Source organism: Schistocerca serialis, chromosome 6, assembly GCF_023864345.2.
Source record: "Schistocerca serialis cubense isolate TAMUIC-IGC-003099 chromosome 6, iqSchSeri2.2, whole genome shotgun sequence".
Taxonomy (NCBI): domain Eukaryota; kingdom Metazoa; phylum Arthropoda; class Insecta; order Orthoptera; family Acrididae; genus Schistocerca; species Schistocerca serialis.
In genome coordinates, this window is record NC_064643.1 from 732310298 (window position 1) to 732371245 (window position 60948).

The 60948-nt window shown below is 44.5% G+C and overlaps 1 protein-coding gene and 3 non-coding genes across 4 annotated transcripts; 2 read left to right on the forward strand and 2 right to left on the reverse strand.

The window, feature by feature from the left end:
• Window positions 1-13087: 13087 nt before the first annotated feature.
• On the reverse strand, window positions 13088-59394 carry LOC126485054 (uncharacterized). The gene is made up of 3 exons (XM_050108656.1): window positions 59261-59394; window positions 29685-29823; window positions 13088-13342 (listed from the first exon to the last, which is right to left on the reverse strand). The coding sequence occupies exons 1-3, from the start codon at window positions 59392-59394 to the stop codon at window positions 13088-13090; spliced, it is 528 nt and encodes a 175-aa protein (XP_049964613.1).
• On the reverse strand, window positions 28649-28723 carry Trnas-uga (transfer RNA serine (anticodon UGA)). Its single transcript has one exon. It is a non-coding gene; the product is annotated as a tRNA-Ser (tRNA).
• Window positions 29183-29257, forward strand: Trnas-uga (transfer RNA serine (anticodon UGA)). The gene has a single exon. It is a non-coding gene; the product is annotated as a tRNA-Ser (tRNA).
• On the forward strand, window positions 58035-58108 carry Trnat-ugu (transfer RNA threonine (anticodon UGU)). Its single transcript has one exon. It is a non-coding gene; the product is annotated as a tRNA-Thr (tRNA).
• Window positions 59395-60948: the final 1554 nt, after the last annotated feature.

Consider the following 60948-nt stretch of genomic DNA (forward strand, 5'->3'; position numbering starts at 1 on the left):
GATGAGGAAACAACTCCCACTTAAAAGATTCGAGAACTTCACGAGTGGCATTTGCCGTGTGGGCCCGGGCGTTGTCGTGAATCAGCAAGATCTTTGAGCCCAACTTTCCCCTGCGCTTGTTTTGTATTGCTCTTCTGAGGTTGTACAGAGTTTGGCAATACCTTTGAGAGTTTATTGTAGTGCCTCTTTCCAGGAAATCCACAAAATCACACCTTTTCTGTTCCAAAAGAGGTAACCACGTGGTTGAAGGCGAAGGCGGCCGAATTTTACGACGAAGGAATTTCCAAGCTCGTCCATCGCTACGATAAGTGCCTTAATTTAAATGGCAACTATGTAGAAAAGTAGTATTTAAGTGTGGCTTTCATCTGTATAAAATAAAAAAAAATTTCCAATTCTTTATTTATTTTTAATTCCAAAACGTAATGTACTTTGTGGATAGCCCTCGTATTAGGAGACGTTGTACTTGAAAGTAGAACCGTCTGCGAATGATAAGCACTAGCTCGTAACAGGGAAAACTCATAACTACACTTAGATGAGAAAAGTCATGGGATAGCGATATGCACATATACAAATGGCGGTAATATCGCGTAGAGAAGGTACGAAAGAACAACGTATTGACAGAACTACCATTTGTAATCATCTGATTCTTGTGAAAAGATGTTCGACGTGATTATGGCCAAAAGACGGGCATTAAGATATATTTAACGCGAAATGGTAGTTGAAGCTAGATGTATAGGACATTCCGTTTCGGAAATGGTTAAGCAGTTCATTATTCCAAGATCAACAGTGTAAGGAGTGTGTCAAGAATACCCATTTTTAAGGCATTGTCTCTCGGTACGGACAAAGCAGTGGCCGACGACCTTTGCTTAGCCACTGGAGACCAGCGGCATTTGTATGGATATGTCAGTTCTCACAGACGAGCAACACTGCGCGAAATACCAGCAGATATCGACGTGGTATGTACGACGAATGTATCCGTAAGCATAGTGCGGTGAAATTTGGTGTTAATGGGCTGTGGCAGGATACGACCGACGCGAATGCCTTTGTTCACAGCACCACGCCGTCCGCAGCGCCTCCCCTGGGCTCCTAACGGTATTGGTTGGGCCCGGAACGACTAAGAAACCGTGGCCTTGTCAGGTGGGTGGGTCCGAATGTGGCGCAGACTCGACGAAGCCATGGACACAAATTGTCAACAAGGCAGTACACAAGCCGGTAGCAGCTGTATTTAGATGAAATGGACTTAGGTCCTCTGGTCCAACTGAACAGATCATTGACAGGAAATGGTTATGTTCGGCTACTTGGAGACCATTAGCAGCCATTCATCGACTTAATGATCTGAAAAAAAATGATGGGATTTTCAACGATGCGTCATGTCACTACACCTCAGTTGTCCACGACTGGTTTGAAGAACATTCTGGACAGTTCGGGCAAATGATTTGGCAATCTACAATGCCTGAAATGATTCGAATCGAACGCTTATGGGACATAATCGAGAGGTCAGTTAATGCCTAAAATCCTGCACCTGTAAAACTCTATCTGTTATGGAAGGCTATAGAGGGAGTATGGCTCACAACGGAACCTCCCCATCGCACCCCCCTCACATTTAGTTATAAGTTGGCACAGTGGATAGGCCTTGAGAAACTGAACACAGATCAATCGAGAAAACAGGAAGAAGTTGTGAGGAACTATGAAAAAAATAAGCAAAATATACAAACTCAGTAGTCCACCTGCAAGATAGGCAACATCAAGGATATTCAGCACTTAGGAACGCCGTGGTCTCGTGGTTAGCTTGAGCAATTGCGGAACAAGAGGTCTTTGGTTCAAGTCTTCCCTGAAGTTAAAATTTTAATCTTTTATTTTCAGACATCAAAGTTCAGGCACTCGCACAAAATCAACTTCGCACTCCAAAATTCCAGTAGCTGTTCAGATTTGCTTGGACTTGTGCGGGATTTGGCGGTCTACAAACGGAAAAATTAGAAAACGTTAAAAACATGTTTTGACAGAATACAGGGAAAACTGCGCGATTATGAAACTGTTGCATTCATTTGTTGCAGTTTATGTGACAAACTCTTATGTTTTCATCACTTTTTTGGGAGTGATTAGCACATCCACAAGGAAATCTAAATCGGGCAAGGTAGAAGAATCTTTTTACCCATTCGCCAAGTGTACAAGTTAGGTGGGTCGACAACATATTCCTGTCATGTGACGCACATGCCGTCACCAGTGTCGTACAGAATATATCAGACGTGTTTTCCTGTGGAGGAATCGGTTGACCTATGACCTTGCGATCAAATGTTTTCGGTTCCCATTGGAGAGGCACGTCCTTTCGGCTACTAATGGCGCGATTTTGCGATGCGGTCGCAAAACACAGAAACTAAACTTATTACAGTGAACAGGGAGGGCAATGAACGAACGGACAGATCATTACTTTGCGGAAATAAAGAAAGTAAAATTTTCACTCCAGGAAAGACTTGAACCAAGGACCTCTCGCTCCGCAGCTGCTGACGCTAACCACAGGACCACGGCGCTCCTGAGCGCGCACTGTCCTTGATCTGGCTTATCTTGCAGATGGACTATCCAGTTTGTATATTTTGCTTATTTTTTTCATAGTTCCACACAACTTCTTCCTTTTTTCTCGATTGATCTGTGTTCAGTTTTTCAAGACCTATCCACTGTGCCAACTTATAACTAAATCTGAGAGGGGTGCGATTGGGAGGTTCCCTTGTCAGTATTTCGGCAAGGGACTTCCATCGACTTGTTGAGTCCATGCCACGTCGAGATGCTGTACTACGCCAGGCAAAAGGAGATACGACACGATATTAAGAGGTGACCCATGATTTTTGTCATCTCACTGCTTGTACGCATTACAGTGAAAGAAATACAGAACGCCTAAGCCAAAGAATGAACTGTATAACTGCTGCTACTGCACACGGTGTTTCTGGTTAGCACGTAGTTACATTTGACTGCCACAACAACAAACAACATACGTAGCGGACGGCAATCTGACTCTACAAAGTCAACTGTAGCTGTCATATTATTCATAATATGGCCAAAAATGCATGAAAAATAATTAAACTGAACTTATAGAGCCTAGTACTGAAAGTCTACAACGAATTTTCATCTTCTAGGAAGAAAACTCATGAATTCAAATGTTGTTTCACTTTGCTGAACAAGAATATTCAACAATTTAATGGCATATTCCTGTACAGTGGTTGTCTCTTGATCGTTTGCTAAGACACTGCGAAGCTTTTCGACCATCCTTTCTCTCTCTAAGGGAAGAAGGGATCAACCCTTTCATTTGACCTTTCATGAAAAGCGTGAGCGAGGAAGATGAATGGTCGCTCCCTCTTATTTTATATGCAGTTCGTACGTAACTACATGAGTATTTCACATAAACGATTTTAAAACTTGATAATTGGAAAAAAAAACGCAACCTACAGAGATTTGACACGTTAGGTCTCTTAAAGAAAAACCTTGAATCAGGATTAAAATATTTTTTAGCCAGATGAAACTATATAGTTCCAGAGAGCTTTTCAACTCTCAACCATCTGTAATAATATACGCAGACTGAGGCAACAAATCAAATTTTGTACCTAGACCAAGATTCGAACCCTGAGGTCCTGCTCACTAGGCAGATCATCCTAAATTGTATTTAGAGCTATTGAAAATAACGTGGCACATCAGACTTTTTTTTTTCAATGTAAAACTAGGAAACAGGACATACGACCGTTTACCCCCTGAGGTGTGACAAATACCTTCTCCGAAAAATATCTAGAGCAGACTGTCGAGAGGCCACTTGTGTTGGGAATATATTAGATCTGATGGTAATAAACGGACCTAATCTCTTTGAGGATGTCGACAGTGAAACTGGTATGTGTGACGACGCAGACGTTCTTACACTAATGATTACTAAAGCAAATAGGGCAGCTGATACAAGTGGGATGATTTACATATTTAGCAAGTTAGGTAAATAGGCAGTTGTGTCGCTTTTCAAAGAGAAATTAAGAAACATTTACATCTGGGGAGGTGCATCCGGAAGAACTCTAGCTCAAGTTCAAAAGAAGAGGAGGAGGAGGATATTAGTGTTTAACGTCCCGTCGACAACGAGGTCATTAGAGACGAAGCGCAAGCTCGGGTGAGGGAAGGATGGGGAAGGAAATCGGCCGTGCCCTCTCAAAGGAACCATCCCGGCATTTGCCTGAAACGATTTAGGGAAATCACGGAAAACCTAAATCTGGATGGCCGGAGACGGGATTGAACCGTCGTCCTCCCGAATGCGAGTCCAGTGTGCTAACCACTGCGCCACCTCGCTCGGTCAAATGAAGAGATAACCATATAATGGATAGGTATTTATCTAGTACAAAAGTTCATAGTGGGAGGAACCCTTGAAGGAACACAGTCAGTGTAGAGAAAGTTCTAAAGAACCAGCAACAGCAGTATAATATGTGTAGAAAAAAAAAAAAACGCTTAGAGCCACAGAAAGAGATGCTGAATGAAACGTGTTTGGATGTCAAGAGAACAATGCATGAAGTCATCAATGACTACCGTACCAAAATATTATCGAAAGATCTCTTCCCACAAACCTTAGAAATTCTGGTCACGTGAAAAGGCTGGAACCAAGGTTAGTGTTCAGAAACATATAGGTGGTTCAAGATCCGAAACCGAGCGTAGTAAAGAAAAATCGAAAGCACCGAACTAGGATTTCAAATGCATCTTTAGTTACGGTATAATACGTAGTACTCCAGTTTATATCTCGCGCCGCTACATAGGTTGGTCAATATGGCGTCAGCGGAATTGAGAGCGAGCTAAGATCTCCAATATTAAACAAGACATCCGAGTCCGTTAGGATCCCTGCCAGATTCTATATAGCGTTTGAATTTACAATTGAGTTAGCTCCCATTTTAACCATGGTATACCGCAGATCACTTGGCCAAAAATCTGTGCCCAGTAACAGGTACTGCCCTGCTGGATGCTGTAAATGACAGTGAACCTATCCTGTGGCACATTAAGATTAAAGGATGTTTACGTATTTTTTGTTGTCGAAGGTAATGGGTTCTATCCTGTTGGATGAAGTAAATTATTGTTAGACTTCTGTGGCACAATTACCAATAGGAGATTTTTGTGTATTTGTTGCCGTCACGCGCAACAGGTTTTGTCCTGTTGGAAGCAGTAACTTATTGTAACACTATTGGGTGGCACATCTAGAACTAAGCCTTATTATAAGAGATTTTAGTTATTCTATAGTATGATGACTGTTGTGTATCCCGGGTTCGATTCCCGATGGGGTCAGGGATTTTCTCTGCCTCGTGACGACTGGGTGTTGTGTGCTGTCATTAGGTTAGTTAGGTTTAAGTAGTTCTAAGTTCTAGGGGACTGATGACCATAGATGTTAAGTCCCATAGTGTTCAGAGCCATTTGAACCATTTGACTGTTGTGTAAATAATAATTATACAGAGCCAGCCACACATAGCACCTGTGTGAATGCCCTTATTCTTACTTGTTAATATTACCCCTCATGGCTGTTGGGTTGGGATAGCAAAAACAACATTTTGTAAACTATGGCTCACGTCATTAAGGAAAACAAATTGCTACTGTTGATTCACGTTATTTATGTACTTGTGTAATGATTTCTCTTATTTATTCTGAAGGGTACTTAAGAGATTCAAATTTGATTAGTTGAACTTAAATTCTTTGTGACGAAGGTTAACTGTATGCCCAGATTAATGTAGCCACTTTCGTAACAAGCTACCTGGGATCGAAGCATTATTCACTACTATTTGGTACAGTTACTTGTTGTAAATTGAGCTTATTATGAGCTTAGTTGAGAAAGATAAACAGATATATTTGGGACTACCTACGGTTTACATTTGTCTAATGTGTTAAGAGTGTTTAACATTGTCAATCGCGTCTTAAGTATCGAAGAGTGCAAATTTTAATTTATCTGATCTGCATAAAGTTTTTCATCGACAACTATTGTTCATGTCGGAACCCCTGCACGCTTCGCACACTCTCGTCGCCTCTCGCCGTCCCTGTAGAGCCGTAGAGCATATTCTGAGATGAAACATAATGAGAGGATTTCGAACGCAATGACGTGCTCCCAGCCAACAAGCATGGGTTCTGAAAACATCGATCACGAAAAACCCAGCCGGCGCTTTCCTTACAGGCGTCGTGGAAACTATGAATCAACAAAATCATATAGATTCAGCATTTCTTGATTTCCTAAAACCCTTTGATTCGGCTCTACACGAACGTTCATTAAAAAAAAAGCACGATTATATGACGTGTCGGACAAAATATGTGACTGGTTTGAAAATTTCTTGATAGGCAGGACGTAGCGTGTTTTCTTGGATGAGGGCTCATTAGCAGAAGTAACTTGGGGCGTTCTGCATGGGAGTGTCTTGGAATCCTTGTTTCTCTTGTTGTTTTTGCAGCTGATGCAGTTACCTATAATTAGGTACTGCCTCAAAAAAGTTGCAGAAATATTCACTCAGATCCTTAAAAGATATCAAAGTGCTGTATAGTTTTCAAGCCTTTTTTTAAATGTGCAGATATGTAAAATTGTGTCTTTCGCAAAACGAAAATAATGTGGTATCGTATGACTAAAATATCAATGATTCACAGTCAGAATCAGTCAACTCATAACACTACCTAGGTTTAACAATTTCTAGGGATATGAAATGTAATGATCAAATTGACTTAGTCATAGCTAAGGCAGGCGTCAGGCTTCGTTTCGTTGGTGCTGATCTGGAAAAACGCTGTGGAAGGAGACTATTTACAAATAACTTGTGCTTTCCATCTTGGTGTGGGAACCATAGAAATTAGGACTAAAAATGGGTATTGAACGTGTACCGAGAAGGACAACACGAATGGTCACAGGTTTGTTTGACTCACGGGAGAGCGTTTCGTAAATGTCGAGAAACCTTACTTAGCGGGCTCTTGAAAATAGACGCAAATTAGTCCACAAAAGTCTTCTACAAGAACTGCAAAATGTCAACAACTGGTACTAAGATAAGACTGAAGCGACATTTTTCACCACCTACGTGTCGCTCCAGTGAAGATCGTGAAGACAACTCCGTGGAGATCGTGAAGACAAATTGAGAATAATTGAATACAGACAGAGACAGTTTAGCATTCTTAGAAAAATATACAGTTCAGCACTTATAGCACCATGTGCGATTAGAATTGGAAGAAACTCTAATATGCTGTACGTTGCTTAAGTACTCTTTGACAAGCACTTAACAAAGAGCGGAGTAGCACAACGGTCTGCGCGTTGGACTCGCGTTGGGGAGTACGACGGTTCAAACCCGTGTCTGGCCGTCCTGAATTAGGTTTTCCGCTATTTCCCTAAATCGCTGAAAGGAAATGCGAAGTTGGTTCCTTTGGAAGGTCAGGACCACCTTCCTTCTTCATCCAGCCCTACTCCGAGCTTGTGCTCCATCTCTAATGACCTCGTTGTCGACAGGACGTTAAATTCTAGTCTTCTCCTACTCTTCCTTCAAGTTTTTCCCAAAGATATGCAGTGTGTGTGTGTAGACGTAGATGTACATGTCATAGTATTCAGTGATCTTTTTTCTCACAGTCCCTTTTACAAATCAATTAGGAATAAGATCATTGGCACCTGATATGAGTTGAAATAAAATAAAAATACCAGAGCTGTTCGGAAAGTAAGGTCCGATAGGTCGCGAAATGGAAACCACAGTGAAAATCTGATAAAGCTTGGCACAGCTGTGTTGGACAGTATCCTTAATATGACTGTCGATTGCATGACATGTTTTTCACTTTTGAGAACACAGTGATCACGTAAAGACACTTAGAACAATAGCGTCTCCTGCCAAGTATGGGTTTCGGCTGATTTCATGCAACCCCACATAACGTAAAAGTCATGCATTTCCTTCTTCCTGATAATTCTCGGATAAACACTGCTTGGGCAATGAGAACAGCCCTGCAGTGTTTCCGATGGGAAGTGTTTAATCAACCATCACACAGCCCAAACTTGGCCCCCTCTGCTATTCATCTCTGCTCACATAACCCCCTGCCTATGTAGCCAACACTTTGACACAGACAAACGAAGCGCAGACCGGCGTAGCGAAGTGGCGGAAAGGAAAGGTACCTGCCTCCTATGACAAGGGTTATGGAAAGTTGGTACTACGCTACGAAAAATGTGTAAGTCGTAGCGGCGACTATGTGGAGAAGTAACTGGAAGTTGTAGAAAAGTGTTGCAAATACAACGTTTTTGATTTTCGCTATTTGTTTCCATTTCGCGACCGATCACACCTTACTTTCCGAATAGCCCTGCTATACGTTCGATTTTCTGTCTCATTTTACGATTTATTAATACATGTAATTGCCTTGAAAGATTACTTAATGTAATTTATGATCACTACAAAAAAGTTTGGAACTAAGAATACTGTAAACTGACGTAAAGTAATATAGGCTAATCTTAAAAAATAACGGTTGATATCCAATTTAGTACTGCATGACGAAACACTGATGCACTATTCGTTGCAAGGACATTTAGATATTATAAAAATGTAATTGAGTCCAAACGTCCAAACTGTGGTCTCTGCACCGCCTTTCGAACGTTGCTGCGATGATTAATGACGCCCATGTTATGTGTAGACGACAACGTCTTAGGTTCGTAATTGGTATGTACTAGAGCTATTGTGCAGTACTGAATGTAGTGATGCTGGTTAATCTGTAGTTCCACACACAACTGTTTCGCTAACGTTATGAAACGCCTCGAAGAAGAAGATCTGTTGACACATTACCAGCACAAATTCAGAAAATTTCGCTCTTGAAACACAGTGGCATTTCATTCCCACAAAGTAATGAGTGATATCCTCAGGAGACTTCAAGTTCACTATTTTTCTCTATATTTCCAGAAGGCTTTGACACCAGGTCACAGTTCGTAGTAACTGTGAGTTCATCGGCTTCGGTAGCCTACTAAAAATTTCTGTTAATTTTCCCTTACGTGATAGATCACACAAATTTCAAAGCTGTCGATTCAGCTAAATACCTAGAGATTAAAATTACAAACAAATGAGATTGGAGCCAACATATATAATATGTTGATGGGAGGGTGAACCAGGGATTGAAAATACTGGCCACACATGTATAAAATGTTAGAAATATACTAAAATGACTGCTTTTAGTGCAAAGAGCGATATGGGTCCCTTATCAGATAGGATTGACGGACGACGTCGAAAAAATTTAAGACTGGACAGGTCGTTTTGAGTTACCGCAGAAAATATGAGTGACACAGATATGATATGCGAGTTGAAGAGATAATCATTAAAACAAAGGCTTGTCTAATTGTGACGTGATCTTTACACTAAATTTCAAGCACCAACTCTCTCCTCCGAAATCGAAAGTATTTTTTTGAGTGCCTCAGCTACGTAGGGAGAAAAGGTAACCGCAATGAAATAAGATAAATTAGAGACCGCACGGAAAGATTTAAGTGTTCGTTTCTCCCATGGGCTATTCGAGGGAGGAACGGTCATAAGACATCGTCTGAAAATAGTTCGATTAAACCTCTGACAAGTATTGTGTGTGAAATTGAAAGGGTACAGTACCGCTCGACATTGAAAATAGGCACAACATTCTTCGTTATTCTTGTCAGAACAACATATTTTTTGTAATAATAACTCAATTTCATTTAATACACCGAAGCCAGTTACCAGTTTAGGAAAGAATGACAATTTATTTATTTAATTGATCACATGTGCACTCCGACAAAATAAATCCCTACATCCAATTTGGTGAGATCTGTGAAATGAATGAATGTATGGTCGTCTGCTAACTGCAGACAGTGAAAGTGCAATATACACTCCTGGAAATGGAAAAAAGAACACATTGACACCGGTGTGTCAGACCCACCATACTTGCTCCGGACACTGCGAGAGGTACAAGCAATGATCACACGCACGGCACAGCGGACACACCAGGAACCGCGGTGTTGGCCGTCGAATGGCGCTAGCTGCGCAGCATTTGTGCACCGCCGCCGTCGGTGTCAGCCAGTTTGCCGTGGCATACGGAGCTCCATCGCAGTCTTTAACACTGGTAGCATGCCGCGACAGCGTGGACGTGAACCGTATGTGCAGTTGACGGACTTTGAGCGAGGGCCTATAGTGGGCATGCGGGAGGCCGGGTGGACGTACCGTCGAATTGCTCAACACGTGGGGCGTGAGGTCTCCACGGTACATCGATGTTGTCGCCAGTGGTCAGCGGAAGGTGCACGTGCCCGTCGACCTGGGACCGGACCGCAGCGACGCACGGATGCACGCCAAGACCGTAGGATCCTACGCAGTGCCGTAGGGGACCGCACCGCCACTTCCCAGCAAATTAGGGACACTGTTGCTCGTGCGGTATCGGCGAGGACCATTCGCAACCGTCTCCATGAAGCTGGGCTACGGTCCCGCACACCGTTAGGCCGTCTTACGCTCACGCCCCAACATCGTGCAGCCCGCCTCCAGTGGTGTCGCAACAGGCGTGTATGGAGGGACGAATGGAGACGTGTCGTCTTCAGCGATGAGAGTCGCTTCTGCCTTGGTGCCAATGATGGTCGTATGCGTGTTTGGCGCCGTGCAGGTGAGCGCCACAATCAGGACTGCATACGACCGAGGCACACAGGGCCAACACCCGGCATCATGGTGTGGGGAGTGATCTCCTACACAGGCCGTACACCACTGGTGATCGTCGAGGGGACACTGAATAGTGCACGGTACATCCAAACCGTCATCGAACCCATCGTTCTACCATTCCTAGACCGGCAAGGGAACTTGCTGTTCCAACAGGACAATGCACGTCCGCATGTATCCCGTGCCACCCAACGTGCTCTAGAAGGTGTAAGTCAACTACCCTGGCCAGCAAGATCTCCGGATCTGTCCCCCATTGAGCATGTTTGGGACTGGATGAAGCGTCGTCTCACGCGGTCTGCACGTCCAGCACGAACGCTGGTCCAACTGAGGCGCCAGGTGGAAATGGCATGGCAAGCCGTTCCACAGGACTACATCCAGCATCTCTACGATCGTCTCCATGGGAGAATAGCAGCCTGCATTGCTGCGAAAGGTGGATATACACTGTACTAGTGCCGACATTGTGCATGCTCTGTTGCCTGTGTCTATGTGCCTGTGGTTCTGTCAGTGTGATCATGTGATGTATCTGACCCCAGGAATGTGTCAATAAAGTTTCCCCTTCCTGGGACAATGAATTCACGGTGTTCTTATTTCAATTTCCAGGAGTATATGATCATCTTTGAGACGGTCCTTTGGTCACCTTTGGTGGAACCAAAGAGATGAAATTTACCTGCGCTTTGAGCGCCTGAAATGTGGCTGACCAATACGGTAGCATGGTGCTCCCCCCCTTCGGCCGAGGTGCGAGATGACCTGAAGAAAGACCATTATCAGCACTCTGGCGCTGGATCTTGTGTTGGTAAGACCTGTCTTAGGTGTGCTCCGTAAAGACAAAAGAGTGGAGAAAATGGTATGCATGTGAAATACTTAAGAGTGGTTTGGAATAATTATTTCTCTATTTCAGGGACATTTGGGGGGAGAATTAAATGACAGGCAGATAATATTAAGGGGATCGTTGTAATCTTCGGAAGTGACCAACACTCACAATGAAACCACGTGTAACAATAAGTTGAAATACTTGCTAGTTCTAAGTTGAAATACATCCGAGTGCTAAAGTTAAGCTGAATTACTGGCGTGTGTACTATAAGTTGGAAATATTTAAGAAATGGCGTGTGCGGGACTTGAAATTAGAGACGAGTACTTCCACGTGGTGAGTACTGTGTGAGTCTCAATCTGTGTATGAGACAAAGGATAAAGAGAAGTACTCGTCCATGGTACCAGTTAAGGACTCGCGTGTGTGAAGAATTTGTTCTTAATATTATTTTGCGTGTTATGTTTCCGTGTGACGCTGGATTCAAACTCTAATACTCTGAGAGTGAACCAAGGTGAGTCAGCCGTCTATCCAGCAACGCCACTTGGCTTGCATTGCACAGGAAGACGTGCATATATCCTTCAGAGTTCGTGTGTCGGGTGAAACTGGGATGAATACTGATTGAAGTGGGAAAGCTGAAAGTGATGTGATTCTAACGTTGTGACTATTCTTTGTGTTGTATTGTGATGTATTTCATGTATTTTAAGTGAGTGTGGTTTGCATGGGAGAGTAGCAAGATAGGTTCAGAGGCAGTGGGTTATGCGTGTTCCTTTTTGTACCGCTCGGCCTGGAGTAAATTTTCGTGATGATGGGTGTGAGAGTCGAAGTGTGAGATATAGCAAAAGATCCACCATCCTATCCAGAAAGTGCACTTTAGCGTTAGATAATTACGAGACCATAAGATAGAGATTCACCAATGTAAAGCCATGCCCACTGGGCGGAGTTTCTCATGTGTAATTATTGTACAAAAATGTAATAATAGAATAATAGAATTTATCGGAATAAAAAAAAATGGCGAAAAGAAAAAGATTGGTGGCCTTGTTCATCGAATAGTGTGTAGTCATGATATCCAGAATTTATAATGTGTGCGCCATTCACATTCAGTGCGATGGCCACGTGTTGATCAAAGCCGTTGAGTAAGAAGAAAATGTCGTATTGCCAGTGCGTAGTGAACAATCAGAGTCGTGTAAATTACTATTAGTCAGATGTACGTTATCCGTTTCCGTTGCGTAGTATTCAAATATGAGAATAATTTGTAGCTTAATTATGAGTACTAGAGCTCATAATGAGTCATTGATGTTTTTGCGATAAATAAGAATAAATCCCCTCGCTTGGCAGACCACTCATCTTGCAGGCCTGACTGCTTGATGCCACAGTATGAGCAAGGCATGTGGGTGCCTCTCAAAATGAAGTGTATTCATGTAGGTATAGATGAGCGATAGCCATTTAGTTACGCCGTTATTTGAGCTTTACAAACAACTTCCATTATTGCATTGATTCAGTAAGTCCATTTTGAGGTTGTAAATAATAAGTCATCAGCCTTCACAAAAAATGTATTATTCTCATTTAGCGTGGAGTACTAGGAGGAATAGAGGAACTTAATAACTTATATTCAAATTTCTAAATAAATATCAGGTCTCTTTTTTTACATTCGACGAGTCACACGGAAGCCACGTGAGAACACAAGGTCACAGTTTGTAGTGTTGCAGCCGCGCGGACAAGAAAAACTGAGGCGCCGCTGCTGAGGCAGAGTTTCGCAGGTGGGGTCAGACGTGGACCGCCGCTCCGCCTTGCTGCTGCTGAGGACCGCTCGTGCTGGTGACGTCACCTCTGGCCGCGGGCGTCGCGCTGGCGTCCCCTGACGCCACCGAGTAGCGGGGTGGTGGTTCGTCTGGAAAAACTGCGCACATCCAGAAGCATTAAGTGGGGACCCAAGCGCAGGCGGACGCGGCAGTTCATTGTCTTCCTTACTCAAACATTATTCACCCTTCCAGGGATAAAATACGAATAGGAAAAAGAGTAAACTGCCCTATTAAATTCGAGCACTGGAAGACCTAGGGAGAACCAAGGACCCTGGGGTAAACGACATTCACTCAAAGTTATTGATATAACTGGGAAAGGATACCATGGTAAAACTGCACTGCCAGAAAAAGGTACACCCTTTTAGAGATTTCCAGTTTACTCTAGATTTATTGGTGCAACACTGCAAATGCAGTATATGAAATGATTACATTTACAGGTCAGTAGCACAAGCTCTTCTGAGGTGTAGTGTCGCGGAATATTGTCAAAGTGTCGTTGCCTAATCCGAGAGCCAGAGGCAGTAGGTTAGCCAAGATGTAGGAGGATTGCACATAGATCGGAATGTGTCGTCACGCAGGGGCAATGGCCTGGTTACACACAACAGGCGAGAGAGAATTGCTTAGCACGCGGTTTTGTGTTAGATGGAGACTTTCGTAGAGTGCAAGACAGAGGTATAGCGTCAGCTGTACTTCATTTCACAACTTCACGTTAAGTCTGCCGTAACAACACGTAACTCTGTCGCAACAACAGCTAAGGGGCAAGTACGACAGATGAATCAGCAGTATAAGTGGAACGAATGCGTTCATTACAAATGAGCACGACGTCAGGACGTCGCTCGTGCTTCCTTTAAATACGCCAGCTTTGATAGCAACAGGGCACTCGCAGTTGCAGTTAGATGTGTACTGGGTCGCTGCGTAGCTCTCAGTTCGGTGATCGACATGTTAATCTTTATTAAGGAGATGTTGCAGTAAAGGCAGCCCATCCAGCAGCAGACGTGAGGGCACAGAACCAGCTCTGGTCCTCGACATCTACATCTACATCTACATCTACATTTATACTCCGCAAGCCACCCAACGGTGTGTGGCGGAGGGCACTTTACGTGCCACTGTCATTACCTCCCTTTCCTGTTCCAGTCGCGTATGGTTCGCGGGAAGAACGACTGTCTGAAAGCCTCCGTGCGCGCTCTAATCTCTCTAATTTTACATTCGTGATCTCCTCGGGAGGTATAAGTAGAGGGAAGCAATATATTCGATACCTCATCCAGAAACGCACCCTCTCGAAACCTGGCGAGCAAGCTACACCGCGATGCAGAGCGCCTCTCTTGCAGAGTCTGCCACTTGAGTTTGCTAAACATCTCCGAACCGCTATCACGGTTATCAAATAACCCTGTGACGGAACGCGCCGCTCTTCTTTGGATCTTCTCTATCTCCTCCGTCAACCCGACCTGGTACGGATCCCACATTGATGAGCAATACTCAAGTATAGGTCCAACGAGTGTTCTGTAAGCCACCTCCTTTGTTGATGGACTACATTTTCTAAGGACTCTCCCAATGAATCTCAACCTGGCACCCGCCTTACCAACAATTAATTTTATATGATCATTCCATTGCAAATCGATCCGTACGCATACTCCCAGACATTTTACAGAAGTAACGGCGACCAGTGTTTGTTCCGCTATCATATAATCATACAATAAAGGATCCTTCTTTCTATGTATTCGCAATACATTACATTTGTCTATGTTAAGGGTCAGTTGCCACTCCCTGCACCAAGCGCCTATCCGCTGCAGATCGCCCTGCATTTCGCTGCAATTTTCTAATGCTGCAACTCCTCTGCATACTACAGCATCACCCGCGAAAAGCCGCATAGAACTTCCGACACTATCTACTAGGTCATTTATATATATTGTGAAAAGCAATGGTCCCATAATACTCCCCTGTGGCACGCCAGAGGTTACTTTAACGTCTGTAGACGTCTCTCCATTGATAACAACATGCTGCGTTCTGTTTGCTAAAAACTCTTCAATCCAGCCACACAGCTGGTCTGATATTCCGTAGGCTCTTACTTTGTTTTCCGTAGGCTCTTACTTTGCTCTGCTGCCACTGTCAGTCATCAACCCAGGATTAGCAGACATCGCGGCAGACTCGCTCGCCGCCAATGCTGACCACATCAGTGAGCCGTCGTCGAGATCGTCCGGGACCTGGGCCCTGTGCAACCGGTTGAGCTGACGACGCTGGGGATTGCAGCCCATTCCACCCGTCCACCACGGACGAGCCACCAGGAGGAGCAGGGAAGAAGATTGGGTGGGATAGAGTACACTCCGCACTACAAGATCGCCTCTCGTGCCGACAGCGCCGGGACTCCAACCCGGAGCCTCCTGCGCACAGCGGCTTGCTGTCACAGCCGAGCTGGCCGGCCAGCCTGGCGCCACCAGCCACGCGTGGCCGAAGTACGAAGTAAGGACATTCCTTTGCTACGTCACAGCACGCGGCGCTGCGCTAGCAAGACTGTGTGGCCCGGAGCTGGTGTCATCGCTACGAGTCAGCGAGGACTTGGGAAGGTCGTTGATATCACCAAGCCACATTGTACTCGGCAGGAATAAAGGTGTTATGAATTAATAATGTTTCTTTGGCGTTTGTGACGCGTCCACAGTCATTTACTAGCATCCTGACAACTGGAGAGGTCACTGCTCGGCCTCCAGTCCAGGTCACTGCTCGGCCATCCAGTCCACCGTAGGCGACCGGGGCCACCGGGGCGCCTACAGAGGTACCAGGCTTCGACCCATGTTGAAACACCCATATTAGTACGCGGTGTAGCCTCTGTGGGCAGCAATGAAGGCACTGAATCTGGCAACCAGTCGATCGTAAAAATGGCGAATACTGCCCTTGGATGTTATGCCTCACCTGCTGGACCTGTTCACATAGCTCTGTAAGAGATGTCGGTTGACAAGTCGCACAAATCACGTCTCGTCCCATTATACCCCACACTGGAGACAAGTATGGAGATCGTGCTGGAGAGGGAAGTTGCTGCCGCCCATCTTATAGAGCACATTGAGCTTCATGGTCAGTCCGTGGGTGTGCATTATCCCGTTGGAACAACACATTACCTTCCTGTTGCAATAATGGCAAAAGAACGGGTCTAATGCTATTGTACATGCAGAGAGCGCTAGTTAGCATCTCATGAAGAAATACCAAACGTGAACGAGAGTTGTAGTGTATCGGATACTGCCCAGGGTGAAGCCATTGTGTCTTGGACGATTGCACATTGTGAGACAGTGCTCGCTCCCCAGGTCCACGCCGTACACACAGTCGACCATCACTTGCCTGCAGGCAGAATCTTCTCTCATTGCTGAAGAGCAAAGTGCGCGGTCCCATCTTCCAAGTGATCCTCTGATGGCACCAGTCAAGCTGTGTACGTCAGTACTGTGGTGTGAGTGGAAGACTGGCTAGAGATGTGCATGCCTGTACTCCCACTGCTAATTACCAGTTCGCAACAGGTCGTGTCGACACGTCTGGACTCAAAAGCGCTCCTATCTGCACTGTGGTAGCTGTACCATCTTCCGCTGCTGTCCTTACAATGGGACGACCCTGGAGAGCGTATGTGCTGCGTGAACATGCAGAGAGTCGTTTACAGATGTAAGAATAATCACGTGACCACTGATAGCAGCATCATTCCACAAATGACACACGGAGTGCGTCCAACTTGTGTGTCAGCTCTCCCAAAGGATCATCTCGTCACTTGGAAGGCCAAAATTTGACCCCTTTCACACTCATTCGTTTGTTTGAAAGAATCAAAACTGCGTCTCCGTGCCGTGTCTACTGGTTTCAGTGTATGCACCACACTGAGCCCTCTGGCTGGAGAACGTTCCCAATTAACCAGTTGACTCAGTTGACGCTCTGATTGCTATGCCACTGCACTGTCTGTTGATGGACGACCCTGAAACAGTGACAATACATCTAATACCCCACAGGAGGCACACGCCGTCATCGGGTGAAAATCCCCGTCCTCTTTTCAGGTGTGCTGTTTTATTTTCTGGCAGTGTATTCCATGCAGTACGAAACATATATTAGACAGTCAAAATATACTCAGACTTCAAGAAGAAGATGTACCAGATCCCAAGAATACAGTAACAATAACAACAGAGATGTACAATATATTCAGACTAAATAATAATAATAATAATAATGAAATGATATGATCGTACGGCATTGTAGCGACGGACGTAATAATAATAATAATGAATACAAATTATACTGGAACAGAACCATTATAACAGATAAAACAACACCACATAACAAACCTGACATCATACTTACCAATAAAAAGAAGAAATTAACACAACTAATCGAAATATCCATACCCAATACAACAAATATACAGAAGGTAACAGAAAAAAAATTGAAAAATACATCCAACTGGCTGAGGAAGTCAAGGACATGTGGCATCAGGATAAAGTTGACATTATACAAATTATACTATCAACTACAGGAGTCATACCACACAATATCCACCAGTACATCAACGCAATACAGCTACATCCAAACGTATATACGTTGTTGTTGTTGTGGTCTTCAGTCCTCAGACTGGTTTGATGCAGCTCTCCATGCTACTCTATCCTGTGCAAGCTTCTTCATCTCCCAGTACCTACTGCAACCTACATCCTTCTGAATCTGCTTAGTGTATTCATCTCTTGGTCTCCACCTACGATTTTTACCCTCCACGCTGCCCTCCAATACTAAATTGGTGATCCCTTGATGCCTCAGAACATGTCCTACCAACCGATCCCTTCTTCTGGTCAAGTTGTGGCATAAACTCCTCTTCTCCCCAATCCTATTCAGTACCTCCTCATTAGTTATGTGATCTACCCATCTAATCAAACGTATATATACAACTACAGAAATCTGCAATTAGTGATACATGTTCAATTACCCGAAAGTTCCTAAATGCAATGTAACATATACCGTACAGTTAAACGGAAGTCACGCTTGATCAAGGTCCGCGTCACCTTCCATTTTTAACCAGACATAACGTCTGAGAAAGGAAAGAATAATAATAATAATATAACAACAAAAGAAAAAAGAAACACACACACAGGAAAAAGAAACACACACACACACACACACACACACACAAAGAATACGAAACTACATACAAACACTACAACATAAACAAAACACGAACAATAAACACAGAGCGACAGTTGTCATATAGTTAACAAAGTAAATCAAAACGCAGTAATTAGTGAAAGTGACGTGTTAAGACGAAATGTGTTTGTAAAGCTCCGAAAATTGAACATCGTGAGCAAGCAAACCATCTAAGCACAACTCTATTACTGCAAATATGCATTAATAACATCACAAATCCTAAGAAGAAACAAATACTACTTTAGTATGATGAAACTCGTGCTACAAAAGTCGTTTCTCACGAAACAACAAAAGAATAACAAAAATATCTAATGTGCTAACAAATGCGTAACTGCTATTGTGTATGCATATATTATATACAAAATTAAACTACATTAAAGGGCACTGAAGATGCTTCACAAACAGAAAGGAGCGAAATGCGTGTGGCAAAATAAAAACAGCCTTTCACTTAGTTGCATTAGACGAAACGCATCCCAAGAATTCAGTAATTCGAGTTTCAAAGAAGGCAGGTGCTGACAGTTGTAAATATTATGGAACCCATAAGCTCAATGAGTCATAACTTCAAAATTGAGAGACTGGTTATTGGGGTGTGGCGATGTGTGGAAGTGAAATGTGGACAATAATCAGTTGATACAAGATGAGAATGGAAGAAGAATGTCAATGACTTGATGACTGATGAAGAGTACTGAATCCATCTGGGCACAGCATAATGAAACGAAATGTTTACTTGATAGGAAACATCAAGTCAATTCGAGTGCGGCATTCGCAGCGTTCTGTCCCGGCGCGGTTTCAGCTGAGGAACTGTTTAGTCTATAGTTTGTTTCCTCCCCTTCTCTTCCTCTCTCTTGCAGGTGCTTTTTATAATAATTTCTCTCGTCCCATTTGTTCACACGGTCCAGCTTCATTTCTGCGGTTTAATCCATAAGTATCGCTTTGTGCGAAATTTCCCAAATTTTAAAGAAATCCGGGGATAGGGCTTTCAACGTGAGTTGACCACTATAATGTATGTATTCTGTCCCGCAGACACTTTTCATTACTCTGGTGTGGTCTTAGCGTTAGTGCTCACGGTCTCTTTCTCCTCTTTATTCATATCTTCATCACATGATGTAATTTAAATTACGAAACTAGTCGTGGCTTTAATGAAGGATTAACAGGATTAATAACAGGTGCAGCGGTTTTTATGCAACATGCAAAACATGTGGATGCCCGTCCAATAAACTGTTATGTTGTTTTATCATCTTTCTACACCTCATCATCAGTAATGACGGATGACGCTAACTACTTTTGCATTTCGCACAGTAGTAGGGCCGTCTTTTCTTTAAATATTCTGTACCATTTTCCGCCCATTAAAAATTCATAGCACTTCCTGCACACACACACGGCGGCGGAAGCTCCAACGGCCACATTTCAAAATTCTTCTTATTTTAAAAACACGCCTCGTAGGTTTAAATATATAAAACTACAACCAGTCACTTTTTTTGAACAGTTATTCCATGAAATGGCTACGAAGTCTTTCGCGACATATTTCTTGAATAAAAGTCTCTCGGTGTACATGCCGCGTCAATTCAGGATAAAACTCCAAGCTTTCCACCACTACCTCAACGGTCGTCGTCAGGGCTAAAACTATCTGTCGTAAACTGGCGAGGCTCCCATTTTTATATGCAAAGGTCGGCTTCTAATTGACTGGAATACGTCATAGTAACAGCGATATGGCGCGTAGTGAAGTGGTGCTCTCTACCTCCATAGATGTAGTTTCTGTCCCGCGCTGCTTGAAACTCCATCCCTTGAATCAGGAGGTAAAGTGCGGGAAGTTTTCCTCTGCGATTTTTCTTTACCCAGTGTACCCTTCCAGGTGTTGCTAAGTGCATAACCGTTGTCTCTGTTAAAGTTATTATCGTTAAGTCAAATTTCGACTGCTTCATTCCATGAAATGGTTTTCGAATCTTTTTAGGCTCATCTTCAGATGGTGTACAGGAGGTTACATAGCAATTTCAGATCATGATGTTGGGTTCTGACTCTGTGGCAATAAGATGGTGAGTCGTGTGTGGTTCTTGTTCCCGCCAGCATGTACACTCCTGGAAATGGAAAAAAGAACACATTGACACCGGTGTGTCAGACCCACCATACTTGCTCCGGACACTGCGAGAGGGCTGTACAAGCAATGATCACACGCACGGCACAGCGGACACACCAGGAACCGCGGTGTTGGCCGTCGAATGGCGCTAGCTGCGCAGCATTTGTGCACGGCCGCCGTCAGTGTCAGCCAGTTTGCCGTGGCATACGGAGCTCCATCGCAGTCTTTAACACTGGTAGCATGCCGCGACAGCGTGGACGTGAACCGTATGTGCAGCTGACGGACTTTGAGCGAGGGCGTATAGTGGCCATGCGGGAGGCCGGGTGGACGTACCGCCGAATTGCTCAACACGTGGGGCGTGAGGTCTCCACAGTACATCGATGTTGTCGCCAGTGGTCGGCGGAAGGTGCACGTGCCCGTCGACCTGGGACCGGACCGCAGCGACGCACGGATGCACGCCAAGACCGTAGGATCCTACGCAGTGCCGTAGGGGACCGAACCGCCACTTCCCAGCAAATTAGGGACACTGTTGCTCCTGGGGTATCGGCGAGGACCATTCGCAACCGTCTCCATGAAGCTGGGCTACAGTCCCGCACACCGTTAGGCCGTCTTCCGCTCACGCCCCAACATCGTGCAGCCCGCCTCCAGTGGTGTCGCGACAGGCGTGAATGGATGGACGAATGGAGACGTGTCGTCTTCAGCGATGAGAGTCGCTTCTGCCTTGGTGCCAATGATGGTCGTATGCGTGTTTGGCGCCGTGCAGGTGAGCGCCACAATCAGGACTGCATACGACCGAGGCACACAGGGCCAACACCCGGCATCATGGTGTGGGGAGCGATCTCCTACACTGGCCGTACACCACTGGTGATCGTCGAGGGGACACTGAATAGTGCACGGTACATCCAAACCGTCATCGAACCCATCGTTCTACCATTCCTAGACCGGCAAGGGAACTTGCTGTTCCAACAGGACAATGCACGTCCGCATGTATCCCGTGCCACCCAACGTGCTCTAGAAGGTGTAAGTCAACTACCCTGGCCAGCAAGATCTCCGGATCTGTCCCCCATTGAGCATGTTTGGGACTGGATGAAGCGTCGTCTCACGCGGTCTGCACGTCCAGCACGAACGCTGGTCCAACTGAGGCGCCAGGTGGAAATGGCATGGCAAGCCGTTCCACAGGACTACATCCAGCATCTCTACGATCGTCTCCATGGGAGAATAGCAGCCTGCATTGCTGCGAAAGGTGGATATACACTGTACTAGTGCCGACATTGTGCATGCTCTGTTGCCTGTGTCTATGTGCCTGTGGTTCTGTCAGTGTGATCATGTGATGTATCTGACCCCAGGAATGTGTCAATAAAGTTTCCCCTTCCTGGGACAATGAATTCACGGTGTTCTTATTTCAATTTCCAGGAGTGTATTTTACACCGTGTTTTTAACGTACTTCCATTTCACTACGTTAATTAAAATTACTACTGTCACTGAGTTGCTGCTTTGCCTGACTGTGATCGGCGCTAGCAGCGCGTATCGATATATGCCCTCTCGTAGTATCTTTGCTCGACTGTTATTATTTCCAGGTCGTTATTTGTGTAAGGGGGGTTCGGGTCACGAGTGGGGGCTGCCAGTCAGTTGGAAAGCGTGTGGAGCGCAGTCCGGACCTGCCAGTCGGGGAGTTGCAATGCTGCACTAGTGCAGTCGGGTTGGAGCAGTGAGGTCTGCGTCGACATGGCTCGTCCGACCATTGCCGCCACCCATCACTTGAGCCGGGCCGCGGTCTTGGTGGATCGTCGGTCGGTCGTCCTACCGGACGACGCGGTTTGGCTCGCCGATCGTTCATGACTCGGCTGTGTGTGCATCGACACTCGATTTGTCTTCGTGTGTGCTTAGTTACTGTTGGGTATCGATCAGGTCTTCGTGCAAGTGTTTGTCAGCTTGTGTGTGTAGTTGCCGTTATTTCCACTGACGACTATTTTAGATGTTGTGGGCATTCTGAGAGGAGTCGGTCGGATGCTGCGGACCAGGGAAGTTATCTCTGCGCGGTGCAGTCAGCTGGGTTCACTGGCGGTCCCTGTGAAGCGTCGGAGCATGTGTGGATCTGTCCCATCGCTATGAGATTCGTCGTTCACCGACCCAGGACGTCAAAGTTGGGTATGCTTTCAAGTACCCAAACCACGTCCATTCATGTTGTGTGGTTCGTTTCGGTGGTTCGCTGTTGGGGAGGTTTTCCTGCGTATCGCTAAAGTTTAGCCGCCATGCGGTGAAATTAACTATATTGGTTGACTACAACTCAAGTGCACCAGCGGAATTTTCTGCCTTGTGGCCGTTAGTGTTTTGGTTACCTGCCCTGGCCACTAATGTAATTTCAGGTAGTGTCCTTTCCTCATCTGTTGTCACTGTCCAACACAGTGTGTAGATTTGGCAGCTTATTACATATACATTTTTGAAAGTGGATAATCACGCCCATAACATTTTGTGTTCGAATTCTCATGTACCGATTGGTGGCAAACAAGCCGTTTGTCGGTCGGTCCGTGGCTGTCCCTTTGTTGGGTTCCGACGGATCAAGTGTAATTGGGCTCACCACGTGTCTCACCTAAGTGAACGAGGTCAGACCAACCCCCTGGAGGCTTGTGAGTGCTGTTGTCTCTACTATCTTTCTCACCAGTATTTAAATGTCTGTTTATAATCTATCATAACCAATGATAAAAGAAAAATTCTTTGTTTTACTCTGTTTTATGTAAGTAAGTTTGAATTCCGGCAAGTGGATATTTGCTGAAAGGTTATTGCCGTTGTGTTGTCTTTTCTTTTAGTCCGGTTTCAGTTACTTAAAATTTATGGGTTATGGTTATATTTTTTTAAAAATTTTGGAACCTTATTCTAAAAATCACCTTTCAAGCTTAAACATTGGGCCTTTGAAAGGTTATGGTAATTTATTTCAAAATTTTGAAAATTTTATTGTGGCCTTTCAACCACTTGTATTGCATCTTGTTTATGTTTGTCTATTCAATCTTGCCTTGAGGCTTTTAGCCTAGCTGTGATTTTTATTTTATTTGTAACTGCAACTGCCTGTTTTCAGTCACTTGAAATTTACCATGTTGATTTTTAAGATTTCTTGTTTGGAGGCCTTCAGCCGTGAAAGATTTCGAGTTTGGAATTCGTAAGTGTAAAAGTTCGGCTATGTGCCACTTTGGTTGTAGATGTGTTATTAAATTACAATAAATTACAATTTTAAGGTGAAACTGACCCCAACCTTATTTGGCCCTTTCCACAATCCTAATAACTTGTGCCCAGCGGGTTTAGCAGGCGTATCAGATGGAACATGCTTTAATATGTCGTCATGAGTTTGTTTATATGTCGATTTGGATCCAAAGTTTAGTTTTGTACTTACTGCGACGGTATGGGCGGCTTCTGTTGTTAATATCCATCTTTCTGCTTGCATCGTGATGGACAGCTGGTATTACATCACTCACTTTTACGGAATGTGTATTCACATACACTGGAATAACGAAACTTTTCCAGAATCGAGTGCGTGCTATCCAACTGTTACTCGTTGGAAAGATCTTCACACAAAGGTATGACGTAGGCCTACTTTACTCAGAGATATTATTTATTTCTCTTTACAAATATTAAAGTCGATGTATGGGCAAATACTTTAATCAGAACTGGCGTTAACATGAATGCCCAAAATAAAAGAAATAAATAAATTACTGCAAGAAAAATTCCAAATGATCTGGCGTGTTATTTCTTTTCTTATGTTATCATATAAGACAGTCACTTTATGAGCAAGTACTTTACTCGTGACTAGCATTAACATGAATGCCCTGGAATATCCATACAGCCGGCAGATGTGGCCGAGGGTTTCTAGGCGCTTCAGTCTGCGACCGCTACGGTCCCAGGTTCGAATCCTGCCTCGGGCTTGGATGTGTGTCATGTCATTAGGTTAGTTTGGATTAAGTAGTTCTAAGTTCTAGGGGACTGATGACCTCAGAAGTTAAGTCCCATAGTGCTCAGAGCCATTTGAATATCCAAACCTATTCTGTAAAAGAGAGTGACGTGTTACCAGCTGTCCATCACAATGTAAGCAAACAGATGCGTATTAACAACGAAAGCCGCACATACTGTCGGAGTAAGTACAAAACTAAACTCCTGAGCCAAATTGACATATAAAAAAATACTCATGGCGGTGCATTAAAGCACGTTTCATCTTCTTGTCACAGAGCCAGCATTATACTCTGAAATAGCTATATAACCTCCTGTTCACCATCTGAAGATAAGCTTGAAAAGGTTATGAGCCCGAAAAAGTTCCTAAACCGGTTCATGGAAAAAATTGTTGTTGTTGTGGTCTTCAGTCCTGAGACTGGTTTGGTGCAGCTCTCCGTGGTACTCTATCCTGTGCAAGCTTCTTCATCTCCCAGTACTTACTGCAACCTACATCCTTCTGAATCTGCTTAGTGTATTCGTCTCTTGGTCTCCCTCTACGATTTTTACACTCCACGCTGCCCTCCAATGCTAAATTTGTGACCCCTTGATGCCTCAGAACAGGTCCTACCAACCGGTCCCTCCTTCTTGTCAAGTTGTGCCACAAACTCCTCCCCAATTCTGTTCAATACCTCCTCATTAGTTATGTGATCTACCCATCTAATCTTCAGCATTCTTCTGTAGCACCACATTTCGAAAGCTTCTATTGTCCAAACTATTCATCATCCATGTTTCACTTCCATACATGGCTACACTCCATACAAATACTTTCAGAAAAAGACTTCCTGACACTTAAATCTATACTCGATGTTAATAAATTTCTCTTCTACAGTAACGCTTTCCTTGCCATTGCCAGTCTACATTTTATATCCTCTCTACTTCGACCATCATCAGTTATTTTGCTTCCCAAATAGCAAAACTCCTTTACTACTTTAAGTGTCTCATTTCCTAATCTAATTCCCTCACCGTCACCCGACTTAATTCGAAAACATTCCATTATCCTCGTTTTGCTTTTGTTGATGTTCATCTTAATACTCCTTTTTAAGACACTGTCCATTCCGTTCAACTGCTGTTCCAAGTCCTGTGCTGTCTCTGACAGAGTTACAATGTCATCGGCGAACCTCAAAGTTTTTATTTCTTCTCCATAGATTTTAATACCTACTCCAAATTTTTCTTTTGCTTCCTTTACTGCTTGCTCAATATACAGACTGAATAACGTCGGGGAGAAGCTACAACCCTAACTCACTCCCTTCCCAACCACTGCTTCCCTTTCATGCCCCTCGACTCTTATAACTGCCGTCTGGTTTCTGTACAAATTGTAAATAGCCTTTCGCTCCCTGTATTTCACTGCTGCCACCTTTAGAATTTGAAAGAGAGTATTCCAGTCAACATTGACAAATTTTTCTCTAAGTCTACAAATGCTAGAAACGTAGGTTTGACTTTCCTTAATCTATTTTCTAAGATGAGTCGTAAAGTCAGTATTGCCTCACGTGTTCCAACATTTGTACGGAATCCAAACTGATCTTCTGCGAGGTCGGCTTCTACCAGTTTTTCCATTCGTCTGTAAAGAATTCGCGTCAGTATTTTACAGCAGTGACTTATTAAACTGGTAGTTCGGTAATTTTCACATCTGTCAGCACCTGCCATCTTTGGGATTGGAATTGTTATATTCTTCTTCAAGTCTGAGGGTATTTCGCCTTCTGATACGTCATGCTCACCAGATGGTAGGGTTTTGTCAGGACTGGCTCTCCCAAGGCCGTCAGTAGTTCTAATGGAATGTTATCTATTCCCGGGACCTGGTTTCGACTCAGGTCTTTTAGTGCTCTATCAAACTCTTCACGCAGTATCGTATCTCCCATTTCATCGTCATCTACATCCTCTTCCATTTCCATAATATTGTCCACAAATACATCGCCCTTGTATAGACCCTCTATATACTCCTTCAACGTTTCTGCTTTTCCTTCTTTGCTTAGAACTGGGTTTCCATCTGAGCTCTTGATATTCATACAAGTCGTTCTCTTTTGTCCAAAGGTCTCTTTAATTGTCCTGTAGGCAGTATCTACCTATCTTACCCCTAGCGAGAGAAGCCTCTACATCCTCACATTTGTCCTCTCGCCATCCTTGCTTAGCCATTTTGCACTTCCCGTCGATCTCATTTTTGAGACGTTTGCATTCCTTCTTGCCTCCTTCATTTACTGCATTTTTATATTTTCTCCTGTCATCAATTAATTCAATATTTCTTCTGTTACCCAAGGAGTTCTACTAGCTCTCGTCTCTTTACCTACCTGATCCTCTGCTGCCTTCACTACTTCATCCCTCAAAGCTACCCATTCTTCTTCTACTGTATTTCTTTCCCCCATTCCTATCAATTGTTCTCTTATGCTCTCCCTGAAAATCTGTACAACCTCTGGTTTAGTCAGTTTATCCAGGTCCCATCTCCTTAATTTCCCACCTTTTTGCAGTTTCTTCAGTTTTAATCTATAGTTCATAAACAATAGATCGTGGTCAGAGTCCACATCTGCCCCTGGAAATGTCTTACAATTTAAAACCTGGTTTCTAAATCTCTGTCTTACCATTATATAATCTATCTGAAATCTGTCAGTATCTCCAGGCTTCTTCCATGTATACAGCCTTCTTTTATGATTCTTGAACCAAGTGTTAGGTATGATTAAGTTGTGATCTGTGCAAAATTCTTCCAGGCGGCTTCGTCTTTCATTTCTTAGTCCCATTCCATATTCACCTACTACGTTTCCTTCTCTGCCTTTTCCTACTCTCGGATTCCAGTCACCAATGACTATTAAATTTTCGTCTCCCTTCAGTACCTGAATAATTTCTTTTATCTCATCATACATTTCATCAATTTCTTCGCCACCTGCAGAGCTAGTGGACATATAAACGTGTACTACTGTAGTAGGCGCGGGGTTTCCTGTCTATCGTGGCCATAATAATGCGTTCACTATGCTGTTTGTAGTAGGTTACCCGCACTCCTATTTTTTAATTCATTATTAAACCTACTCCTGCATTACCCCTATTTGATTTTGTATTTATAACCGTGTATTCACCTGACCAAAAGTCTTGTTCCTCATGCCACCGAACTTCACTAATTCCAACTATATCTAACTTCAACCTATCCATTTCCATTTTTAAATTTTCTAACGTACCTGCCCGATTAAGGGATCAGACATTCCACTCTCCGATCCGTAGAACGCGAGTTTTCTTTCTCCTGAGAACGACGTCCTCTTGAGTAGTCCCCGCCCGCAGATCCTAATGGGGGACTATTTTACCTCCGGAATATTTTACTCAAGAGGACGCCATCATCATTTAACCATACAGTAAAGCTGCATGCCCTGGGGAAGAATTTCGGCTGTAGTTTCCCCTTGCTTTCAGCCGTTCGCAGTACCAGCACACCAAGACCGTTTTGGTTAGTGTTACAAGGACAGATCAGTCAATCATCCAGACTGTTGCCCCTGCAACTACTGAAAAGGCTGCTGCCCCTCTTCAGGAACCACACGTTTGTCTGGCCTCTCAACAGATACCCCTCCGTTATGGTTGCACCTACGGTACGGCCATCTGTATCGCTGAGGCACGCAAGCCTCCCCACCAACGGCAAGGTGTATGGTTCATGGGGAGATTTCTATTCTTATCATTAAACAAAGTCACTTTATGGGCAAGTACTTTACTCATGACTAGCATTAACATGAATGCGCTGACATGAATGCGCTGGAATATTTATACAGCCGGCCGACGTGGTCGAGCGGTTCTAGGCGCTTCAGTCTGGAACCGCGCGACCGCTATGGTCGCTGGTTCGAATCCTGCCTCGGTCATCGACGTGTGTCATGTACTTAGGTTAGTTAGGTTTATGTAGTTCTAAGTTCTAGGGGACTTATGACTTCAGATGTTAAGTCCCATAGCGCTGACGGTCATTTGAGTATTTGAATATCCATACCTGTTCTGTAAAAGAGAGTGATGTGTTACCAGCTGTCCATCACAATGGAAGCAGAGAGATGCATATTACAACAAAAGCCATACATACTGTCGGAGTAAGTACAAAACTAAACTCTTGATCCAAGTAAACATATAAAAAAATACTCATGGCGGTGCATTAAAGCACGTTTCATTTTCTTGTCACAGAGCCAGCATTATGCCAGAAAGAGATTTTCACTCTGCAGCGGAGTGTGTGCTGATATGAAACTTCCTAGCGGATTAAAACTGTGTGCCGGGCCGAGACTCGAACTCGGGACCTTTGCCTTTCAAGGGCAAGTGCTCTACCAACTGAGCTACCCAAGCACGACTCACTCCCCGTCCTGACAGCTTTACTTCTGCCAGTACCTCATCTCCTACCTTCCAAACTTTACAGAAGCTCTCCTGCGAACCTAGCAGAACAAGCACTCCTGAAAGAAAGGATATTGCGGAGACATGGCTTAGCCACAGCCTGGGGGATGTTTCCAGAAAGAGATTTTCACTCTGCAGCGAAGTGTGTGCTGATATGAAACTTCCTAGCAGATTGAAACTGTAAGCCGGACCGAGACTCGAACTCGGGACCTTTGCCCTTGGCGGGCAAGCGCTCTACCAACTGAGCTACCCAAGCACGACTCACACCTCGTCCTCACAGCTTTACTTCTGCCATGTCTCCGCAATATCCTTTCTTTCAGGAGTGGTAGTTCTGCAGGAGAACTTCTGTGACGTTTGGAAGGTAGGAGACGAGGTACTGGCAGAAGTAAAGCTGTGAGGACGTGTCGTGTGTCGTGCTTGGATAGCTCAGTTGGTAGAGCACTTGCCCTTGAAAGGCAAATGTCCCGAGTTCGAGTCTCGGTCCGGCGCACAGTTTTAATCTGCCAGGAAGTTTCAGCCAGCAGTATGCTCTGAAATAGCTATATAACCTCCTGTTCACCATCTGAAGATAAGTCCGAAAAGGTTATGAGCTCGAAAAAGTTTCTAAAGCGGTTAACGGAAAAAAAACTATTTCAAAAAGTGACTGGTTGCAGTTTCACGTATTTACGTTGAATAAACAGTCACGGGTTCTTAAACATCCGTAATGGATAAGCTTAATCTTTAACGCCTCGTAGATGCTAATGGGCCTACCATACTGTTTACTGTTTTTGTTTTATGATGTATCGTGTGGCAAGGATGACGGTACGGTGTACTGAACACAGAGTACCACTGAAGGAAAGCCAAACAAATGCCGCGCGATGTGGCTGGCAAGCGGCGGCTGCGCGCTGCACGCTGGGACGGCTCGCTCGCGCGCTCACCTGGGGGCGGCGCCGCCGTGGCCTCCTGGTAGGACGGGGGCGGCGGCAGCGCCTGCCCGCCCCACAGGTCCGGGGGCAGCCGCGGCGGGCGGCCGGCCACGAAGGGCCGCAGAGGCCGCTCCCCGGGCCGGCCGCGCGGCTGCCGCTCGTAGTCCCGCGAGATCATCGCCACCACGATGTACGCTGCAACAGACACACGTCGAGGGCTGCACTAGTGGGCGTCTGCAAGTTTGTCAACAAAAAGTAATAAATGAGGCGCCAGGCTGCAAGATACACTACTGGCCATTAAAATTGCTACACCACGAAGATGAAGTGCTACAGACGCGAAATTTCACCGACGGGAAGAAGATGCCGTGATATGCAATTGATTAGCTTCTCAGAGCATTTACACAAGGTTGGCGCCGGTGGCGACACCTACAGCGTGCTGACATGAGGAAAGTTTCCAACCGATTTCTCGTACATAAACAGCAGTTGGCCGGCGTTGCCTGGTGAAACGTTGTTGTGATGCCTCGTGTAAGGAGGAGTAATGCGTACCACCACGTTTCCGACTTTGATAAAGGTCGGACTGTAGCCTATCGCGATTGCGGTTTATCGTATCGCGACATTGTTGCTCGCGTTGGTCGAGATCCAATGACTGTTAGCAGAATATGGAATCGGTGGGTTCAGGAGGGTAATACGGAACACCGTGCTGGATCCCAACGGCCTCGTATCACCAGCAGTCGAGATGACAGGCATCTTATCCGCATGGCTGTAAAAAATCTTGCAGCCACGTCTCGATCCTTGAGTCAACAGATGGGGACGTTTGAAAGACAACAACCAGTTCGACGACGTTTGCAGCAGCATGGACTGTCAGCACGGAGACCATGGCTGCGGTTACCCTTGACGCTGCATCACAGACAGGAGCGCCTGCGATGGTGTACTCAACGACGAACCTGGGTGTACGAATGGCAAAACGTCCTTTTTTCGGATGAATCCAGGTTCTGTTTACATCATGATGTTTGGAGACATTGCGGTGAACGCACATTGGAAGCGTGTATTCGTCATCACCATACTGGCGTATCACCCGGCGTGATGGTATGGGGTGGCATTGGTTACACGTCTCGGCCACCTCTAGTTCGCATTGACGGCACTTTGAACAGTGGACGTTACATTTCAGATGTGTTACGACCCGTGGCTGTACCCTTCATTCAATCCCTGCGAAACCCCACATTTCATCAGGATAATGCACGACCGTATGTTGCAGGTCCTGTACGGGCCTTTCTGGACACAGAAAATGTTCGACTGCTGCCCTGGCCAGCACATTCTCCAGATCTCTCACCAATTGAAAACGTCTGGTCAATGGTGGCCGCGCAAAAGGCTCGTCACAATACGCCAGTGACTACTCTCGATGAACTGTGGTATCGTGTTGAAGTTGCATGGGCAGCTGGACCTGTAGACGTCATCGGAGCTCTGTTTTAATCAATGCCCAGGCGTATGAAGGCCGTTATTACGGCCAGAGGTGGTTGTTCTGGGTAGTGATTTCTCAGGATATATGCACCTAAATTGCGTGAAAATGAAATCACATGTCAATTCTAGTATAATAAATGTGTCCTGTGGATACCCGCTTATCATCTGCATTTCTTCTTGGTGTGGCAATTTTAATGGCCGGTAGTTCAAAATATGTAAACGGCGAACTTGCTCCATGGATCATGATGCACGGTCCCGGCTACAGTTCGCTTATCCGACATCTTCCAGTGTCGACGCAAACCTGACATTAGGTATTTACTACAAATTTTAGCTGGTCCTGGCCTCGTGTTGCTCTGGCACAATCGGGTTAAACTAAAAAAAAAAGCACAAAGGTTTAAACATGGCTGCTTGGTTCAGTGACCGTTTATAAATTCAAATTGAAACAAATGAGCCCTCGGTCACAACTTTTTAGTCTTATGTAAATGTTCCTTTGTAGAAAATCGTAAATTTCCGGACGTTCTTCACCAATTCCTTTGAAACTTTGACACAAAGTTGCACTCGAATAAGCACCTGTTCTTAGATATATACCGTGGAACTATACCTTATATATATCCATCCCCTCTCCTTTACCATCTCCTTCTCTTGTCCTGCTTCCCTGCCCACAACCTCCTCCACTTTTCTCTGTACATCTTCTCCTCCCTGTTCTCTCCCCATGTCTTCCTGCCCCCTCTCTCTCCTCCTCTTTCTGCCCATCACCTCCTCCCCATCTTCTCCTCCCGCTCTCTATCCATCTACTCCTGACACCTCTCTCTGTCCATTTCCTACTTTCTGCTTTCTATTTCCAAATTCTCCCACCCGATGTACATTTTTCTCTGTCTTCACTCTCTCTGAACCTGAGCTTTGTCTACTGTTATAGCACGTTGACATTGTGTAGTAGTATTCTAATCTTAAGCCGATAAGCCATAAATACAACTTTTCATATTTGCTAACTACATTTCACTATTATATATACAGGGTGGTCCATTGATCATGGCCGGGCCAAATATCTCACGAAATAAGCGTCAAACGAAAAAACTACAAAGAACGAAACATGTCTAGCTTCAAGTGGGAAACCAGATGGCGCTATGGTTGGCCCGCTAGATGGCTCTGCCATAGGTGAAACGGATACCTACTGCGTTTTTTTAAAAATAGGAACCCCCATTTTTTATTACATGTTCGTGCTAGACAAGTTTTGTTCTTTGTAGTTTTTTCCTTTCACGCTTATTTCGTGAGATATTTGCCCCAGTCACTATCACTGGACCATCCTGTATACCTTAGTACATTCTGCAGAAATAATTAGCGTTTGAACCACGTCGGCCCGCGGATTCAGGGTGAACATCGATATCGCGGAGCAACACCGTCGACCGGTGGACCGTGCCTGCGGCGCCTGTTGTCGCTATAAACCGAATGTAACGGGCCAGTGTGACTTGAGCAGACGTGCAAGATGCGTCACAGACGCATTCGCGAAACCTGCCGTCAAGTCAGTGAGTTTCAAGGAGGGCGCATTATTGACGCGAGAGAATGCGATGCATCTATCCGGGAAACTGCTGCTCGTGTAGGACCAAAGTTTCGGCAGTGCAACTTGTGTGCGCAGAATGGGTCACGCAAGGCCGTAGCACACAACGAAATGGGTCGCACCACCCAAGCCACTCCCAGATAAGATCGACACCTCATCCGAATGGCATTGCACGACAGATCTGCGTGCTCTTCGGCTCTGACGGAACAGTGGAACACATCGTACACTATCAGGGGTGACAGTCGGCCGACTTTGTACGGCAAGTGTTACGTGGGCTTCGTCCCCTTCTTCGTCTAACTTTGACGAACGTGCAGAAACATGCTAGACGGCAATGGTGTATGGAACGACCTCATTGTGGACAGAGAACCGACTCGTGGAGGTAACATCTTGGACCTACTCATAACAAACAGACCCCAAACTTTTCGTCTCTGTAAGCGCAGAACAGGGAATCAGTGATCATAAGGTCGTTGTAGCATCGCTGAATATGGAAGTAAATAGGAATATAAAAAAAAGGGAGGAATGTTTAGCTGTTTAGCAAGAGTAATAGGAGGCAGATTTCAGATACCTAACAGATCAGAACGAAAATTTCTGTTCCGACACTGCCAATGTTGAGTGTTTATGGAAAAAGTTCAAGGCAATCGTAAAACGCGTTTTAGACAGGTACGTGCCGAGTAAAACTGTGAGGGACGGGAAAAACCCACCGTGGTTCAACAACAAAGTTAGGAAACTACTGCGAAAGCTTCACTCCAAGTGTAAACGCAGCCAATACCTCTCAGACAAACAGAAGCTAAACGATGTCAAAGTTAGCGTAAGGAGGGCTATGCGTGAAGCGTTCAGTGAATTCGAAAGTAAAATTTTATGTACCGACTTGACAGAAAATCCTAGGAAGTTCTGGTCTTACGTTAAATCAGTAAGTGGATCGAAACAGCATATCCAGACACTCTGGGATGATGATGGCATTGAAACAGAGGATGACACGCGTAAAGCTAAAATACTAAAAACCTTTTTCCAAAGCTGTTTCACAGAGGAAGACCGCACTGCAGTTCCTTCTCTAAATCCTCGCACAAACGAAAAATGGCTGACATCGAAATAAGTCTCCAAGGAATAGAAAAGCAACTGAAATCCCCCGACAGAGGAAAGTCCACTGGACCTGACAGGATACCAATTCGATTCTACACAGAGTACGCGAAAGAACTTGCCCCCCTTCTAACAGCCGTGTACGCAAGTCTCTAGAGGAACGGAAGGTTCCAAATGATTGAAAAAGAGCACAGGTAGTCCCAGTTTTCAAGAAGGGTCGTCGAGCAGATGCGCAAAACTATAGACCTATATCTCTGACGTCGATCTGTTGTAGAATTTTAGAACATGTTTTCTGCTCGCGTATCATGTCGTTTCTGGAAACCCAGAATCTACTCTGTAGGAATCAACATGGATTCCGGAAACAGCGATCGTGTGAGACCCAACTCGCTTTATTTGTTCATGAGACCCAGAAAATATTAGATACAGGCTCCCAGGTAGGTGCCATTTTCCTTGACTTTCGGAAGGCGGTCGATACAGTACCGCACTGTCGCCTGATAAACAAAGTAAGAGCCTAAGGAATATCAGACCAGCTGTGTGGCTGGATTGAAGAGTTTTTAACAAACAGAACACAGCATGTTGTTCTCATGGAGAGACGTCTACAGACGTTAAAGTAACCTCTGGCGTGCCACAGGGGAGTATTATGGGACCATTGCTTTTCACAATATATATAAATGACCTAGTAGATAGTGTCGGAAGTTCCATGCGGCTTTTCGCGGATGATGCTGTAGTATGCAGAGGAGTTGCAGCATTAGAAAATTGCAGCGAAATGCAGGGTGATCTGCAGCGGATAGGCTCTTGGTGCAGGGAGTGGCAACTGACCCTTAACATAGTCAAATGTAATGTATTGCGAATACATAGAAAGAAGGATCCTTTATTGTATGATTGTATGATAGCGGAACAAACACTGGTCGCCGTTACTTTTGTAAAATGTCTGGGAATATGCGTACGGATCGATTTGCAATGGAATGATCATATAAAATTAATTGTTGGTAAGGCGGGTGCCAGGTTGAGATTCATTGGGAGAGTCCTTAGAAAATGTAGTCCATCAACAAAGGAGGTGGCTTACAGAACACTCGTTGGACCTATACTTGAGTATTGCTCGTCAATGTGGGATCTGTACCAGGTCGGGTTGACGGAGGAGATAGAGAAGATCCAAAGAAGAGCGGCGCGTTCCGTCACAGGGTTATTTGATAACCGTGATAGCGGTACGGAGATGTTTAGCAAACTTATGTGGCAGACTCTGCAAGAGAGGCGCTATGCATCGCGGTGTAGCTTGCTGTCCAGGTTTCGAGAGGGTGCGTTTCTGGATGAGGTATCGAATATATTGCTTCCCCGTACTTATACCTCCCGAGGAGATCACGAATGTAAAATTAGAGAGATTCTAGCACGCACGGAGGCTTTCCGGCAGTCTTTCTTCCCGCGAACCATACGCGACTGGAACAGGAAAGGGAGGTAATGACAGTGGCACGTAAAGTGCCCTCCGCCACACACCGTTGAGTGGCTTTCGGAGTATAAATGTAGATGTAGACACATGCTGAACCGAAGTAACTGAAATGTTAATGATTTCTGCAGAACATAAAGCACTCCATCTTCAGGCCACGAGGGGCCTACCGCGACCATCCGACCGCCGAGTCATCCTCAGGGGAGGATGCGGATAGGAGGGGCGTGGGGTCAGCACACTGCTCTCCCGGTCGTTATGATGGTATTCTTAACCGAAGCCGCTACTATTCGGTCGAGTAGCTCCTCAATTGGCATCACGAGGCTGAGTGCACCCCGAAAAATGGCAACAGTGCATGGTGGCCCGGATGGTCACCCATCCAAGTGCCGACCACGCCCGACAGCGCTTAACTTCGGTGATCTCACGGGAACCGTTGTGTCCACTGCGGAAGGCCGTTGCCATTTCTGCAGAACATGCTAATGTAAATGTCCCCTGAATATGAATGTCCTATCTGTAGTCGTTCAAGGTGGTTTTTTTTCTGAACATGAATGTATTTCCAATCCCTTGGCTTAACTGGTTTTGTGGCAAAAGTCCCGAATTTACCAGCTGGGATTCCCCTGCACCTACACTACCAGTTTGCTTAATAGTTGGCTGAAAAGTCCCTGGCTTGTCACTGGTTCACACGGGAACAGCCAGCATTGCATTTAGGGGCACAGAATGAAAAGTAATAAAGAAGCGTGCTTTCTCCGTATCTCGGACAACAGACAGGGATGTCCCAGGAATAAATTGTAAATAGGTTCACTGCAGCCTGTGTCGAACAAGGTTATCTGAAAATGATAATCCTCTCCTGTTTACTTGATTCCGACTGGGAATTCCTCAGCTCCACTTCGACCGTGTCTGCTAACTGGCAAAAAAGGACACCAACTCTATAATGGGCTGCATTCCAAACAGCACACTCCATTTCTTGGAGTAGAAAAGAAAAAAGTAAAAAATAAATTTATTCATTGATATACTTTATTGTCACTCCATTGCAGTTTGAGGATATGAGATATTTTTACTAGTACAATACTAGCAGTGAAAGTAATCCGCTATTTCCTCTAGTCAGTATAACTTTGGCACCAAAAGGAATGAAATACAGGGCTATGAAACTCTTTGTTAATCTGCCCATGAAAATATAATGTCTGACGGTCAACAGACGTGCTTTCAAATGTAGGTGTCTTCATTAATAAGTACTTCCGTACCACAGAGGTATTCGAAAATAAAAATAAGTTGCCAATAAAAAATATGTTAATGACTAGTATCCCACCACCAATTTTCCTAAGTTATCAATATAATCTTTATAGCCACATCTGATTGTTTATTCTGAATATGTTTGTATTCATAGCTGAGTAGACAGCGCGGCTGAATGCCATGCGACAGGTCCGCGTTCGATTTCCGACCGGTTCCAAATTTTCTTCGCTCGGGGACTGGATGTTGTGCTGTCTCCTCACAGACACACAACTCACCGAAGTCGCGTCAACTGAAAAGATTTGCCTCAGGCGATCGGGGTACCCGACGGGAGGCCCTAGCTATACGCACGTTTAAATTAATTGTGAATACGATGCATGAAACATGGAATTAACCGACTAATTATTCCACATAGGTAAGGAAGGGACATCTATCTTTCTTTCACCGTGAGGTAACTTACACTACAGTACAAGTCTAGCAAACTCATTCACTTAACCCTCTAAGATAAACTAAGAGATACTACGTTGACCGGGCGTTCATATTCTTTTCTGGGACGTAAGTCATAGAAACAAATAAAAAGTAGCTCTATTCGTTCAAATCTAGGCAAGGGTTTTAGGGAGGTGTCCCTTGTTTGGAAGGGAAATCCTGTCACTTTAACTCTGTCGTAAGTATCTCTAATTTTGAAACCCTTTGCCTCAGTTGTGACGTTACTGAAAAGAATCCATTTCTGTATCGGGCTCGATTTAACATAATTTCCTTTCACTTCGGTGTACGGAATTATATTAAAAATACTTTCATAGAATGTCACCCTGCGGAGTACTGCACAGGTTATATTCCTTGTTTCGTATTTGTGGGGGACGGGGCTCGAAATCATGTCCGCCCATCCAGATCTTGTTTAAACACGTTTTCTGTGAATCACTTGATGCTAATAATAAGATTATTGGTTAAACAAGACATTTTTGTTCAATCTAAGCCGTTGCTGTCTGTCATTAATACCGATGTCGATGGTGCATTAAATGGCAAACTTTATATGAGTAACAACCAACTTGTATATAGAAAATGTTGTGCCACGTAGATAGAAGAATATTTTACGGGACAAGCACAGAGAACTTTTAAGGATTGATATCCAAACAACAATATTTTATACAGATAATTTAATTTGATAGCTAAAACGAATATATGATTTCATTAGTATATAGTGGGTATATTTTTCAATATCTTTAAATGGTGTGTGGATGATAATATTTGACCTTAGTGATCGGAAATCCTATCCTCATAAGACAAAAATCCAGTGTGTAACGAAATGATCAAGAAGTTTAGAAATAAAGTTAGAAAATGTATTTTTATTTCTCTACAACTCACATCAGACTGACATTACTGAACAAAAGAATTCAACTGAAGAAGTCAAAAATATTGGCAAAAATATTTTGCGGTACCAGTAGCCATGACTGGCCACAACGTTTCACTGACTAATACTCTTGAAATGCGAGGAAGAAATGAATGAATAAATGCTTATTCAACTTCGAAGCAATATGCAGGGTGATTGCGTGATGATGTTACAAACTTACAGGGATGATGGAGAAGGGTAAATGTATCAATTTGAGGTAATGAGTCTGGTCCAGAAACGACCAAGTCGAAAGTTAGAGCGAATAACGTTCTGATACCTCTGACAGTGGACCTGTTCTACTGCAAGCTCTTCTCTTTCCATATTTTTGGAGGAGGTAGTGTGGACCGAAACAAGAAAAGATTATCACCAAACGTGGGCTGTAAAATGCGTGCCTTCAGCACGATGAGCACTTGCTCAGTAGAAAAGATACGTTTCACAGTAGCAAAGATCAGCAGATACTCAAAGCTCTTGAGGTATGCACGTTAGAGCCATGTTTAATCCTTTTTTTTTCTTCTTCTTTTGGTCCATACCACCTCCTCCCAATGTGTGGAAAGTGACGTGCTTGCAGTAGAAGAGGTTCACTGTCAGAAGTATCAGAAAGATCTGCGCTTACAACTTTCGACTTGATCGCTTCTGGACGAGGGTCCCTCAGCTCAAATTATTTACTCTTCTCCATCATCTCTGAGAGTTTGTAACTTAATCACGTATTCACCATGAGTAACTCTTTGTTAACTTACAAACGTTTACTACTTTACTTTCAGATCCAGTGTTTAGCGTTCAGTGAGAAGAAAATAAGCTTAAATACACTCATAAATCTACATTTTTTGGATTGTTTATGTTTGGATTAACCCAGACCCAGCATTCGACTAGGTGAATGTGGATAACGCTGTTAAATCAAACAAATCAGCCGACAGAACTGGCTCTTAACAACCTAGGATCGATCCAGAACGGCCCTCGTCTCCCCAGTTTGCACGTTTGCACCCCGTGCCAGTAGGTTGTAAGACTTGCATCTCTGTAAATGTTTGACAGGCCGTGTTGAACACTGTCGAGTTCGAAGACATGCCCATTCCTGCACGTGGCTTCTCTTAGAAAATTATGAGAATACCTCGGTATTTTATTTTATTACGTTTTACTTATTCCCTATCCGTCTAATGCATTTGGGCCCATAAATGAAGAATAAATAAACTCAAATGAATTATAACACAGCTGTATTCCTATGGCCTACTATGCTTGCCCTGCTATGTTCTCATTCGAATCTTGGTTCAAATGGCTCTGAGCACTATGGGACTTAACTTCTGAGGTCATCAGTCCCCTAGAACTTAGAAATACTTAAACCTAACTAACCTAAGGACATCACACACATCCATGCCCGAGGCAGGATTCGAACCTGCGACCGTACCGGTCGCGCGGTTCCAAACTGTAGCGCCTAGAACCCCTCGGCCACTCCGGCCGGCTCATTCGAATCTCCAAAAAGATAGTGCCAAAGGGGAGGTGACCTCGAGGAAAAGACTGAAAGTGGTTTGGTGGTAGGTCTTTTGTCATCAGAATCGACAGCAACCAACGCCAACAAAAGTAGTATACGCGAGAAGATGAAGACACAGAGCACGAGCACAATGAACGTGTAACTCAACATCTGAAGGGAGATGACAGTCTAATAATCATCTATGATACGAACCCTGTTATAGCAGAAGCAGTAGGAGAAGGAGAAACGGGAGAATTTTTACTCTGTACTGGGAATGAAAGAGGGAAAGACCAACAAGTTCGGCAAAAAATTTAAGCTGGAATTAGTAAATAATATTCTGAAAATTCACAAGTGGGAGGGATATACTTAGAAGAGGCCTGGAGACGTGGGAAGATTGGTTCAAATGGCTCTGAGCACTAAGCGACTTAACTTCTGAGGTTATCAGTCGCCTAGAACTTAGAACTAATTAAACCTAACTAACCTAAGGACATCACACACATCCATGCCCGAGGCAGGATTCGAACATACGACCGTAGCAGTCGCTCGGTTCCAGACTGCAGCGCCCAGAACCGCACGGCCACTTCGGCCGGCTTGGGAAGATTGAAGCTGGATTACGTCATGATTAAATAGAGCTATCGAAATTAGATATCGGGTCGTAATGCGTACCCAGGAGCAGGTATACGCTGAGATATCGATCTGCTGAAGATGAAGAGAAGCGTTTTACAGGATCGTCCCACTAAATCACTGTCGAAAGAAGTGGGATACTCAAGTACTGTGGAATGATGAGGTGTGTTTAGTCTAAGGCTGTAGATATTACGATAATGAGTACCACAATAGACAGTTCAGATCAAGAGTAATGAACTTCCTTAAAAAGAGAAATCACAATGAATGACAGAAAAGTCTAGCTACAAGGAAGGTAGCTTCGAAGAAACCTTGGGTAACATAAGAAATACTTCAATTGATCGACTACAGGAATATTCAGAAATAACTTGAATACGATATAAGTCACAAACAGGATCTGCAGCGAAACCAAGACGAAAAGGCTGCAGAAAAAGTGCGAAGAATAGATGTAGTATAACAACCTTCGGCAAAGAGTGCAATGGGAATCCCCCTGCGAAAACTGCAGGAGAGATCAGAACGGTGGAAAGAGAATACTTGAAGGCCTTTCCGAGGGGAATTAACTGGCATCTGATGTAAGACCAAAGGAGAGTCGATGTGGAAGGCACAGGAGATGTAGTGTTACAGTCAAAGTTTAACACAGCTTTGTGAGGCTTACTATCAAATACGACGAAAGGCATAGATAATATTCCTTCGGAATTTCTAAAACCATTCGGGGGAGTGGGAATCAATGAATCTGAGTCTGGAGACACACCATCCGACTTTCGGAAAAATATTATCCATATAATTCCGAAGACAGCTAGGACAGGCAAGTGCGAGAACTACAGCACAATCAACAGCTGCTGCATATAAGTTTCTGACAATAATAACGCACGGAAGAAGCCAACAGAAAATTGAACATTTGGTTGGATAATAATCAGTTTGGCATGAAGAAAGGAAGAGTTTCGACGTGACGTTTAATACTGAAAGGACGACTTTAAAAAACTTTCATAGATTTTGTCAATCTAGAAAGGCGTTCGACAGTGTAGAATGATGCATGAATTCATTTCATTTCAACTAATCTATTTCAGCTCATCACCACTTCATAACTTACTTTCAGCTGAAGTACTGGTATGTGGAAGAATACGTTGGGGTCATCACTTCGACCCTTGGAAATGACACAACACTCTTCATTTGGAATCCCGTGTAAAACCACGCACCTCCTGACAAATGGTGGCTCAGCGTTCTTAGAGACTCCAAACAGGCAAAAATCTGACGTTGGGTACCCACAAAAGCATTTTACTGGGCATAAAACGAAGGGGAGTTAATACTGGTCGTAAAAACCGGATGAGCTTCGATGTCGTGTCGTAAACGCTCGTAATAGTCGCGTTTAAGGCAAGATAAAGTTCCGAAAGACATTTCGTGGCCTGAAAAATTACAGACTGAAGATATTATAAAAGAAGTGGGTATGGCTGTCGAATATACCGCAGCAGATTCAGCCTTCCTAACACTCGTATATTCTCTAGAGGGCCACAGTCATGTTTCCTACTTACATCGCTTCCGTATTTTTGTTTACGGGAACTTATTAGTGACTGAGTGACAACGAATTGTGTCCGCTGTTCAAGTATTTGCGGCGAACTGTCTGACGAAAAGATAGTGCAAATAAAGAAACTGGACAGAAAATGAAGACATTACAGTGTTAGGTGCTGTATATTGAACAATGCATAACCTGTGTTATTCCATTGACAGATGGCAACTGGATCTACGTCAACGTGATTATCTGCCATTCACAATTAATTAATTGCCATAGGGTTCATGGACCCACTTTCGGAGTAGTCCTCTGCCGTTAAAGTCTCGAACAGCACGTGGAAAAATTGGAAATTTATGGTAAGGCCTTATGGGACCAAACTGCTGTTGTCATCGGTCCCTAAGCTTACACACTACTCAATCTAATTTAAACTAACTTATGCTAAGGACGATACACACACAAATGCCAGAGGGAGGACTCGAACCTCCGACGGGAGGAGCCGCGCGGACCATGACAAGGTTCCTCAGACCACGCGGCTACCCCTCGCGGCAGCATGCGGAAAAATGAACACCTAAATATTTCCGTGCGAACTTCGTTTGCCCCCATGTTGGTCGGAGTAAACAAAGTACTTTGGGATTGTGAGGTGAAAGAGACTGTAATTCTGTGAAAAGATCACGCCAAAAAAAAAAAAAAAAAAAAAAAAAAAAAACCTTTGTTTTGGTAAGTGCCGCACCAGCTTCCCTATGATATCCGTGACACCCACCTATCTCGTGAAAATTCAAAACGGGCAACCGCGCAGTAATACTCCAGAGGTGTGTTTCGTAGACATGTTGGAGCTTTTAAGTGGTCGCCCAATAAAGCAGAGTCTTTGGTTAGCCATCTGCAAACACTTTATATGTGATTCTTACAGCTTGAGTTGTTCGCAATTGTAATCCCAAGAAATTTAGCTCAATCGATTTATCGTGTTGCCAAATTTTAACGGAAATATTTTAGTACACTCAGCCTTTGATATTGAGCGTCATTTACTATTTTTCACACCATGCGAGTATCCTGACAAAACAATTTCGAAATTCGTTTCGATCTTCTAATGGCTGTATTAGAAGGCAAACGATACCATCGTCTGCAAACTTTCTAAGAGGTGTGCTGCGATTGTCTGCTGGTGAAAATAACAGAGCGCCATTAATCCATCCATGGTGATGTCATCAGTTTCACTGTATCGTTCTCAGTCAGTTGCTACGAACTGTGATCATTATGAAAGAAAAACACCATCCAAATCACCCACCTTACACTAACCTGCGTAGAAAGGCAATTTGATTGCAAGACGATTGTGATGGTGATGGTGCTCAGTTACTATGGGACCAAACTGCTGAGGTCATCGGTCCCTAAGCTTACACACTACTTAATCTAACTTAAACTAACTTACGCTAAGGACAACACACACACCCATGCTCGAGGGAGGACTAGAACCGTGGCAAGGCCCCCTAAGACCGCGCGGCTAACCCCGCGAGGCCGATTGTGAGAAACGGCGTCAAAAGCGTTCTGGAAATCTAGAAATTTTGTATCAACCTGTCGTAAGACGGAGAGGTGACGAAATATAATAATAAGAATTTCGAATGACATCATGTGGGCCGTTATTATGTAGTTCCAGCCTTAAAGAGGAATGGAGCAGTAAAATGCTATAAAGTGTTATGACATGTGAGACTAAGGATTATTTTTGTACTTACATTGGTGGTTATAGGGTGGGGGAGGTGAGGTTTGCATATGGCACTGATATCGAGCAGAAATTTATTGAGGGCACGACGAGGGACATTTGAACATAAGCTGGGTTTGTAAGAAGAATGGAAAGGAAGTGAACATGATTCCATGGATAAATGGCGTGGTACGCTGAAGCGCCAAAGAAACTGGAAGATGCATGTCTATTCAAATACAGAGATATGTAAACAAGCAGAATAAGGCGCTGAGATTGGCAACTCCTTTATAAGACAACAAGTGTCTGGCGCAGTTGCTAGATCGGTTACTGCTGCTACAGTGGCAGGTTATTAAGATTTAAGTGAGTTTGAACGTGGCGTTATTGTCGGCGCACGTACGATGCACACAGAATCTCTGAGGTCACGATGAAGTGGGGATTTTCCCGTCCAACCATTTCACGACTGTACCGTGAAAATCAGGACTGTGATGAAACATCAAATCTCCGACATCGCTGCGGCCGGAAAAAGATCCTGGAAGAAGGGGACCAACGACGACGGAAGAGAATCGTTCAACGTGACGGAAGTGCAATCCTTCCGCAAACTGCTGCAGATTTTAGTTCTGGGGCAGCAACAAGTGTCAAAGTGCGATCCATTCAACGAAACATCATCGATATCTGCTTTCGGAGCCGAAGGCCCACTCGTGTACCCTTGATGACTGCTCGATACAAGACATTACTCTTCGCCTGGAATCGTCACCACTAATGACATTGGACTGTTGATGACTGGAAGCATTTTGCCTGGTCGTACGAGTCTCGTTTCAAATTGTGTCTCGAGCATGGACGTGTACGGATATGGAATAACCTCATGAATCCATGGACCCTTCATTTCAATAGGGGTCTGTTCACGCTGGTGGAGGATCTGTAATGGTGTGGGGAGTGTGCAGTTGGTACGTCTAGATACGATTCTGATAGGTGACACGTACGTAGGTCTCCTGCCTGATCACGTGCATCCATTCATGTCCATTGTGCATACCGACGGGCTTGGGCAATTCCAGCAGGACAATGCGACACCCCACACGTCCATAATTACAACAGAGTGGCTCCAGGAACATTCCTCTGAGTTTAAACACTTCCACTGCCCACCAAACTCCCCTGACGTAAACATTATTGAGCATATCTGGGATGCCTTGCAACGTGCTGTTCAGAAGAGATTTCCACCCTTATGCTCTAACGGATTTATGGACGGCCCTGCAGGATTCATGGTGTCAGTTCTCTCTACTTCAGACAATAGTGGAGTCCATGCCATGTCGTATTGTGGAACTTAATGCGTGCTCGCGGGGGCCCTACACGATATTAGGCAGGTGTACCAGTTTCTTTGGCTCTTCAGTCTAGTTAACGCGAACTGCACAGTGGATAGCGCACGAAATCTACTGCAACAGCACAGACTGATGATACACTGCATACAGATAAATTTCGTTTTCATGTAACTTCAACTGTTTGTAGACATTTTTATGACCGTATAGCAAATGTTTCACTGGAAGGCCATTATTGGCGTTAAAGACAATTCAAATATTGAATGAAATATAAATTAAAGGACAAATTTGCTGCTGAAATAATTTTAACCTTCTTGTACACCATCATATTTCAAACGTTTTCAGTTCCTTCTTCTCTGTAAACTCCCACTGTCTATATTACGCGCCTGTACATTCCGTATGTTCCGACTGAACCCGTTCAGGGACTTAAATCTAGGTTATTGGCCGATAAAAGGCTCCAGAAGAGTTTTTTTCCTAAGGGAAATTTTCTTTATAGGCATAGATATGAAACTTTACATAGGAGAATTCTTTCAGTTCTTTCACTACTGTGAGTCTCTGTCAATTTTGATATTTCGTAGCTGGTCATCTTTCCACCTACTGCAGTCCATCGCTTTGACCATTAACCCTTGTTCTGTGTCACGTGTTCAGTCCAGGCCATTCAGCAGGCATTATTATGCACACTCTGGGACCGAGTGACCGTCCGGGGTAACCCACGACGGGGCAGGCACATAAAACGAGTCGTCCGAAAAGCGGTTGGCAGGCTGACAGTGACTGAAATGGAAATGGAAATGTCGTGTGGCTAGGGCCTCCCATCGGGTAGACCGTTCGCCTGGTGCAGGTCTTTTGATTTGACGCCACTTCGGCGACCTGCGCGTCGATGGGGATGAAATGATGATGATCAGGACAACACAACACCCAGTCCCTGAGCGGAGAAAATCTCCGACCCAGCCAGGAATCGAACCCGGGCCCTTAGGATTGACAGTCTGTCACGCTGATCACTCAGCTACCGGGGCGGACGACAGTGACTGAAAAAAATTCTAAGCAAACGTAATTCAGCTAGTAAAGAAATAGTTTACAGAACATTCGTTAGACCATCAACTCCTGAAATTTGTTGGTCGGTATGATTATTGGAGAAGACAGAAAATATCCAGAGAAGAGCGGGGCGTTTATTTCCGGTATCTTTTAGTAAGTGAGAGAACAATGTTGAGATAAAACTCCAGCTACATACACTCAAAGAGAGGCGCTGTGTACCACAGAGAGGTTTCCACACCTACATCTGAACCCCGCGAGCCATCTTACGGTGTGTGGTGAAGGGTACTTGGTGTACCAATCTCACTTCCACACGCTCTTGTTACAGTCACGAATGTTACGAAGCGAGAGCACCTGTGCTAAGACGCATTCTGAGTTCATAACTTACTTATTTTACCGTCATGGTATTATCGTCAGATATATGTAGGAGAAAACAATAAATTGAGCGAACTGCTAAGAAAGTACGCTCTCAGAATTTCAGCAGTAACCGAAATGCAAAGCTCTCCCTTGTAACGTACCACTGGAGTTGGATGGCATCTTTCTGGATTTTCGCGCTTCTTTGAACGAACCCGTGACCTAACGCGCTGCTCTTCTTTGGATCTCCTCTATCTGATGTATTTGTTCTACCTATTAAGGATCCTTCCTGTAGCCTTCCAGGAATTTATAGGATGTGGCATTTTCCAGAAATTTCCAGGTAACAGCATAACGAATTACGAGCCTTTCATTGTATTAACGCACACAATGTGGCAAATGACAGTCTCTACATCAAGCATTTATGCTGTACAGGTCTTCTCACCTTTAGTGCGGTTTTCTAGGATTAGGACTCCTCTGTATATGCTAAATAAATAAATAATGAAAAAAGGAGGGGGGCACAACGAAGGAATTATTCTAATGAGACGGAAATCAGTAGATGTAATGATGTACAGATATACGAATGATTACATTTCAGAAAAATTGGATAATTTATTCAAGAGAAAGACCGTCACAAATTGAGCAAGTTAATAACACGTTGATCCACCTTTGGCCCTTATATAAACAATTATTCGGCTTGGCATTGATTGATGGAATTTTTAGTTGTCCTCCTGAGGAATATCGTGCGGTAGAAACTCTCGCCTTGTGTGGGTGGCCATTACCTTTCTGAAATGTAAGCCCAGGATGGTTTGCCGTGGGAAGGACAACAAAACTGGGCGTAGAATATAGTCGACGTACCGTCGTGGTGAAAAAGTGAAGCGTGTGACAACCTAAAGGGTCTTCCTATGAAAGGGAAGGCTTTTGACACTGCACCACACAAGCGGCTCTTAGTGAAATTGTGTGCTTATGGAATATCGTCTCAGTTATGTGACTGGGTTTGTGACTTCCTGTCAGAGAAGTCACAGTTCGTAGTAATTGACGGAAAGTCATTGAGTAAAACAGAAGTGATTTCTGGCCGTTCCCCGAGGTAGTGTTACAGGGTCTTTGCTGTTCTTTATCTATGCAAACGATTTGGGAGACAATCTGAGCAGCCGTCTTAGGTTGTTTGCAGATGACGCTGTCGTTATCGACAAATAAAGTCATCAGAAGATCAAAGCCAATTGCAAAACGATTTACAAAAGATATGCGAATGGTGCGAAAATTGGCAGTTGACCCTAAATAACGAAAAGTGAGGTCATCCACATGAGTACCGTAAAGGTGGCAGACCGCGTAACGCCTCCATGACGATCATGTTTCCCGACGACAGTGGTACACTACTGGCCATTAAAATTGCTACACCAAGAAGAAATACAGATGATAAACGGCTATTCATTGGACAAATATAATATACTGGAACTGATATGTGATTACATTTTAACGCAATTTGGGTTCATAGATCCTGAGAAATAAGTACCCAGAAAAACCACCTCTGGCCGTGATAACGGCCTTGATACGCCTGGGCATAGACTGAAACAGGTACAGCTGCCCATGCAACTTCAACACGATACCACAGTTCATCAAGAGTAGTGACTGGCGTATTGTGACGAGCCAGTTGCTCGGCGACCATTGACCAGACGTTTTCAATTGGTGAGAGATCTCGAGAATGTGCTGGCCAGGGCAGCAGTCGAACATTTTCTGTATCCAGGAAGGACCGTACAGCACCTGCAACATGCCGTCGTGCATTATCCTGCTGAAATGTGGGGTTTCGCAGGGATCGAATGAAGGGTAGAGCCACGCGTTGTAACACATCTGAAATGTAGCGTCCACTGTTCAAAGTGCCGTCAATGCGAACAAGAGGTGACCCAGACGTGTAATCAGTGGCACCCTATACCATCACGCAGGGTGATACGCCAGTATGTCCATGACGAATACACGCTTGCAATGAGCGTTTACCGCGATGTCGCCAAACACGAATGCGACCATCATGATGCTGTAAACAGAACCTGGATTCATCCGAAAAAATGACGTTTTGCCATTCGTGCAACCAGGTTCGTCGTTGAATACACCATCGCAGGCGCTCCTGTCTGTGATGCAGCGTCAAGGGTAACAGCAGCCACGGTCTCCGAGCTGATAGTCCATGATGCTGCAAACGTCGTCGAACTGTTCGTGCAGATGGTTGTTGTCTTGCAAACGTCCCCATCTGTTGACTCAGGGATCGAGACGTGGTTGCACGATCCGTTACAGCCATGCGGATAAGATACCTGTCATCTCGACTGCTAATGATACGAGGTCATTGGGATCCAGCACGGCGTTCCGTATTACCCTCCTGAACCCACCAATTCCATATTCTGCTAACAGTCATTGGATCTCGACCAACGCGAGCAGTAATGTCGCGATACGATAAACCGCAATCGCAATAGGCTACAATCTGACCTTTATCAAAGTCGGAAACGTAATGGTACGCATTACTCCTCCTTACACGACGTTTCACCAGGCAACGCCGGTCAACTGCTGCTTGTCTATGAGAAATCGGTTGGAAACCGGCGCCAACCTTTTGTGAATGCTCTGAAAAGCTAATCATTTGCATATCACAGCATCTTCTTCCTGTCGGTTAAATTTCGTGTCTGTAGCACGTCATCTTCGTGGTGTAGCAATTTTAATGGCCAGTAGTGTAATTCGAAACACTTCTACTGTAGTCCCTTCCATGCTATGCATTCGTGCGCTTATCGATAAGCACTGTATGTCTCAAAGAATCTACAGGGTGTTTTCGTAAGGGCGAGCAAAAATTTAACAGGACGTAGATGATGCTCCACTGGACAATTTGGGGTAGGGAACCTGGGTCGGAGAAGCCAGCTTAGAGAGGTAATAGAAATAAAATCACACTAGAGTTTACTTTTTTGTTTACAATAATTACAGTTAACTGCGAATACCACCAGTGACACAATGAACGCATCGTTTGCGTTGTATCTTACAAAATATGCTGAAACTGACGACCATCAACATCAATGGAAACATGACATACGCGAACAAGATTCTAGCAAATATCCCTGGTGTGTTTAGAATCGCACAACAGGCATCTACAGTTACGGCAGCTAATTCCATCACCGTACCCACTGGGGTCTCATACACAAGTGACTATAGATATCAAAAATGGTTCAAATGGCTCTGAGCACTATGGGGTTTAACTTCTGAGGTCATTAGTCCCCAAGAACTTAGAATTACTTAAACCTAACTAACCTAAGGACATCACACACATCCATGCCCGAGGCAGGATTCGAAACTGCGACCGTAGCGGTCACGCGGTTACAGACTGTAGCGCATAGAACCGCTCGGCCATTCTAGCCGGCGACTGTAGATATCCCCATAGGAAATAATCAAGGAGATACGGGTCAGGTGACCTCGCAGACCATGGAACAAGACATCTTCTGCCAATACAGTGACGAGAAAATACTTCCTAGTAATCAGGCTCGTGCTCCTCATTTCCTTGCAGGAAATAAGGAATGTACACGTAAATAAACAGCACAATATATGTAAACGTGTACGCCTGTTGATTGTAAATAAGCTGGAAAACAGTAATGCTAGATAAAGGGGTAGACAAGTTTACTTGCTGGCTTCTCCGCTCCGCGGTTCCCTACCTCAAATTGTTCAGTGGAACATTGTCAGTATCCTGTTACATTTTTGTACGCTCTTACGAAAACATCCTGTATAGTCAATCTTGGGTCTGCTACAGCAGCTTTATCTGTGGTTGAGAATCCAGAAGTAGTAGTAGTATGGTATTCTGCCTTACGGCAGGTCTTGTCATGGGTTGAGCCTCTTCCACTTTTGTCTGTCCATAGCCAGTATTTTCGTTTCTGAATATGTGTCTCCTTTGATATTCTCCAGCATTTGATATCTTCTTTTTCCTCTTCCCTTTTTTCCCTCCACCATTCCTTCTATTCCTTCCTTCAATAAACAGTCCCTCCTCAAACTATGTCCAATCCAGTTCCGTTCTCTTTTTCTATTGACTTTCAGCATGTATGTTTCTTCTCCAACTCTCCTTAATACTTCTTCATCCATTGCTCGCTCTTCCCATTTCATTTTTTCCATTCTTCTCCATATTCACATCTCTAGTGCCTCCAATATTCTTTCATCTTCCTTCCTCAATGTCCAATGCAACGGTCCATATTTAACATCCGGAAAGTCATGTGTTAAAGAAAGCCGTTTAAATTTTGAGATCAGCTGGTAAATCGTATAGCATGGCTTGTGGTCAAAGGGACACTCTTCTCGCTTCCGCTTAGTTCCCATATACACCTTCCCTCTCCTGCTTGTATGGAAGAGCCGAAACGTTTGGCACATATGATTCGTCTTTTGATACTGAAATGGGCACATTGAAGCGACTTCGTCCAGGATTATTGCTGGCGTGCGCTGCCTTCGTATGATTATACGTTACGTGCTTTTTCAGATTTATCTACGCAAGATACTGTACTTTGCATTTGTATTTCATGTGAGCAATAGATGTTCTTTGTTCAGTTTCATCTCTCGGATGAACACGTGGGAACCAATACTCATTTTCAATTAAGTGATCCTAGTCTAGATGATGCTTACTTCATTGATTTTCCACTCATTCAATAATATTATGTGCGTTAATATTAATACAAGACTATTTGTCTGTCTTCTGTAGATGTATGGTTAAGTAAAGTCACCTGTACCTTTGAAGAGCACTTGTATGGAAGACAGTATTTATTTTCTACGCCACACATACATGCTTCTTCAGTTTTGATATAATACACCACTCTTATGGAGCTGTTCTTCAGTCATCTGACGTATATTCAAAACCTCTCATGTGCTCACATATGAACATCGTTCAGAGAGAATTACGTTTTGTTTTATTATGTTTAAGAACAAGAGAGAAGAAGTTGCAATTAGCAGAGATGATACTTTTTTATTTATAAATGAAATTTTCGGCTAAAACGTGTGTATGATGCAGCGGAGTTTCAAGGCACGTGTTTGCAGTGACAAAGACATTATCTACCCTACGAGACCATTTCAATTTATTAGGTGCAGAACATAACGTGCAAATCAATCGACATTACGCGATTAGTTGTTACAAGGAGTGATTCGTAAACACAAATGGGGAGTAGCTATATGAGAACTGTTGTAAACGCTATGATTTCAGTTTATGTTTGTTAAACTTACGTAAAATGCAATTTTCATTATTCCGTTGTTCTATGAGAAATCTCCTGGCTACTAAAACGTGCAATATAAAGTTACTCAGATTGCTTTTTGTTCACTTAACGGTCAGACGTCACATAAAGGGGTGTGTTTTCAGGGCATTAAAACCGGAGTCTTAGTATATTACGAATTCACGTGTGCTCCCTGCCGCCGTTGGATAAGCAGCTGCAGCAGCAAGTCGTATACTCCTAGCTCACTCATGTGTTACATAGTTTAATTCTTAATTTCTTTGCGTGTTTTTGGTACTTGCATTGTTTAATTCATAAATTTCTGGCGTATTATAGTATTTGAGAGTGTAGCATCGCGTTTTAGTACCTGAATAGTGTAAATTCGCGTAGTCTCCTTCCGCCGCCGAGCAGTGTCAGCAGTGCGCAAGTAGCAGCATTACTGCATTTACTAGGCAATCTTGTATTTTAATAACCGTCTAAATTTTGTCGATTTGTTTGCGCTCTCTTTGCAAAACAGTTTTTAGCATGGATAGGGACTGCAACTGCTGTGTTCGGATGCAGGCTGAGTTGGCATCCCTTCGCTCCCAGCTTCAGGCAGTGTTGGCTTCGGTCACACAGCTTGAGGCTGTTGCCAATGGGCATTACTGTGGGGGTCCGGATGGGGGTTTGTCGGGGACGGCCAGCTCGTCCCACGCATCCCCCGATCGGACTACGACTGCCCGCATTGAGGCTGATCCCTCACCTGTGGTAAAGTGGGAGGTCGTCTCAAGGTGTGGCAGGGGGCGAAAGACATTCCGGAGGGCTGAACGGAAGGCCTCTCCAGTTTGTCTGACGAACCGTTTTCAGGCTCTGTCTCAGGCTGATACTGATCTTCGGCCTGACATGGCTGCTTGTCCTGTTCCAGAGGTTGCCCCTCAGTCTGCAAGATCCGGGCGGTCGCAGAGGGTGGGCTTACTGGTAGTTGGGAGCTCCAACGTCAGGCGCGTAATGGGGCCCCTTAGGGAAATGGCAGCAAGAGAGGGGAAGAAAACCAATGTGCACTCCGTGTGCATACCGGGGGGAGTCATTCCAGATGTGGAAAGGGTCCTTCCGGATGCCATGAAGGGTACAGGGTGCACCCATCTGCAGGTGGTCGCTCATGTCGGCACCAATGATGTGTGTCGCTATGGATCGGAGGAAATCCTCTCTGGCTTCCGGCGGCTATCTGATTTGGTGAAGACTGCCAGTCTCGCTAGCGGGATGAAAGCAGAGCTCACCATCTGCAGCATCGTCGACAGGACTGACTGCGGACCCTTGGTACAGAGCCGAGTGGAGGGTCTGAATCAGAGGCTGAGACGGTTCTGCGACCGTGTGGGCTGCAGATTCCTCGACTTGCGCCATAGGGTGGTGGGGTTTCGGGTTCCGCTGGATAGGTCAGGAGTCCACTACACGCAACAAGCGGCTACACGGGTAGCAGGGGTTGTGTGGCGTGGGCTGGGCGGTTTTTTTTAGGTTAGATGGCCTTGGGCAAGTACAGAAAGGGCAACAGCATCAACGGGTGCGGGGCAAAGTCAGGACATGCGGGGACCAAGCAGCAATCGGTATTGTAATTGTCAACTGTCGAAGCTGCGTTGGTAAAGTACCAGAACTTCAAGCTCTGATAGAAAGCACCGAAGCTGAAATCATTATAGGTACAGAAAGCTGGCTGAAGCCAGAGATAAATTCTGCCGAAATTTTTACAAAGGTACAGACGGTGTTTAGAAAGGATAGATTGCATGCAACCGGTGGTGGAGTGTTCGTCGCTGTTAGAAGTAGTTTATCCTGTAGTGAAGTAGAAGTGGATAGTTCCTGTGAATTATTATGGGTGGAGGTTACACTCAACAACCGAGCTAGGTTAATAATTGACTCCTTTTACCGACCTCCCGACTCAGCAGCATTAGTGGCAGAACAACTGAGAGAAAATTTGGAATACATTTCACATAAATTTTCTCAGCATGTTATAGTCTTAGGTGGAGAATTCAATTGACCAGATATAGACTGGGACACTCAGATGTTTAGGACGGGTGGTAGGGACAGAGCATCGAGTGACATTATACTGAGTGCACTATCCGAAAATTACCTCGAGCAATTAAACAGAGAACCGACTCGTGGAGATAACATCTTGGACCTACTGATAACAAACAGACCCGAACTTTTCGACTCTGTATGTACAGAACAGGGAATCAGTGATCATAAGGCCGTTGCAGCATCCCTGAATATGGAAGTTAGTAGGAATATAAAAAAGGGAGGAAGGTTTATCTGTTTAGCAAGAGTAATAGAAGGCAGATTTCAGACTACCTAACAGATCAAAACGGAAATTTCTGTTCCGACACTGACAATGTTGAGTGTTTATGGAAAAAGTTCAAGGCAATCGTAAAATGCGTTTTAGACAGGTACGTGCCGGGTAAAACTGTGAGGGACGGGAAAAACCCACCGTGGTACAACAACAGTTAGGAAACTACTGCGAAAGCAAAGAGAGCTTCACTCCAAGTTTAAACGCAGCCAATACCTCTCAGACAAACAGAAGCTAAACGATGTCAAAGTTAGCGTAAGGAGGGCTATGCGTGAAGCGTTCAGTGAATTCAAAAGTAAAATTCTATGTACCGACTTGACAGAAAATCCTAGGAAGTTCTGGTCTTACGTTAAATCAGTAAGTGGCTCGAAACAGCATATCCAGACACTCCGGGTTGATGATGGCATTGAAACAGAGGATGACACGCGTAAAGCTGAAATACTAAACACCTTTTTCCAAAGCTGTTTCACAGAGGAAGACCGCACTGCAGTTCCTTCTCTAAATCCTCGCACAAACGAAAAAATGGCTGACATCGAAATAAGTGTCCAAGGAATAGAAAAGCAACTGAAATCACTCAATAGAGGAAAGTCCACTGGACCTGACGGGATACCAATTCGATTCTACACAGAGTACGCGAAAGAACTTGCCCCCCTTCTAACAGCCGTGTACCACAAGTCTCTAGAGGAACGGAGGGTTCCAAATGATTGGAAAAGAGCACAGGTAGTCCCAGTCTTCAAGAAGGGTCGTCGAGCAGATGCGCAAAACTATAGACCTATATCTCTGACGTCGATCTGTTGTAGAATTTTTGAACATGTTTTTTGCTCGAGTATCATGTCGTTTTTGGAAACCCAGAATCTACTATGTAGGAATCAACATGGATTCCGGAAACAGCGATCGTGTGAGACCCAACTCGCTTTATTTGTTCATGAGACCCAGAAAATATTAGATACAGGCTCCCAGGTAGATGCTATTTTTCTTGACTTCCGGAAGGCGTTCGATACAGTTCCGCACTGTCGCCTGATAAACAAAGTAAAAGCCTACGGAATATCAGGCCAGCTGTGTGGCTGGATTGAAGAGTTTTTAGCAAACAGAACACAGCATGTTGTTATCAATGGAGAGACGTCTACAGACGTTTAAGTAACCTCTGGCGTGCCACAGGGGAGTGTTATGGGATCATAGCTTTTCACAATATATATAAATGACCTAGTAGATAGTGTCGGAAGTTCCATGCGGCTTTTCGCGGATGATGCTGTAGTATGCAGAGAAGTTGCAGCATTAGAAAATTGTTGCGAAATGCAGGAAGATCTGCAGCGGATAGGCACTTGGTGCAGGGAGTGGCAACTGTCCCTTAACATAGACAAATGTAATGTATTGCGAATACATAGAAAGAAGGATCCTTTATTGTATGATTATATGATAGCGGAACAAACACTGGTAGCAGTTACTTCTGTTAAATATCTGGGAGTATGCATGCGGAACGATTTGCAATGGAATGATCATATAAAATTAATTGTTGGTAAGGCGGGTACCAGGTTGAGATTCATAGGGAGAGTGCTTAGAAAATGTAGTCCATCGACAAAGGAGGTGGCTTACAAAACACTCGTTCGACCTATACTTGAGTATTGCTCATCAGTGTGGGATCCGTACCAGATCGGTTTGACGGAGGAGATAGAGAAGATCCAAAGAAGAGCGGCGCGTTTCGTCACAGGGTTATTTGGTAACCGTGATAGCGTTACGGAGATGCTTAATAAACTCAAGTGGCAGACTCTGCAAGAGAGGCGCTCTGCATCGCGGTGTAGATTGCTCGCCAGGTTTCGAGAGGGTGCGTTTCTGGATGAGGTATCGAATATATTGCTTCCCCCTACTTATACCTCCCGAGGAGATCACGAATGTAAAATTAGAGAGATTAGAGCGCGCACGGAGGCTTTCAGACAGTCGTTCTTCCCGCGAACCATACGCGACTGGAACAGGAAAGGGAGGTAATGACAGTGGCACGTAAAGTGCCCTCCGCCACACACCGTTGGGTGGCTTGCGGAGTATAAATGTAGATGTAGATGTAGATGTTAGAACTTAACGTAGTGAAGGGCTTTCAAATTTATTTTCAGTTTGACGAATACTCACTATGGTTTCATGAAAAACGAACAACTTGTTTTCATAAGCATTCTATCCATAAGACTGAGGTATCAAACTTGTTTCTTCAAATGAAATTACTCGGTTTTTTGGTTCCGGAATAGTTGTAGACAAACCCTACTGCTCTTTGAGCATTCTCAGTGGGTCATCACGCGATCACATAATTCGTCATAGCCAAAATATTTGTAGATTTTGCAAACACTTTCAAAGTAACTAGGCTACTACAATAAATATTCTAAGACAATCATAAATTAAATGTCCCAGTACGCATGATTCACCCGTACACTGCTTCTACTGTACCTCATTCAGTTCTACAGATGAGCAACATACTATCAACTATCTTCCATCTCGAAGAAGGACTTTTTGTAGAGATAACACACTAGAAAAACGTCACGAAGACTTAATTCTGATTACATTTATTCTGTACAGTTACTTCTCTGACCTATGATACCGTTATGCTCGTATTGCTGAATACATCTAGACACACAGACACGTGTTTGTATAGTGTTGTGCTGTTACGTAAATGAAACCATTCTTCATGTGCTTATCATTAATATAAGAATAAATAATACACATATTTTTAACTTGTATTTTTAATATTGTGTTTACGATATGTATTTCAGGTATGCAATGTTTCCTTTATGCAATGTTTTATATATGTTAATTTAATATTGAACGTGTTGAAATTAGAGGATTATGTATTAGTATATAATTATAAGTATCCTATGCTTTACGGGAGCCACTGATGTGTAAGAAGTAGATGAAAATGTCATCAGATGCATGTCTCAGCAGCGTATTTCACTGCACATAAACTATCATCCCATGTAAACCACCTGACCTTGCTGCTAGGATCACCGAGGGATCATTGGAACTGTAGAGGGTAGCAGTGGAATAGGAATTACATATGGATTATGAGTGGAAGGTGTAGTAATGGGGTAGTCGAACACGAGCGCCATCGACAACTTTTCGGAGCTATTTCAGCCAAATTTTCTTTGGGTATTTTGGTTCACTAAGGTGACAAAAGCGATACGTACATACTAAGGGCAGTGCATTGGTGGAGCTGTCATTTGTACTCAAGGATTCATGTGTATAAGTTTCCGACGTGATTATGGGCGGACAACGGAAATTATACTTTGAACGCGGAATGCTAGTTGGAGCTAAAAGCATGGGACATTCCATTTCGGAAGTCATTAGGGAATTCTTCCGAGATCCACAATGTCCAGAGTGTACCGACATAACCAAATTTCAGGCATTACCTCTCACCACGGACAACGCATTGGCCGACGCCCTTCACTTAACGATCGAGAACAGCGGTGTTTGCGTAGAGCTGCCAGTGCAAACAGACAGCCAACACGCCGTCAAATAACGGCAGAGATCAATGTGGGACGTACGACGAACGTATTCATTAGGACACTGAGACGAAATTTGGCGTTGATGGGCTATGGCAGCAGACGACCGACGCAAGTGCAGTTGCTAACAATACGAACAATACGACATCGCGTGCAGTCTCTCTCTTGGCCATACGATCGTATCGGTTGGACTCTAGACGACTGGATAACCGTGACCTGGTGAGATGAGTCCCGATTTCAGTTGGTAAGAGCTGATGGTAGGATTGGAGCGTGGTACAGACTGCACGAAGCCACAGACCAAAGTTGTCAACAAGACATTGTACAAGGCGGTGGTGGCCCCATAATGGTGCGGGCTGTGTTTGCATGGAATACATTGTTGAATAAATTATTTTCGGCTACTTGGAGACCATTTGCAGCCATTCATGGATTCACGTTCCCAAACAACGATGGAATTTCTATCGATAGCAATGCGCAGTGTCACCGAGCCACAGTAGTTAGCGATTGGTTTGAAGAACATTCTGGACAGTTCGAGTGAATGATTTGGCCACCCATATCACACAGCATGAATCACAACAAACGTTTGTGGGACGTAATCGAGAGGTCATATCATGCTCAAAATCCTGCAAAAAGCACTCCGTCTTCAGACCACAAGTGGCCCATCGGGACCATCCGACCGCCATATCATTCTCAGTTGAGGATGCGGATAGGAGGGGCGTGTGGTCAGCACACCGCTCTGCCGGTCGTTATGATGGTTTTTCTTTGACCGGAGCTGCTACTATTCGGTCGAGTAGCTCCTCAATTGGCATCACGAGGCTGAGTGCACCCCAACAAATGGCAACAGCGCATGGCGGCCCGGATGGTCACCCATCCAAGTGCCGGCCACGCCAGACAGTGCTTAACTTCGGTGATCTGACTGGAACCATTGTAGCCACTGCGGCAAGGCCGTTGCCAAAATCCTGCAAAGGCAGTACTCTAATTTGTAAGATTTTATTAACCTTTAAAATAAACACAGTGTTACGCCAAAGTACCAGGATTTTCAAAGTATTCCGTCTGATGTCTTTTCGTGATTAAGATCCTTGGGAAGCCCAACTTGCGGATAGTATTAGTTGGTAGGCCTGCATGATCCTTAGTGTGCGCGAGTAATGAGTGGATGGGCTAATATGTATTAGGTACATTACGTATGTAGATTGTGGACAGTTTGGTAATGTGGGTCTCACGGGAAGCGTGCGAGGGATAAGTCCCTGTAGTCGCACCAGTCATCTGTGTCCTCGGTGGCTCAGATGGATAGAGCGTCTGCCATGTAAGCAGGAGATCCCGGGTTCGAGTCCCGGTCGGGGTACACAATTTCAGCTGTCGCCATCGAGGTATATCAACAACACCTGTCGGCAGCTGAGGGTTTCAATTAATTATCATTTATTCTAGAGAAGCTGCACGGTCGTCTATGGTATCTGTTCTTTCGAGAACAGTTACTATCTTCATAAATGAAATGTGTGCTAAGAAAATTAGTGTAACTGAGTTAGATCTCGGGAAAATATGATCCCAGTACAAATACTGGCAACTAGCGCAGTATGTGGAGAAAAAAATGAAATTACGCAATTCACGAATCGCAAAAGCGTGGTATCCTCCAGCCAGAAGTTCGTGTGTGTGTGTGTGTGTTTGTTTTACGTAAACGACGACTAGTGAAGCAATATGAACAAATCGTCCATCTGTTGTGGCGTAACAAGCTTGCTACGCCACACTGGGAAGGGGGCCGAAAGAAAGGCACGCGTACACACACGCCGACTGGCGTCAAGTATGGAACAAGATACGTTATGACTCCTATCAAGAAAATACGTAGCTTTGGAATATACTTAACTTTATTCACTCCTTGTGATACATCTCTCTTGACTATACAAATGCGACTCGTAAGATACATGCACTGTTACAATTGGCGCCTTGCTAGGTCGTAGCCATGGACTTAGCAGAAGGCTATTCTAACTGTCTCTCGGCAAATGAGAGGAAGGCTTCGTCCGTATTGTCGCTAGCAATGTCGTCCGTACAACTGGGGCGAGTGCTCGTCCGTATCTCGAGACCTGCCTTGTGGTGGCGCTAGGTCTGCGATCACAGTGGCGACACGCGGGTCCGACATGTACTAAATGGACCGCGGCCGATTTAAGCTACCACCTAGCAAGTGTGGTGTCTGGCGGTGACACCACACCACCAAACTTTTTTGAAGATATTATTAACCTGTTTGTAAATAGTACATACAAAAATAATTTTTGTCATGATATAAATTGTTTCTCTCATAGAGCTGTCAATAAAATCCCATTTTATTTGTGGCTGAAACATTGAAATATTGTTTTGCAACACGATGCGGTCTAGACCTAGAACAATATTGTAACAGATTTTAAATGTTTACCTCTTTATATTAAGCCGACATGACTAACATAATAGTCAATCATGTGTGGACAAAGAAAGGTATGTTACAAGGTAATTTCTTATTTAAAGATACTTCTGTTTCCGCACACGTGAAAGTGAAACGCCGGCGTAGAATACAGCGGCACGTATCTCGGCTTTGGCCCTTTCCGAGATCCAGTTTACAGCCTGACGACAGACCGGCGATGCAATATAAATCAACGGCGCCATCCGGGCGATAAGCACGCCGAGCACACAAAGGGAGCATCGCCAGCGAAGCCGCGTAATTGGGGCGCGTGGCTCAAGAGATCGAGAAGAATTACAGAAACTCATCGCCGGCCTCAATAACGGCAAACGGAGGTGCCTCCCGAGGAGCCCGAGCGCAGAGGCAGAAGGAAACCAGAGAGCCATATGCGGGGCTGAGGTAAGAGGGAAGCGGAGAGAGGCGGAGGGAGACAGAAAGATCTCGTTATGTCGGCGGAAGACTGCTGCCGAGGCTGCTTCTGCCCGGTTTCGTATGTCGGAGTCCGCCCGGGGCATCGGCGAAGAGGCAGTACCGGCGCCAGATACCCTCTCATTAGCCGCCATCCGGTCTCAGTCTACAAGGCACTTTTCTCTGCAGATCTTCACTACTGTTTACCTTGGCTCATCAAATAAATAAGAGAGATGCAACTACCGGTAAAGGAAAAAAAAAAAGAATTAGTCATACGACTCCATCAGTCCATCTGAATCCGCGTCAAGTCTATACTACGCTAGGCACTTCACAGTGGGTGGTGGAGGGTACTTCTGCAACAACTACTATGACAGTACCCCTAGGGACTAATGACCTTAGCAGTTAAGTCCCATATGATTTCACACAGATTTGAACATTTGAACACTTGACACTTCCCCCACAGAGCCATCCTCCTCGTTAGTGGCTTTCTTTAATGTTTGTATGTGGGTGATTAATGGTGGCGCAGGATGGACGACATGTGATAACTGTCTAGGTTCAAACTTCCTGGCAGATTAAAGCTGTGTGCCGGACCGAGACTCGAACTCGGGACCTATGCCTTTCGCGGGAAAGTATTCTACCATCTGAGCCACCCAAGCACGACTCACGCCCCGTCCGCACAGCTTTACTTATGCCAGTACCTCGTCTCCTACCTTCCAAACTTTGCAGGAGCTCTCCTGCGAACCTTGCAGAACTAGCACTCCTGAAAGAAAGGATATTGCGGAGACATGGCTTAGCCGGGGCATGTTTCCAGAATGAGATTTTCACTCTGCAGCGGAGTGTGCGCTAAGGTAGGAGACGAGGTACTGGCGGAAGTACAGGAGGGGACATGAGTCGTGCTTGGGTAGCTCAGATGGCAGAGAACTTGCCTGCGAAAGGCATATGTCCCGAGTTCGAGTCTCGGTCCGGCACACAGTTTTAATCTGCCAGGAAGTTTCATATAAGCGCACACTCCGCTGCAGAGTGGAAATCGCGTTTGCAAACTATCTAGGTTACATGTAATAATTGTTGGTAAGGAGGGTGCCAGGTTGAGATTCATTGGGAGAGTCCTTAGAAAATGTAGTCCATCGACAAAGGAGGTGGCTTACAAAACACTCGTTCGACCTATACTTGAGTATTGCTCACCAGAGTGGGATCCGTACCAGGTCGGGTTGACCGAGGAGATAGAGAAGATCCAAAGAAGAGCCGCGCGTTTCGGCACAGGGTTATTTGGTAAGCGTGATAGCGTTACGGAGATGTTTAGCAAACTCAAGTGGCAGACTCTGCAAGAGAGGCGCTCTGCATCGCAGTGTAGC

Coding starts and splice junctions, on each gene's coding strand:
- LOC126485054 (XM_050108656.1), bottom strand. CDS start 59,394: ATGGCGCCGTTGATTTATATTGCATCGCCGGTCTGTCGTCAGGCTGTA. Junction 29,824..59,260: donor TCACGTGTGCGGAAACAGAA/GTATCTTTAAAT, acceptor TACGAGCGGCAG/CCGCGCGGCCGGCCCGGGGA. Junction 13,343..29,684: donor CACGGCGGCGCCGCCCCCAG/GTGAGCGCGCGA, acceptor GGATGTGCGCAG/TTTTTCCAGACGAACCACCA.